This window comes from Silene latifolia, chromosome 11 (assembly GCF_048544455.1).
Source record: "Silene latifolia isolate original U9 population chromosome 11, ASM4854445v1, whole genome shotgun sequence".
Classification (NCBI taxonomy): Eukaryota; Viridiplantae; Streptophyta; class Magnoliopsida; order Caryophyllales; family Caryophyllaceae; genus Silene; species Silene latifolia.
This window is the reverse complement of record NC_133536.1, coordinates 203,214,150-203,286,238: the sequence shown is the minus strand read 5'-3', so window position 1 is coordinate 203,286,238 and position 72,089 is coordinate 203,214,150. Positions and strand designations below refer to the sequence as shown.

The 72,089-nt window shown below is 37.7% G+C and overlaps 6 protein-coding genes across 6 annotated transcripts; 2 read left to right on the top strand and 4 right to left on the bottom strand.

Moving 5' to 3' along the window:
• The first annotated feature begins 1,226 nt into the window (after positions 1–1,226).
• Positions 1,227–1,841, top strand: LOC141612357 (protein EARLY FLOWERING 4-like). Its single transcript, XM_074431113.1, has one exon. It carries the CDS (start codon positions 1,279–1,281, stop codon positions 1,657–1,659), a length of 381 nt encoding a protein of 126 aa, XP_074287214.1. The 5' UTR covers positions 1,227–1,278; the 3' UTR covers positions 1,660–1,841.
• Positions 1,842–1,907: 66 nt separating this feature from the next.
• Positions 1,908–10,777, bottom strand: LOC141612356 (peptidyl-prolyl cis-trans isomerase CYP19-4-like). Its single transcript, XM_074431112.1, has 8 exons — positions 10,629–10,777; positions 10,346–10,405; positions 10,053–10,137; positions 5,867–5,914; positions 5,696–5,719; positions 3,644–3,826; positions 2,593–2,668; positions 1,908–2,349 (listed from the first exon to the last, which is right to left on the bottom strand). The coding sequence occupies exons 1-8, from the start codon at positions 10,761–10,763 to the stop codon at positions 2,211–2,213; spliced, it is 750 nt and encodes a 249-aa protein (XP_074287213.1). The 5' UTR covers positions 10,764–10,777; the 3' UTR covers positions 1,908–2,210.
• A 1,161-nt stretch (positions 10,778–11,938) lies between these two features.
• LOC141612355 (phosphoinositide phospholipase C 6-like) lies at positions 11,939–15,248 on the top strand. Its single transcript, XM_074431111.1, has 7 exons — positions 11,939–12,433; positions 13,174–13,370; positions 13,435–13,570; positions 13,651–14,066; positions 14,205–14,322; positions 14,413–14,652; positions 14,738–15,248. The coding sequence occupies exons 1-7, from the start codon at positions 12,086–12,088 to the stop codon at positions 15,029–15,031; spliced, it is 1,749 nt and encodes a 582-aa protein (XP_074287212.1). The 5' UTR covers positions 11,939–12,085; the 3' UTR covers positions 15,032–15,248.
• Positions 15,249–34,788: 19,540 nt separating this feature from the next.
• LOC141614699 (uncharacterized) lies at positions 34,789–35,694 on the bottom strand. Its single transcript, XM_074433443.1, has 2 exons — positions 35,181–35,694; positions 34,789–35,135 (listed from the first exon to the last, which is right to left on the bottom strand). Exons 1-2 carry the CDS (start codon positions 35,692–35,694, stop codon positions 34,789–34,791), a joined length of 861 nt encoding a protein of 286 aa, XP_074289544.1.
• Positions 35,695–42,568: 6,874 nt separating this feature from the next.
• Positions 42,569–45,486, bottom strand: LOC141612353 (putative serine/threonine-protein kinase-like protein CCR3). The gene has a single exon (XM_074431109.1). It carries the CDS (start codon positions 45,173–45,175, stop codon positions 42,725–42,727), a length of 2,451 nt encoding a protein of 816 aa, XP_074287210.1. The 5' UTR covers positions 45,176–45,486; the 3' UTR covers positions 42,569–42,724.
• Positions 45,487–53,311: 7,825 nt separating this feature from the next.
• Positions 53,312–59,902, bottom strand: LOC141612354 (uncharacterized). Its single transcript, XM_074431110.1, has 6 exons — positions 59,188–59,902; positions 56,770–56,898; positions 56,573–56,693; positions 55,939–56,020; positions 55,055–55,208; positions 53,312–53,740 (listed from the first exon to the last, which is right to left on the bottom strand). The coding sequence occupies exons 1-6, from the start codon at positions 59,527–59,529 to the stop codon at positions 53,606–53,608; spliced, it is 963 nt and encodes a 320-aa protein (XP_074287211.1). The 5' UTR covers positions 59,530–59,902; the 3' UTR covers positions 53,312–53,605.
• Between the last annotated feature and the right edge of the window lie 12,187 nt (positions 59,903–72,089).

The following is a 72,089-nucleotide window of genomic DNA, read 5'->3' as shown; positions in this document are numbered from 1 at the left end:
ACGTAGTGGCCAAGTGGCCAAGTGGCTAGCGAGGTGGAAAGATCGATCTACCCCTCGCCGAGGGACCTATGGCGGTAGGCGGACAATGTTGACTCACCGCCAGGGGTCTTGGATATGAGTACGCGGATATGTGTCCTTTGGCGAGGTTGTCATCATGCCGAGACCGGATGATGCCGATGGGATGCATCGGCTAGGCTGTCTAAGTCGTTGACTTGCTGTGGATATCTTTGACCTTGCTCAGTGTGTTGACTTGGTCAGCGGTGCAGAATATGCCCCATCAAAATCTATTAAATTTAAATGACTTGGATATTTTCTGAAGAATATTTATCAATTAAATTCCTAAATCTTATTTTTTATATAAGTTGTTTATGGTTTAATGGCATATTTTTCCTATACTGAATTACAGGATTTTTAAAGAGAATTTTTTGAAATAAATTGTTAAATTTAGTTTTCGGATTTTTTTGAAGATTTTAAAACAAGTTTTTTAAAAAACATAAGTAATTTTTTTTCTTGAAATCAAAAAAAAAAAAAAACATAAGTAATTTTTAGATGTTAAATATATGTAATCACTTTCTTGAAATCATTTAAAAGAATTAGATTATATTAATTCAAATTAGATTAGCTTAGATTATACGGAGTATTAATATATTGATTTTATTATAAAAAAAACCGTGCAAAATAAACTCAAAATCGTTTTCTTCGGAGTAATTTTTCAGATTTGAATTGGGTGGAGGAGATGAGGGGAGAGAGGGTAATTAAATGGTGTATAGAACATGGTGGGTCCTACATTTGCCAAATTTCTAAAAAATTTCAACCAATGGAAAGCCTTGAAAGAACCTAGCTTTTATACTAGGTAGATTTGTAATACTCGTATGAAATAAGATATTTTAGATAATTCAGATAAATTGAGCCAATTCAACTTGTCGAGTCCAAGTAACTGACCATGTCAGCAAGTCAGTGATCAATCTAACCATGTAACCACTCGTGAGAGAAAGCCATCAGCACGTGACACACAAAGCACTGTCCATTCATACCAGGCAAAACGACGCCGTATCCAATCAACTTACGTGGCGGAATCACTTTTCTCTTTCTTTGCACTTTTTCCTGCCAAAATATCTCCCTCCGTTAGATATTTATCTCAAATATCTCCCACTCTCACTCTCAGCGCGTGACAACCTCCATTTCCCACGCGCTTCGCCTCTATATAAACCTCCCTTATCTTCATCTCCTTCAAACCACAAATTCCGCAAAAGAAAAAATTGTCGATTACAACCTTATATGTCGTCATCAGCAGTGGAATCAAGCATGGACGACGGAGGTCGCCGGCGAAACTCCGGCGCCGGTAACCGGCGTCGGAACGGCGGCGCCGGTGATGGAGACGTCGGAGATCCGGCAGCGTGGAACGCGTTTGCGGATAGTTTTAGTCAGGTGCAGACGGTGTTGGACCGGAACAGGGAGCTGATTCAGCAGGCGAATGAAAATCATCAGTCCGGTATGGCGGATAATATGGTGAAGAATGTTGCGATTATTAATGAATTGAATGGAAATATTTCAAAGGTTGCTTCGATTTATTCAGATCTGTCCGGTAATTTCTCTGGCGGGGGAAATTACCGGCGACAGGGGGTTGGGAAAGACGGTGGCTCCAGGAGGAACAGTTGATCTGATTTTTAACCGTGTATTAAGTAGTAGTTATTGTTGTAATTGTTGTCGGTAATTCTGTGTCAGTGTGTCTGTAATAATAAGGAGAGGTGTTTAGAGACAACATAAGCTAAGCAAAGTGTTGTAATTGAGCTCAGTTATTATTTACTCCATATGCTGTATGCAATGTGAAGTTAAGTTCAGTAACTTTGTATCGAGTTCGAGTTTGAATCTTTTATTAATGTGTCTGTAATAATAAGATGGAGAAGTTTTCGATTCAAAATACGAAGTAATATAAATTTAGAGTTTCATAGAATTTTCATCTATCTGGAACTGTAATTTCCTACTTACAGCCGGACAATCATCAAGATATAGTCACAGTATGGTTTTAGATTTAAGTCCGACTTTCTTTTTAGTTAAAGAGAGCCCTAAGGGGAGTATCGATCACAACGGGTGGTAAACCCAGGGCACTCGCTCATTGCCTATACGAATAGTAAGATCAATATACTGAAGCATACTAGTACGCCGGCTATCCAAGTGAGATACAGCTTGGTGAGGTATAGCTTGCAGTGTCACGCAGTGATTTCCCCAGAGTCTAATATGACAACTTTGCTTATTGGTGATCCATTTTGAGTACCTCGTGCTTCAATCTTGCTTACGACGTCCATTCCAGATATCACTTCGCCAAATACAACATGTCGCCCATCCAACCTTCAACAAAAACACACATGAATATTGAAGCGACCATGAATAATGCATCCTAGAACATCAAATAAGTTATAGGTCTCATTAATTTATCTCATAGATGATCTCAGAGTAAAACCGGATGATAAATAGACAAGTATGAAGGTTTGGCCGTTTGGTCACTATAATTCTGATTGTATACGGGGTAAAAATTCAATGGAAAAGGGGAAAGAGTAACACAAAACTAAACCACCAAATTTAGCATGTTACCAGTTGGTTATAACAGTTGTAATGAAGAACTGTGATCCATTCGTATCAGGTCCAGCATTTGCCATTGAGAGAAGTCCTGATCAAATATAAGAAAATAAATTTTGTTGAGAAAGTTATCCACATATTTAAGCTTAAGAATCTTATCATATCAAGATGATCACCTAATATCAAGTAAGTTTGTGGCTTGGGTGGTTTGGGAGAGTACAAAATAACCATCACCAAAACTAAGCTGTAAGCTAGGGTAGGTAGGAGTGAAACCATGATGTCGAACGACAACCTATGGGCTCTGGTCCTCAATTCTCTGTCTCTGACTCTTATATTCTATTTGTTTCTGTTGCGCTGAAGCCTAAAGGTAGTCAGTCCATTGCTTTGTACTTCCGCTTCACTGAGATGATTGCAGATTTAGCCTCACAAGGCATTGACTATGGTAGGAGTTTCTTCCAGCTCCTAGCATTGCCACCACATGCCACATCATATTATGCGCGTCACCCCTTGGTGTCTTTATGTAGGTGGGCATCACCTCTATATGATATCTTTTTGTACACGAGCATCACCCCTTAAGTAATTAATATACCCTACGTCTCTACTATATCTTACTTTTCAAAAATAAAAATAAAAAATCATGCCACATGATTAACGAACAACGGAAAAAACCTCTTATTATTGCTTTTAAACTGGCACCCACAAATCTCTCAATTTCCATCACCAAAAACTAGAAGCAACTCCTCCTTGGAGAGCCTATTCCTAAATAAGGAGCAGCAGGAATCATTGTGGTTGCTCTCTATATACTTGACAACTTAAGGCTACATTAGAAGCAAAAAGTAGTAAAGGTTCCAATGATTTGTGCAGATGCGTAAGTTGGTTTCTTTTCTGAAATTACTAAGCCAGTTAAAAAAGGCCAAGCAACTTTAACAATTCTTCAACAACCACACAACTACACAAGTACTCCTTTACATGAGCTCGTCCTATTTGACCTTTTTAGCGAGGAGCAAAAATTCAAATGAGCTATACATTGAAATAGAGGTGATAAAAATTAAGAAGAATGACATACCTGGACGAGTGTGTTTCAACTTAAAGTTCTCGTCTGCAAACTTCTCGCCAAAGATTGATTCTCCGCCGCGGCCATCGCCAATAGTGAAATCACCTCCTTGAATCATAAAGCTTGGGATAATCCTATGGAATTTGCTTCCTTTATAATGTAGAGGTTTCCCACTATTTCCAACTCCTTTCTCCCCTGAAGTTTAAATAATGCACTCAGTTTTAAGACTATTTGATGACCATCATTCTATAACTACCAGCTACCAACCCAACTACCAGTACATGCCAAATTTCCAATAAGACACTATACATAGATGTAACAAATGCGAGGACTAATAGTTGTACATATGGGGCAGATGCTACCAAAATTCTTTTGATATAGTTTGGCATTTTCATCAGGAACTCAAAGATTCCAAAAAAAAAGATTTGTGTCCCCTTACATTTTGGATGCAGTAACCAGTTACTATGATTTTGAGTGTAGACATTTGAGGCGAAAACAAAATATCTACACAACATTTACCAAGTGATGTATCAGAGATTCAAGGTACATAACCTGGCAGCGAGAAGCTGGAAAACACAAAAAACTGACATGAATGATATGGTCAGCCCTCAGAAACTGAAACAGGAAAAAAAAAAAAAAAGACTGGGTTGGTTATTCAACAGCAGATAGGCTGGGAACCAAGTCCCAGTGAAGAAGCGCTTTTAGGGAGCAGAAGCAGGCCGATGAAGCAATAGCTGCTTTTTCATGAAAGAAGATTAAGCGTTTCGGATTCATTCAAACCAAAATGAACTACGGTTCACTCAGGTCAGCTCCCAGGTTGGGTTCTTTTATTTATTAAAAAGATCGTAAATCTTATTTGGTCGTAAAAAAAGAAGAGAATAGAAGTGGGCAAGGGCATCTTTTATGAATAACGAACGAAAAAACGGACGTTAGATTGGATTGTTTCGGTGCCACTGGCCCCCTTGTTCCATTCTCCTTGACGTTATTTTCCTCGCCTTGTGAAACTTGACTTACTTGAGACACTTACCTACCTGCCTTCCGCAACCTCTCCTTAATGTTATACCGTTTCAGGACAAGTTTGAGTTTACACCTTTTCTTTAATCCAAAAGCATCCTGCGCGAGAACAACTGCCTTTTACTGCCTGCCTGACGAGGATGTCTCCCCCGCCTGACTCATAAGAGCGTCGCTGGCGAAGCTGCGAGCCTAGGAATGACTTTTACTTTGATTGTCTTACCGATAAAAATGGATGTGTCTAATGGGAGAAGAATGGCTGACACGTTGACCACCTTCAAGACTAGGGGTGCGCTTAAGATTGCACTCCGAGGGATTGCTCCTCTTTTGAATCGCCGATCCGGGAATACCTACTAGTTGCTAGAAGCGGGCGCGGTATAGAGCTAAGAAAGAGAGGTCCCACAGGCTCTTCTCTGGGTACACCAACACGGTCAATGACTCCCAAGAGCTAAAGGAAAGCTAGCTACTCTGATCTTCCGAAACTGGGCAGTTAAATTTTTTTTTTTCCTTCCCAAGGTAATAGCTGCGGACGGGCTTGAACAACCTGCTGCGCACGTTACAGGCCCATCGTATTGCAGTAGACTGTCTCGGAAAGGCAATTCTTCTTGCAACTGGAAGTTCTCCCCGTTCCCCAACAGCAGAGAGCTTGGAAAGCTCGGACCCGGGCAAAATCCATCGTGGGTTCTCGCGTAATTTTCTTGAAAAGAAGAGCATCACCCCCTATCAGAGAGGGCTGCCAGGTTTAGATGCCTTCTTTCCCTCTTTGTTTGTGTTGTGTCTGTGTCGATGCCTATAGTGAAAAAGGGATTGTTTCCAGCTATGAGTTCCCGTATGACATAAGCGCTCTAGGGTGGGGTGGCCCATATTAATTATTCACTCATGTACTACACTAAAATGCATAACATCAGTATCAAGGGTTCAGATCATTCTCAACAAGAAAATAGACAAGAAAATCAGATTTTATAGGAAAGAAGCAGGCAAATGCCACAACAAATACAATCTATGGATAGATGCAAAGTAGTGAAGAGATGGGAGCAAAATTTAAATAGGTACCTGTGCACAGTGCTCGGAAGTTTTCTGCAAAATGAGAAGAGAGTATAAATGATAAAACCAACAAAATAAGCACCGGTAATTTGATAGGATGATTATGTAGTTTCAACTTTTAAATAAACAGCAAGTATCACCCTGAAAATTTCGTGGATTACAAGGTAGAGAAAAGACTACCTGCAGTCTTCGGAACTGTTTTTCCAAAGAGCCCCATGACAATTCGACCTGAAAATCAGCAAACATGATCAATATTATACGTAGTATAGTCTTTTCAAACTCATTGATTGTACTTTTCCTAACACTCCCTCTGTATTTTCATGTTTCTCCAATTTTTCAAAATCATCCTCAGATATTTTGAAAAGTACAAACACGGTGAAAACTGAAGCGAAGGTTACTAACGTATAAGCACCTCGTGCAGGTAGGACTTTAGAATAATATTTAAGAGATCCATTAGGAAAAATGTACTCGTAATATATAGATTATATAAGTACTTTATTCAATCTCAATCAAACGCATACTTTCCAGCCATTCACTTCTCCAAGTCCCAACTATACATTATAGCCCACCCAGAAGCTGATTCATTTACTTAGGTTACACCAATTATTCAAAACACACGAGGCCCTTAATCAAGAACAATTACACAAGAGCAAAGCTTCTAGTGCTCAAGCTATGTCTAGGCAAGCTCCAGTAAGCCCTCCATTTCACTTCCTATGGGCTTACTAGATTTCTATCATCAAGTTGCTTATCAGTTATCACTAAGACCATTTATTATTCGACAAAAAAATGAATCACAAAGTAGAGTAGAACAGATTGATTTCCAAGACACGCTCTCTCAAAAGGTTATCTAGAGTTGGCGTTAAGAGTATAATGTAAGAAGACACACAATGATCATCTCGAACTAGATTGTATAAGAGAGTTGGTCAAATTTACCATAATTTGATCATTCAATTCTAACAGGGCCAATCAAAATGAAACAAAGGTGGCAGCAACCACTGCAAATACCTTCCAAATTGAGTAAGAGTATAAATCGACTACACAGAAGCAGCCTAAGATTAAAGGCTGACCATACAACCTATAATTGGAAAAGCATCAATATTGCCAGCTACATTGTCACAAACAGGATGTAATTTACAATCAAACGAGGCATATGATTTAGCCAACCACATAACTCAAAGCTGAAAAGGAAATCCTTAATAACGACTCTTTTAGATTCTTTAATCGTTTCAGTGACATATAGGAGGCTGTACTGAGTTGAAGCGGTGACCACGACAAACCTTCCAGGCAAATACCACGTGCAACCTTACCTTATGCTACGTAGTTTCTAAGTAGATCTATCATGTTAAATAACATAGCTTAGGGCGCAACTTAATCTATGATAATTATTAATGGAGTCGTGCAAGAAAAAGAAAGGAACGCCTAGTGGTGGTGGTAGAGAGAGAAGGACTAAGGCAGAGTAATAGTTTTCCATAAGTGTAATATTTACCCACCTTACTATTAGTGTATAACGCATTTCCCAAATAGGAACTACGGGAAACTAGATCCCCTGCAACCACATTTTTCCTCCCCCCACCATCATCACCAGTACTTCACGCCTCATTCCCTTTGTTTTGGCCTCTATTACCCCTTACTAACTACCCCAATCTATGCAAGTCTAAGACAGATCTTGCACGATAAGGAAATCAGTATTTTCATTCAAAATCGGTGATCCTTACAAACTAATCATCAATTCACAGTACCAGCTGATCTGAGCTACACTTATCAAATATTGGAAAAAATATAAGCTAACCAAAAGCTACACCATACATAAAAAGCATCAACATGAACAAACAAAATTCATGATACAACAAAGCATTCGAACCAGTCAACCAACACAATCTTTTTATATTCAAACCCCACACAAAATTCAACACTTTTCGTCATCTAAATCGTATAATCACATTCATGTCAGTCTTGCCAAAATATTCCCAAATGTGAATCACGCTAGAAATCACACATGCCAGCAGGACTTCCATCAATCTCAATGTCTAAGTAAACACGATGCGTCACTTGCTTTAATTCATCATCCTCATCCGACTTGGGATGAAATCGTACAAATGTACTAAGCCAAAGCATTAATAGGAGGTGGTGTTAGGGAGTGACCACGAATGACAGTGTTCTATCCAAATCAGAGCACTGGGTTCATAAATTTTTTCAATTATGGAAAGCGCGTAAAAAAGATCTCCAGAGAGGGTGGCATCTGCAGCTCTTCTTTGGGTAAAAAATTATATAAACACATCATTTGCTGGCTTTGTAAATGTCGATTTGGTAGATAAGAAACTCTCCTTTAGATCCTTGGTAAGTGATGTTTTACTTCCTCTACCTATATCCTTAAGCAATAATAACGTTGATTAATGATTAATTATTATCTATCTTATACTCAGCAAGCATATGTATAGTCAATTAATGTCATCTGAACCTTATAACATACGTGTAATTGTTATAATAATAGGTTGCAACTTTTGTGCAGATTTATCACTCAGTTAAAGAAAGTTTCGGGGAAGGAGGAAAAACATGCATATTATCAAGGGTTTATCCAACTCTAGCAGTCAATGACAAAGCACACCTGCATGTATTCAACAATCGCACACAGGCCATGACCGAAGGTTAGTAACATATAAGCACCGCAGGCAGGACTTTAGAAGTGTATCTAAGAGATCAATTACGACAAATGTAATATATAGTTTATATGAGTACTTTGTTCTATCTCCACTATGCACGTACTTTCCAACCACTCACTTTTCCTAACTATACGTCACACCCCATACCCAGTACTCCAGTAGCTAATTCATCTACTTAGGTTACACGAATTATTGAAAAGACATGAGAGCCTTAACCAAGAACAATTACCCAAGCAAAGCTTCTCATGCTCTAGCGAGGTCTAGGCAAGCTCTAATAAGCCCTCCATTTCCCTTTTACACGCCTACTAGATTTCTATTATCAAAGTTGCTTTATCATTAAGCTCATTAATTATTCGACACAATTACAAAGTAGAGTAGAACTAGACTGGTTCCCATGACGCACTCTCTCAAAAAGTTATCCAGAGTTGGCGTTAGAGTATAATGTAAGAAGACACACTTTCATGATCTTCTCGAACTAGAGCTTGCGCTTTTGTAAGAGAAAGTTGGTCAAAATTACCATCATTTGACCACGAAAGTTTGAAGGGGCCAATCAAAATGAAACAAAGGTAGCAACTACCACTGAAAAATGCTTCCAAATTGAGTAAGAGTATAGATCGACTATACAGAAGCAGCCTCACATTAAAGACTGTCCATACAACCTAGAATTGGAAAAGCATCAATAGTGCCAGCTATGTTGTGACAAATAAGATGAAATTTACAGTCAACTGAGGCATTTGATTTAGTCTACCACATAACTTAAAGCAGAAAAGGAAATCCTTAATAACGACTCTTTCAGATTCTTTAGCTATTTCAGTGGTATAAAGGAGGCTGTACTGAGTTGAACCGTTGAAGTCGATGACCAGTACAAACCTTCCATGCAAATACCACCTGCAACCTACGTATGCTATGTAGCTTCTCAGTAAATATATCACGTAAGATAACATATCTAAGGGCTCAACTTATTCTAAGGTAATTACTAGTGGAGTAATGAAGAAAAGAAAGGAGCAGGGAGGTAGTGGTGGTGGACTGGTGGTAAAGAGAGAAGGACGAAGGGAGAGTAATAGTTAACCCATAAGGGAATAATAATTGCCCACCTGAGTATTAGTGACTTAGTGTATACCGCATTGCCCAAAATGGGACTAGGGGAGAAACATTTCCCCCACAACTCCATTTCTCCTCTCTAGTCTCTCCACCATCGTCACCACTACTTCACGTCTCATTCCCTTTGTTTTGACCTTTATTACTCCTTAGTATAATTACCCTGACCTCCTAAGAGAAATCTCGCTTGGTAAGGATATAATAATTTTCATTTCAAAATTGGTGATCACAATTAGCTAGCTATTCATCAATTCGTCATGAATTCACCAGTATCAACTAACCCTAGCAGCCTAGCTACATTTGTCAAATATGGGAAACTTATAAACTAACCAAAAGCTACACCATACATACGAGTATACAACACATCAAACATGAACAAACAAAGTATCCGAACCAACACATTCCTTTGATATATGAACGACGATCAAAATTTCACACTTTCTGTCATATAAAGGTACAATCGCATTCATGTGATCAATTCATAAGACACCCCACTCTATTATGCTGCAGGATCTTGCCAAAACAAGATGATTGTTATATCCACATAGAATTTCATCCACAATGCTCACAATTCTCAAAGACGAATAACGCTATAAAATGACACATACCAGCAGGACTTCCATCAATCTCTATATCAAAGTAAACACGATGCGTCACTTGTTTCAATTCATCATCCACATCCGACGCCTTTCCCTATTAATTAAAACATCACCTCCAATCAAACACAATGCCAATACAATGCCACAATTAACATTCCTGAAATTAAACTAAAAAAACTTGTACTCCCTTCATCGCAATAATTTGTTTCCTTTTCTATTCTTTGTGAGCGACATTTTAATCAAAAGTAAACAAATGATCGGGATGGAGGAAGTACTACACTACTAACAAATAACAATCTCACCTCACTACTCCCTAATTTCCCTTTGCTTATAACTTTTTCCTCTGGATCATTCAAATTGTTCTGCAATAAATTGTCAACAAAAATTACTAGATCATCCACTAAATTACCTAACTAATTTCAAACACCTTTCAAATAACAACATTAATTTCATAAAAAAAACGTCAAAAATCAGCTAATTGTACTATAACGTGAAGTTTAATTTGTGAAATGATTATAATAATTACTTCATTAGCAACGATTATACAGGTGAATTAATTTATTTAAATATAAATAAAAACATTACCAGAACGACAAATAATGTAGCGAAGAGAGCAAGAAGCCATAGCAGACCAACTGCCGCGATCTTCTTCCGCATTTTTTTTTCTTTTTCTTTATTTCCTAGATTGAGAAGCTTTTTGTTGTTTGGTCCAGTTAACATGGGCCTTGATTTGGGACGAGTTAAGGACACCCGAGATCCGAAAGTGACCCGAAAAGTACGACTCGAGCTTGAATTGACAGACCTGAACTGACTCGACTGGTTCCGATATGACCCAACTTGAAGTGACTCGAAATGACATAATTGACGCGGAATGACTGGTTTTAAGCACAATCTTGACCCGGAGTGACCTAAATGACCTGACTCAGAGTGACCCGACTCAAGAATGACCGAATAATTATTGACCTGATCGGTAGTGACCCGATCCAAACGCGATCCGAATGATCCGTTTGATAAGCCTACTTAGAAGACTCAATACACGAACCCATACAAATAACTTGTTTGATCTAAATGGTTCATGATTGTGCTGTTTTGACATAGAATTCTATCCAACTTATTTAAGAATTAATAAGGTACATCGTTTATCATTTTTTGGTTACTGGTCATGTAGACTAGATAAGTGAGCTAATGAATTAAATGAGTTAAGTAGGTTGAAAAGGAATGTTTAAATATAAATGGGTTGAATAAGTTGAGTTAAGTAGGTTGAAAAAGAATGTTTAAAATATGAATGGGTTGAACAGGTTGAGTTAAGTAGGTTGAAAAAGAATGTTTAAATATAAATGGGTTGAACATGTTGAGTTAAGTAGGTTGAAAAAGAATGTTGAAATATAAATGGATTGAACAGATTAGATTGAATTATTATAACACAAATACAAAACGTACGTAACCTGAGATCTTTGTCATGTCTAAGTATAAAAAAACTCCTTTACACAAAGTACCAACGATGAAAATAAATAATACCAATTGATCAAACCAAGTTTTTTTGAGAGACCGTCTCACATTAAGATAATGTTATATAGAAAGTAGAAATTGAAACTAACAAAATTAATAGTTGAAAAAGTTAAAATAAAAAGACAAACTACCTATTATATGAGAGATTATCATGAGACTGTCTCATACCAGAATTGAAAAGTAAAAAAATTACTCCACAGGTATTACAATACAATGTATAAAGAGTGGAAGACCGACCCTAGGCAAAATTTGTACACGGTTTGGTTTAGTTGTTCGTGTCGTGACAAAAGTCTCAAAACGGCGGGAAAATTTGTTAGAATCTCAGAAATCATCAACACCCATAACAAACAAAACATAAAATATAAAAGAAAAATAAAAAAAAACTTCCCATAACTTCCACCAACGGAAAATCTATGATCGTTTCACACAAAATCAAAAATAATCAAATAATTTCTTTCAAAAAAAAAAAAATCAAAATATATGATCTTTCTAAATGAATAAAACAGGATTTTCCGTATCGATCACAACATTATATGATAAATAAAATGGAACAAAAGGGAAATCATCACAATTACAAAATGTTCATGTGTTTTAATAGAAAATTTCAAATCAATGAATCAAGACCACCATTTGATGTAGTTGAGGCATTCTCAATTTACGCGAAACGAGGAACACACATGGACGCCGCGCAATTCCACCGTTTCCTGGTGGAACATCAGGCGGAGGACGAGACCGTATTTTCTGAAGCTGATGCTGCACACCTTCTTGATGAAATTCTTCATAGTCGTAAGCATTTGATCAAGTTTAGAACGCATGCTTTGACGCTTGAGGATTTCTTCTTTTATCTTTTTGATGATTTTAATGGTCCTATCAAAACCAAGGTGGGTAATATCTTTATTATCCCAGTCATTTGTTTACGTTTTTCATTTTAGGTCGTTTTATTCATTTGTTTACGTTTCTATATTAGTAAGTTATTTTTAATAGGTAATTTAAACGTATAATTCCATTATGGTCCACTTGTCATCCAATAACAGCCACAAATGGTCCCCTTCTCCTCTCATTCGTCTTTGTGCCAAAATTAAAGGTTTTTGTTTGAACAATGTGGTTAGATGGTTGTTTATTGTCAAGTGTGGGGTTGCGTACATTTGTCCCCTACTCTTTTATAGACGAGATAGCCTTTGAGGTATCAGGGTAATGTTGTCGTCGTAATGTTGGATTACAAAGGCCTAGCTCGACATGATATACACTACTATGGGAGGCTATTGGTGATCTTAATTGAATTTTGTTCTGGTGTAATATTTAGGGAGAATTTCTGCTACGAACTACTCTCTCTGTTTCGGTCATTTGTTGTCCTTTTTCCATATTGGGTGTCTCAGTAAATTGCTGTCTTTTTTATTTTAATAACAAACTTGATGAACAATTTGATCCTTCACACTCAATTTGTTCCACTTGTCTTTTACTAATTAACTCCTTCCTCTTTTCTTGGTCTTTGTGCCAAAACCAAAGGAAACAATTGACCGGGATGGAGGGAGTAGTCGATATTAAAGCAATGTAGGATGTGAACAAACTGTTCGATCTCTGTCTTCATTTTGACATATAGTACTTATATATGTGTTTTCAGGTGAACCATGATATGACAGCTCCATTGCAACATTACTACATATATACAGGCCATAATTCGTACTTGACGGGAAATCAACTCAGCAGTGACTGCAGTGATGTACCTATAATTAAGGCCTTGCAGCGCGGTGTCAGGGTTATTGAACTCGATATTTGGCCTAATTCTGCCAAAGATGATGTTAATGTTCTCCATGGAAGGTATAGCCTTGTGCAACATTTTCTTATCTTTAACTGTTGAATTCTGAGATTGGTTTTTTCTTAGGACCTTGACTACTCCTGTGCCACTTTTCAAATGTCTGAAATCTATAGAGGAGTACGCGTTTTCTGCATCTCCATACCCTGTGATTATAACTCTTGAAGATCACCTGACTCCTGACCTCCAAGCCAAAGTTGCCAAGGTAATGCCCAGCCATGAATACGTACGACGGCTAGCACCTTGAGTAATTTCTATTATTAATAAATTAAGTTTTGTTCCTAGATGGTGACGGAAGTATTTGGGAAGATGTTATACGTCCCTGAGAGCAAGCATTTGGAACAATTCCCTTCACCCGAGGAGTTAAAGTACAGAATTGTACTCTCAACAAAGCCACCAAAAGAATATCTCGAGGAAAAGCAAAGCAAAGAGAAGGGAAACACCTCACCAAGCCCATCTACTGACGAAACATTGCAGAATAATGACGCTGAAGATTTTAGTGATACTGATCATGATAGCGAAGAGAATAATGATGGTAAATCGGGTCAAGAATACAAACGTTTGATTGCCATTCGTGCAGGAAAGCCAAAAAGTGGGGTTAGGGAAGCGCTTAAGTCTGGCTTGGACAACCTTAAACGTCTTAGTTTAAGCGAGGAGGAGCTTGGAAGAGCTGCTGCCAATTATGGACTTGATGTTGTCAGGTGTCATTCTACAACTCTTCTCTGATAACAGGCTGTAGATCCGACTTTAAATTTTTGACCATAACCGCGTCAAATTTCTTAGGAAATGGTCTTTTCTTTGATAACAGACTGTAGTTCTTCCTGTATTTTCCTCTACAGATTTACGCAGAGAAACTTTTTGAGGATTTATCCAAAGGGAACGCGCATTGGATCTTCAAATTACAAGCCATTAGTTGCATGGATGCATGGAGCTCAAATGGTTGCTTTCAATATGCAGGTTAGCCTAGCTCCAATCATGATCTTTCAAATTACGATTTTTTTTTTTTTACGTTTGTATGTACTTATTACTTGAATTGTTGGATGTCAGGGATATGATAAATCCTTGTGGTTAATGCATGGGATGTTCAGATCTAATGGCAGCTGTGGATATGTCAAAAAACCTGATTTTCTTATCACTAAAGGTCCAAACGACGAGGTTTTCGACCCAAGTGTGCCAGTAGATGTCAAGAAAACCTTGAAAGTTAGGGTCTACATGGGAGACGGATGGCGTTTGGATTTCAAGAAGACTCACTTTGATACATTTTCTCCACCTGACTTCTATGTTAAGGTTAGTCCCTCCTGCCAAATCAACTGACTCGAAAATCGACCCAAAATAAAGCTGATTTCTGTCTGTTTTATATGTGGGCATGCAGCTCCATATGCTTGGTGTTCCAGCTGATTTTGCTAAGCATAAAACAAAGGTGATTGAAGACGATTGGGCACCCGTTTGGGATCAGGAGTTCGAATTCAAGCTAACTGTACCAGAGCTAGCTCTGCTACAAATTGAAGTGAGGGAATACGACATGTCAGAGAAGGATGATTTCGGAGGGCAGGCGTGTCTGCCTGTTTCTGAGCTTAAGTCAGGGATTAGGTCGGTCCATCTCTTTGATCGAAAAGGAGAGAAACTCCCTTCTGTTAGACTCCTCATGAAGTTTCAGTTTCGGTAGATACTTCTTTAAACCTATGATCATGAATACTACCTCTTCTTGATGATCTTTATTAGCTAAGATAGCTAGCATTTATGCTATTGTAGTTTCATTGATAGATGTAATTATGTAAATCACAAATGCTGTGAACTTATCTGACTGACATCATCTAAAAAAATGCCGCCAAATTCTGTAATCATCAACTTTTGCCATAATTGATACAAAACAGAATTTTGCCATAGACTAAAAACAGTAAAGGCCGATGTAAATGAGAGGGAAAAAAAACGATAAAAGAGAACCGTAACAATTTTAATAGATAGTCATCAAACAAACCAACATAAATAATACTCGACTCATAACCATTAGTCTTCAATTAAAAAACATCATCATCATCACGCTACTGCTTATTGAAGTGTCTGAGCAAAATAAAACTAGAAAATGGATTATCAACTAAACAAGTTCGGTAGTAGAAATGACCTCGACCTCAGAATTAAGTTCAACCAAATGACCATTCCATGCATATTCCAAATCGATGTTGTTAAATTCAGTATTACCAACCTGCAACCAACAATAATTAAATTGAACTATTATCACCATAATCATTTTATAAAAAAGGGTTATTCTATGTAGTAACCCTGTGTTTTTCTGAATTCTAGCTGGTAACCCTTCGTTTTTCAACTACCCACATGGTAACCCTGAACTTATGAAAAAAGCTTCTCCATGACCCTCAACTTTTATTCCGTTAAAAAGCTCCGTTAGTTTGAATGTTTATCGAGACTTGGGCTCTTAAATGACCAAGTAACTATGATTTTCTCAGAATTTTTTTTCAAAATAGGGTTATGGAGCAAACTATTTCTCGTTTTGGTGTCCGTTTGAAACTATTTCTCGCCAATGGGTCCACGTCATCACTTTTTTTGTTTTTTTTTCAGATTTGTACCAAATCGTTAACTGGGAAAGCGATTTACCTATTTTCATACGAAATCGCCAAGTGTTGCTGCGATTTGGCTATAATAATTTTGAAGTCCACAGGCTAAAGCTGCAGGCAAATCGCTTACCAGAATGGCGATTTGGTTTGCTTATATATAAAAAAAAACGCGTCATTCTTTTAGCTTTAATTACCCGATAAATTACCCACACAAAAATCCCCAAATTGTAAACCCTAGAAATTCGACTACTCTAATGTATTTCAATGGCAAACTTTGCGCTTTTTGTGGTGATAATTGAATAATAACGATTGAATGTGGAGCATTGCTGGTTGTTTCGGTTTACATGAATTTCTTCTTATTTTTTTGTTGAGGTAGCAAACAAAACGATTTTTCTGAAACTCAGGTAAAATCGCTATATTAAATGGCGATTTGCTTATTTGGGTAATTCCAAAAACAAACAGAAGCGTCTGTTTCTTCCAATTGATGAGATGAAATCGCTTTCTGGCAAAGCGATTTGGCTAAATTCTGAAAAAAAAAGGTGATTTTACAGTAGCTCAAATCGCTTTCCGGGTTAGCGATTTTCTTCAAATCTGAAAAAATAAAGAAAAGTGATGACGTGGACCCATTGGCGAGAAATAGTTTGAAACGGGCACCAAAGCGAGAATTACTTTGCTCAATAACCCTATTTCGAAAAAAAAATTCATTTTCTCAACTCAATTAAAATAAATAAACCACGAATTTTGCTAACAAATAATTATATTATAGGTGTGTTAAGAGTATAATTCATAACATTTTTATTATCATTCTTATTATTATCATCATTTTTATTGCTTAACAAAGAATATTAAAGTAGTAAATATATTGAAACACATCTTACTTTTGTTTTTGTTATAAATTATATTAGATTATAATGGATATTATATTATTATTATTATTTTTATAAAAAAAAAACAAAGGTAAGATGTGGATCGGTATTTTTACTACTTTAATATTCTTTGTTAAACAATAAAAATGATGATAATAATAATAATGATAATAAAAAGATTATGAATTATACTCTTAAGTCTTACCACACCTAGAATATAATTATTTGTTAGGAAAATTTGGAGTATATTTATTTAATTGAGTTGAGAAGATCATAGTTAGTTGACCATTTAAGCATTTGAACTCTAAAAAACAAGCCCAAGTCCCAATAAACATGCAAACTAACGGAGTTTTTTAACGGAATAAAAGTTGGGGGTCACAGAGAACTTTTTTTGATAAATTCAGGGTTACCATGTGGGTGGTTGAAAAATGAAGGGTTACCAGCTAGAATTCAAAAAAACACAGGGTTACCGCGTAGAATAACCCAAAAAAAAAAAGGAAAAAAAAAGAGAGGAAACTTACAGATTTGATCTGCCAAATAGGACCGACTAACTCGAAATCAAATGGTATTAACCCATCAATTTCAAGTCCAGTCACAGCAACAACAGAGATACCATTCTGATTCGAGGGAGACAAATTGATAACAGATGAGAAAGGGATCAGTGAAATGGTTTCCTGGCGGTTACATGAAGTGCACTGAAATTCAACAAAAAATATAAAAAAGAGTAAAAATTAAACGGAACAACAAATCTCATATATAAAAATGTTTACTACGTAAGATTTAAAATAAGGATTAACTAAAACACCAAATAAACGACGCAAACAAAAAAATGCATTCGATGGTAAACAAATGAATGAAATCAAGTGTAAAGAGTTAAACCTTAGCCAGAACATTAGCTCGACGGCCTCTGGATTTTGGGATGATCACGGTCTCACTCAAAATCTTAGCCACATAACATGAACATATCTTGATTCGTCTCAACTTAAGAGTGTACATACCGTCTCAACTTTCCAAGTACCGTCAATGCGAAAATCATCCACTATTAAACCCTGGACTAGGAACTTCATAACATGGACTTTCTTCTTCGCCTCTGCACCAAACATCGTGAAACGGCAAAAGTCACGACCCAAGGGCATCATTGTGAGGGTACCGGTACGTCCGCATTTGTCGCACTACAACATAATATCAACGAAAACATCATTTACATACCAATTTTCCAATAAAAAACAAGAAAAAGTCATCTATTAATCAGTACGTATATTGTCATTATATATCGTCAAAGTATTAATATGTTATTTATATGACCACAATTTACTAAATTTTTGCCACAGATTATTAGTATTTTGCCATGAATATTGTTCCATTATTAGTGTTTTGCCACGATTATTGTTATTATTGTAGTTGTTGTATTCGAAATTTTTCGTCTTGTAAATTATACTCCTTTCCTCCCGGTCATTTGTATATTAAAATAAAAATTAATGTTGATTTTGTTCCTAAGATTTATTCTAACAATAAAAATCTCTAATAGTATTTGTTTTGATGTTTAATGATTGTTTAATTTACTTTTAGAATGGAAAGCCAAATTTTAATGATTCTGTTTAATGCTACAAATTCTTTCAACATTTTCTCTTCTTCTTTAAAACATAAAATAAAAATAAATACATGATGATTTGACTTGCTAAATTTTTTTTAAGGGCCCAATTTACAATTTCGCCTAGGGCCCCAGAAAGCTTAGGAACGGGCCTGATACAAGCTGACCCTTACTGCTACTCAGATGCAAAACATCGACTGCTTTAAGCCAACATCTGACCTGGACGATCCCAAAGCGGATTTCTGTTACACTTTCAAGGTAAATAATAATTCTAACGATGAATTTTCTTTATCGACATTCTTTTGGTTGGTTTGATGATATTTGACGGATTATTTTATGAATTTTTGTTTTACTATGAAGCTGAAGTGCGGGTATTATGGTCTAGTCATGGAGGATAAGAGTATGAGTATAGACGAGACTATGCCAATACCTGGATCTCGTGGCCGTCGCCATGCTCACATCACCGAGGAGGTAATTTCACTTCCTAATGTTTGGCTGTGTTTTCTTTACGTATGGCGTTTCGATGGTGATGATTTTTGTTTTATTTTTGTCACGTTGCTCTCGATTTACTTGGAGAATACGATACTGGATGGAATTGTTGTTGCTCTTAATTGTGTATTATTACATGATTAATGATTTCACTGTATAAACGTGGTTTTGGAGTTTAATTTATTATAGATTTGATGTGATGATTTGCTGATACTTTTGCGTAACGAGTTTGTTTCTCTATTATTAGATCTGAATCAAATAATAATGTTAGACTTACCTAAAGTAAATCAAATAAATTATTTACCTTTTAAATTTTGTATGAGAGAGTAATTTTTAAATTATTCTTTGTTTGTATAAGGTTGGTATTGATTTTCTCCGTCTCATTCATTTATTTACCTTTTTAAATTTTTGATGAGGAAGTAATTTGTAAATCATACTTTGATTGTATAAGGTTGGTATTGATTTCTGTAGTTTAAGATTGTATTGATTTTTATGTATAAGTAATCCTTCCACCAATCCTTTGTTCATTGTTTTCTTTCCTATGTGCATTAGAAAGGTAAACAAATGATTAATGAGACGTATTGAGAGAGTAGTAACTTTGTAAATTATTACTGTATTTGTTTATACACTATGTGTAGTAAGTTAGTAACTCTTATATAAGACGAGTTTATTTAGAGTGAGTGGCCCAAGAAAATGTTAAATAAAAACAAAACAAATTTACTCCCTTTTTGTCTACCATGAATCCGATTATTCGAACCGATCCGAAATTCGATCCGCAAATCAGTTTTGAATCAAATATCCGATCCGGAAAATTTGGATACGGATCGAATAGTAGTTAAAAAAATTTCGGATATTCGATATCCGTTCTGTTAATCTGTGTTTCGATTTTTTTTAATCTATATAGCTCTAAACATAAGCCCAAAATATCATTATTGGGCCTTTAACGATGTGCCAATGTTGGTGATGGTGTATATATATAAGAACTGGTCATTGACCTAAATAATCTAAGGCAATTAGCCGCAATGTTCATTTATTCATATCAAAATGTCAGATCTCATCATCTTCTTTCACCATTTTCAGTTCATTTCCTTTGTTCATCTTCTTACTCTTTTAGTTCTCCCATAGTCTATCATAATAATAATAATAATAATAATAATAATAATAATAATAATAATAATAATAATAATAATAATAATAATAATTGATGGGGCATATTCTGCACTCGCTGACCAAGTCAACATATTGAGCAAGGTCAAAGATATCCACAGCAAGTCAACGTATTAGACAGCCTAACCGATGCACCCTGCCTACTGTCTCTTGGGTCCCCGGGCGGGCAGCCACCGGGCACACATCCGCGAACTCATATCCAAGACCCCTCGGCGGTGAGTCAACAGGGCCCGCCGGCCTGCCGTAGGTCCCTCGGCCGAGGGTAGATCAGTCTTTCCACCTGCTAGCCACTTGGCCACTTGGCCACTACGTGACAAAAGGTGAAAGTCTATAAATACTCCTCAACTCTCATTGAGGAGAGGATCCACATTTTAACCTAAGAATCACTATTCATCTGGTAATATCTTCCTTATCTCTCTATAATATATACTTCGCCAAGTAACAACAACTTATCTCTCTAAGTTTACTGACTTGAGCGTCGGAGTGAGTTCGCTCGGTCCAAAGCCGAGCCCTCAGTTTGTTCACTGTTTCAGGAGACCGAAAGGAGGATTCAATCAAAGACGTCATTCTACAAGCACGGGTGGTAACAAATAATCGCCCTGGAATTACACCGGAACAATTGGCGCCGTCTGTGGGGAAAGATACTAGAAGCTAGTCACATTCATTCCCAAACAAAAAAAAAACACAAAACAAAAACCCACCCAAAAAGCTAAGAAGATGTCGAAACAACAAGAGGTATTCGTGACTGACGAAACCGAATTCTACCAAGATGATACCGTCCACAATTCTGGAGTTACGCAGCCCTCCACCGGCCGGTTAATTCAACCGGAGTACGGGATGCCAATAATACCAGATACGCCGCTGCCCGCCAACCAGGTCACCATCATGGGACATGTGGTTGACGCAGCGAAACTGAAGCTACTCCTGGACCTAATTGGTAGTACGCCGGCTCACACTGTCACACCGACAAGAGCGGCGGAACCCGTCCAGGAGACCAGGGCCCAGAATGTGACTCCAAGAGACTTGAACGGAGCACTGGAAGAAGCTGGCCCTATCAAGACGTCGGGGGAGCCCAGAGTGCTAGTGGTAGACCTGAGTCCTTCCCGCACTCGCGGGAGGACGGCGTCGCCGCAGCACCGACGAGGCATACCCCAGAGGAGTGAAAGGAGTCCGACTCACCAGAGTCGGAGAAGGAGTCCGACTCACCAGAGTCGGAGAAGAAGCCCGACTCACCAGAGTCGGAGAAGAAGCCCTTCCCGCCACGGGGAGAGGAGCCGGACTAGGAATGCGAGGAGCCGATCGCCGCGTGTCGTTCGACACGTGGTCAGACAGCCCCTCAGTGCCTACGTCCTTGAAACCGCCGTGCCAACCAAGCTAAAGTTGCCGGCGTTCACATACAAAGGGGATAGCGACCCCACCGACCATGCCGAGGCCTTTGAGTCGTACATGTCGATGTGGGAACAACCCGATGAAGTCTGGTGCCGAGTCTTCCCAACGACCTTGCATGGGATGGCTCAGAGTTGGTACAAGGGGCTGCCCGACGGCTCGGTATACTGTTACGCCGACCTAAGGGACGCCTTTTTAGCCCAATACTCTTGCAATAAGAGGAGGGCCGTGGAGACATCGGATCTCCTGACTATCAGACAGGAGGGGAGCGAGTCTCTGCGAAGCTATGTGAGGGGTTACGGCGCGATGCTATTGTGAAAAGCAAGTCTGACAGCGAGCACTTAGCCGATTTACACGAGACATTTTGTTCACTAAGGAAATACAAGATGAAGCTCAACCCCATGAAATGCAACTTCGGTGTCCGGGCAGGTAAGTTTCTCGGCGTACTTGTCAGCGCCAGGGGAATTGATGCCAATCCAGACAAAGTCCGAGCAATCCTAGACCTGCCAGAGCCAAGGAATCGAAAAGAAGTTATGATGCTGACCGGGAGGATGGCGGCTCTAGCCCGTTTCATCTCTCGGTCAGCCGACAAGAGCACCCCATTCTTCAAAGTGTTGAAGGGGAATAAGGACTTCAGCTGGGGGCAGGGAACAGAGCACAGCTTTCAAGCAACTGAAAGCTCATCTTCAAACTCTCCCAACCCTGTCCAGGCCGATGCTGGGGGAGACGCTGTACCTGTACATAGCAGTTACCTCGGCCACGGTCAGTGTCGTAATCGTCAGAGAAGAGGACAAGCAGCAGCACCCAATCTACTTTGTCAGCCATACATTATTGACCGCCGAGAGAAATTACCCGCTGATTGAAAAGGCAGCCTTTGCTGTCGTCGTCGCCGCAAGGAAACTTAAACCCTACTTCGACGCACATCCCGTGACGGTCTTAACCGATCAACCATTGGAGAAAGCATTGGAAAAATTTGAGCAATCCGACAGGCTCATCAAATGGGCAGTAGAGCTATCCGGCTTCGGCATTCAATACAAGCCGAGGCCCTCGATAAAGAGGCAGGCACTTGCAGACTTCCTTGCCGAGTGCACTTACCAAGAAGAATCACACCCCGGGGTATGGGAAGTGTACACCGACGGGTCCTCCACGGCGAACAGTTCAGGAGCCGGCATCCTTATCATCAGCCCAAACGGGGACGAGTTTGAGTATGCCCTGAAATTTACCTTCTCGGCCTCAAACAACGAATCTGAATACGAGGCGGTGATAACCGGATTCGAGCTAGCTAGAGCCGCCGGGGCAGAGCACATCATTTTAAAGACAGATTCACTTTTAGTGGCTAATCAAATCAGAGGAGAGTACGAGACTCGAGATGACGGGATGGTAAGATACCTGGAAAGGGTAAAAGCTGACACTTCTAAGTTGAAATCTTTTCGATACAATGCATTCCAGTGTCCGAGAACAACCGAGCCGACGCTCTCTCAAACCTTGCCGATTCGACCATCAAGAATGTCACCGAACCGTCTTTGGTGGACATCAGGAATGCCAAGAGCATTGCGAGGGCCGTCGGCATGGTGGGTAACATAGAGACCGAGATGACGTGGATGACTCCGATAATGAAATACAAATTGACAAATGAGTTACCGGAGGACCGCAGTCTCTCGCAGAAAATAAAAAGGATCGCAAAGAAGGTACTTGGTATTTGAAGGGGAATTGTACAGAGGTCCGTGATAAGACCACTCTCGAAATGTGTCGCCCGGTAGGCCGACGCGGAGCTATCTTGTGAGAAATTCACGAAGGCATCTGCGGCCATCACATGGGGGCAAGAACACTAGCCCACAAAGCACTCCGAGCCGGCTATCGGCCCACCATGCTTGCGGATTCAGAGCCAAAACCAAAAAGTGCAACAATCGCCAAATGCATGCTCCGTGATACATGCACCTTCCCGAGACTGCAGTAGGTACTCAATCCCCTTCCTTTTGCACAGTGGGGATGGATCTACTAGGGCCATTTCCAACGGCTTCCTTAGGAGGAAGAAAGTACTTGATCGTCGCTGCCGTTGACTACTTCACCAAATGGGTTGAAGTCGTAGCGGTACCGCCAAGACCACGGCGGCCGTAAGAAGAGATAATCTGGGAAAATGTCATAACTCGTTTTGGGTTACCCCAAGTTATGGTATTTGACCACGGCCGAGAGTTTTGGAGTGACACGATAATGAACTGGTTGGAAGAACTTGGTATCAAATTCGCATACTCCTCCGTCTGCCACCCACAGAGCAACGGACAGGCAGAGGTAGCTAATAAAACAATCCTCAATGGTTTGAAGAAGACAGTTGAAGACCTAAAGGGAAGATGGGCCGATGAACTACCCGGCGTCTTGTGGTCCCTCCGGACCACGGAGAAAGAAGCAACGGGGTACAGCCCATTCCACTTAGTCTACGGATCCGAAGCAGTCCTGCCAATTGAGGCAACGGTGCCGACATTCAGAACGGTCACTTTTAACCCGGTTGAAAATGAGGAAGGTCTAAGAGCCTCCCTAGACCTGGTCGAGGAAAGCCGAGATACGGCACGCCTCAACTTGGCAGTATACCAAAACCGAATGAGAAGAGCATACAACCGAAGAGTCCACAAAAGGGACCTAAAAGTAGGAGACCTAGTTCTAAGAAAGTCAACCGCCACCAACAAAGGGAACATTCATGGTAAACTGACGGCTAACTGGGAAGGTCCCTACAAAGTCGTTGAAGAAATGAGGCCGGGTACATACCGGCTGACAGACATGGAGGGTGTGCCTTTGATGAGCCATTGGAACACTGACAACCTCAGGAAATACTTTGTATAGCGGCGGAGGTGCCTAAGACTACTGTGGGCACCCCGACGCATGTTTATGTCTAATGAAGAATCATCCAAGTTTTCCATCAAAGTGTTCATTTTTCCCTCATAGTCACTACCAGGAAGTAGACGCCACGGCAGTCACTACCAGAGCAGTTGCCAGATACGAACGCTGTCGCGCCGTAACCCCTAGTCGCCTCGGTCCACCAAAGGCCTGGCAGAGGACACAACGGTCGATACGCTAACCAGCGCTATCGCGCCGTAACCCCTAGTCGCCTCGGTCCACCGAAGGCCTGGCAGGGGACACAACGGTCGATACGCTAACAGACGATATCGCGCTGTAACCCCTAGTCGCCTCGGTCCACCGAAGGCCAGGCAGGGGACACAACGGTCGATACGCTAACAGACGCTATCGCGCCGTAACCCCTAGTCGCCTCGGTCCACCGAAGGTCTGGCAGGGGACACAACGGTCGATACGCTAACAGATGCTATCGCGCCGTAACCCCTAGTCGCCTCGGTCCACCGAAGGCCTGGCAGGGGACACAACGGTCGATACGCTAACATATGCTGTCGCGCCGTAACCTCTAGTCGCCTCGGCCAACCGAAGGCCTGGCAGAGGACACAACGGTCGATACGCCAACATGTTCACAACGGCGGTTGGGAAGCGCAATTCCGACGCCTCGGCTAGACCGAGAGTGAAAGAGGAAGCGACCAACATGCTAACATGTTCAAGAAAAAGACGTTAAACGCAGTTGAGATACGCATTCTAGCTGCCTCGGCCAAGCCAAAGGTAAAAATGAAAAAAGCGCTCAACTAATAACGCAAGAAGACAAGAGAAGACCTCGGCCAAGCCAGAGGCAAAATGGGCAAACTCTTATTAAAAATGATAACAGGCTACAAATGAGAAGAATACAGACGACGGCCGTCCCCATAGGGATGAACCAAAACACAACCTACCAAAGTTTTACAAAAACAAGGAAAAGGAAAGCAAAAGGTTACAGACATGACATTTGAAGCGCCAAAAGATGGCAGGGAGTAAGGCTCAATAGTTGGCCCCCGAACAGCTAAAGCTATCCGAGATGCCGGGTGAGTCTGGTGACGACCGCCCGTCTCCCTACGCTTGTTGCTGCCACCCATCGGCAGCAGCAACATCATCTTCGGTGACCGGCCCAGAGGAAAGCTCGTCATTTCCACGTGCCTTTAGCCTCTCAGCCTCCTCTTTGGCCTCCTTCACCTTTGCATCATAGGCCGCCTTGGCCTCGGCTATCTGAGCCGCCTTCGCCGCCTCCGCCTTTTCCGCAGCCGTTTTTTCCGCAGCGTCAGCCATCTCATCCAGAAGCTGCTCAAATTGTTGCCACGGGAAGGAGCCTTCAGGAATGAGCTTCTTGATTGCCTCCCTGGTCGCTTCCTCAGCCTGGTCCCGGAATTGGGCGCACATGGTAGGAATGATCTCAGTCTGAAGCATCTCAATATCTTTCTCCTTTTGGGCAAGGATATCCCTTGTGTCCCTATGTGCCTCCGACTGAGACAAATACAGTTCCTTCCATTCCTCCCTCTTGGCAACAACGGCGTCGTAACCACCCTTATACCTGTCCCGCTCCTCCAGCAACTTGGCAGCGTTGGCATCAGCAGCCTCAACTTTGGCCCTCTCGGCCAATAGCTGCTTCTCAGCCTTCTCCACACGCTTTCGTGCAGCAAGGAGGTCAAGCTTAGCCTTCCCAGCTTCCCCCTTTGCGGCGGAAAGGTCAAGCTTAAGCCGTTCGATCAATGGCCCAGCTTGGGTCATAGCCTTCTCTTGCTCCATAATGTGGGAGCCGGCTAGCTAAGTCCATTTCGCCAGCCTCTTGTATATTCTCGTCCCCTCTGCCACAAGCTCGGCGGGGGAAACCTTCTGGAGTAAGGAGTCAACGGTGACATTTCTATCACCCGCCTTCTCAGGCTGCTTCTCTAATTGCCGATCAGTGAGAACGGCGGCTGCCGACGGCGGATCTACAAAAAATTCACACAGCGCATCCATGTCAACATTCATTGACACATCAGAGAGTCTGTCATCGGGAATGCATAATGAACCAGCTAAGTCTGAACCACAGGTTAGGTCCGTACCAGTCTGGACCTTCTTAGATAAAGGACCGGGTGAATCATTCTTTCCCCCGGCAACGGTGGAAGCCGGCAGTGGTTCTTTTCTCTTCTTTGGAGGAGGAGGGCCCTTCGCAACAGTCACCACCTCCGCAGTAATATCGACGACCTCCACATGCTCCTTCTGGACCGTTGGGGTTGAAGAGGGAGTTGGGGTTGACGCCGTCGCCGACCTGGACGCTGCCTTTGGTTTTCTCTTCGGCACGCCTCCGAGAACCCGTGCTTGAGCCACCGCCGGATCCAGTGCCTTCAGCTGCTTGTCCATGAGTTCGTTGGGAGCCAGTCTACGATCACGCGCGTCAGCCTGAGGATGCTGCTGAACGACCTTCCCGTCCTTGTCAAGCCCTAACCTCTTCAAGGTCCTCTCAGACAGATCTTGGCCAAACCGGTCTGCAAGAAACCAGACAAGGGTTACATGAAAGAAGTAAAACAAAGCTCTAAAAACAGGAGCATAACAGGCAAAAATGGGCCTCACACCGACCCTACTCACCCTGGTTGAGGGCCGGTATGAGGCCGACGCGCAAAGCGACTCATCCCGAAGAATAATCCGAGTCGGGGCACCCATCCCTTCTCAAGCATCAAACAGTGATCGCCCGCTTCTCATCCGCATTAAGACGGACCTTGAAGCGTCCATCTTAAGCTTACTCCGGTTACCCATTTGTCACGCTCCGCCTCACTCTCGCACCGCAAATTAACTTGGTGTCTTTGGAAGGACCGGGCAGCGGATAGTCATCCAAGACTTCGACGTACACCCACCGCCCCTTCCAGTCCTTGCGGGAAGAAAGCTTATCAACGGAGATGTAGCCGGCTCCATCGCACGCTATACCACCCCACTTTACCTGGGGTCGATGGCGAAGATGATGAAGCCGGCGGAATAAGTTAACCGTGGGGACCTCCCCCTTAAAGAGACAGAGCCACACGAAGCCAACTATCGTCCTAATGGCCAACGGATGCGGTTGAGCCCACGGCGACGTTCATAGCTTTGATGATAGCCGTGACGTATCCATTCAAAGGAAACCGGAGCCCATACTCCAAGTGCCTGATATATACGCCGATATGACCCGGGGGAGGGCAGCAGACCGCCTGACCCTCCTCAGGGATAACAATTTTGTACCCCTCACCGAAGGAGAAATGACCCTCGAAAAGATTTCCACCGGAACAACTGGCGAATTTATGGGTCCAGGCACGATCAAGACCAGTCATGCAGGCCTCGCCGTGATCCATGACGTACTGCCTCCCCTCATTAGGGCGAGCCCTTTCAGCATCATCGTCGTCATCATCAACATCGTCATCATCCTCCCAATCCTCCAAAAATTTTGGATCGACTTCGGGAGAAGGAGACCTGGGGCCCCCAGACCTTATCGGGACGGCGTCTAGTATCACCTCCTCATCAAGACGCGACGGGGAACCTCCCGGCGCACGGTTACTAGTTCCGGCATCAGCAGGAGACATGTTTGCAACAAAACTTAACAAAATAAGAGATTGAGAAAAATTTGATTGGTTACCTTGAAGAAAAGCACTAGCCGAAGTAACGACTCCGAAGATTAGAAGAGAAAGAAACCCTTGAAAGTTTAGAGAGAAGAAAAATTTTAGAGAAAATAAAATTGGTGGCCAATTTCAGGGACTAACTGCCCTATTTATAGGGAAAAGCCCATGAAGAAGGACCAATCAGGGCGCAGCCCATGAAACGTCAGCCAATCAGCGAACAGACACGTGTCAGACATGCAACCACGGAATGTCAATCGTTGCAACAGTTGAACGTCAATCAATGCAACAGTGACCAAGCGTCTTCAACACGCCCCTTCATATCTCTCTGCCTATTCATCTTCCTCGACAAATTCCTAAGTATCTGTTCTCCGCCGGCCACATGATCAACCAAGATAGGTAGCACCGGCCGGGGGCAATCAAAAACAACCGGCACTCTCAACCCAGGTCTCGGCCAGCGTCACTTTCTTTTCCACATCGGATGCCCTTTACACATCCATGTGGAGGGGGGGTATGGTACGGCCTAAGCAGAACCACGCCGAGGTAGAAGAAACCGGGGCAGAAAAATTTTGTCTTGCGCAGAATATACGCTCAACACACATCGGAGCCCATACCACGGCATAGACTACGCTGGGGGCAAATTGATGGGGCATATTCTGCACCCGCTGACCAAGTCAACATATTGAGCAAGGTCAAAGATATCCACAGCAAGTCAACGTATTAGACAGCCTAACCGATGCACCCTGTCGGCCTGTCTCTTGGGTCCCGGCCGGGGCAGCCAGCCAGCCGGGGCACACATCCGCGAACTCATATCCAAGACCCCTCGGCGGTGAGTCAACAGGGCCCGCCGGCCTGCCGTAGGTCCCTCGGCCGAGGGTAGATCAGTCTTTCCACCTGCTAGCCACTTGGCCACTACGTGACAAAAGGTGAAAGTCTATAAATACTCCTCAACTCTCATTGAGGAGAGGATCCACATTTTAACCTAAGAATCACTATTCATCTGGTAATATCTTCCTTATCTCTCTATAATATATACTTCGCCAAGTAACAACAACTTATCTCTCTAAGTTTACTGACTTGAGCGTCGGAGTGAGTTCGCTCGGTCCAAAGCCGAGCCCTCAGTTTGTTCACTGTTTCAGGAGACCGAAAGGAGGATTCAATCAAAGACGTCATTCTACAAGCACGGGTGGTAACAAATAACTGCTTTGGAATTACACCCGGAACAATTGGCGCCGTCTGTGGGGAAAGATACTAGAAGCTAGTCACATTCATTCCCAAACAAAAAAAAAACACAAAACAAAAACCCACCCAAAAAGCTAAGAAGATGTCGAAACAACAAGAGGTATTCGTGACTGACGAAACCGAATTCTACCAAGATGATACCGTCCACAATTCTGGAGTTGCGCAGCCCTCCACCGGCCGGGTAATTCAACCGGAGTACGGGATGCCAATAATACCAGATACGCCGCTGCCCGCCAACCAGGTCACCATCATGGGACATGTGGTTGACGCAGCGAAACTGAAGCTACTCCTGGACCTAATTGGTAGTACGCCGGCTCACACTGTCACACCGACAAGAGCGGCGGAACCCGTCCAGGAGACCAGGGCCCAAAATGTGACTCCAAGAGACTTGAACGGAGCACTGGAAGAAGCTGGCCCTATCAAGACGCCGGGGGAGCCCAGAGTGCTAGTGGTAGACCTGAGTCCTTCCCGCACTCGCGGGAGGACGGCGTCGCCGCAGCACCGACGAGGCATACCCCAGAGGAGTGAAAGGAGTCCGACTCACCAGAGTCGGAGAAGGAGTCCGACTCACCGAGTCGGAGAAGAAGCCCGACTCACCGAGTCGGAGAAGAAGCCCTTCCCCCGGGAGAGGGCCGGACTAGGAATGCGAGGAGCCGATCGCCGCGTGTCGTTCGACACGTGGTCGACAACCCCCTCGGTAATAATAATAATAATAATAATAATAATAATAATAATAATAATAATAATAATAATAATAATAATAATAATAATAATAATAATAATAATAATAATAATAATAATAATAATAATAATAATAATAATAATAATAATAATAATAATAATAATAATAATAATAATAATAATAATAATAATAATAATAATAATAATAATAATAATAATAATAATAATAATAATAATAATAATAATAATAATAATAATAATAATAATAATAATAATAATAATAATAATAATAATAATAATAATAATAATAATAATAATAATAATAATAATAATAATAATAATAATAATAATAATAATAATAATAATAATAATAATAATAATAATAATAATAATAATAATAATAATAATAATAATAATAATAATAATAATAATAATAATAATAATAATAATAATAATAATAATAATAATAATAATAATAATAATAATAATAATAATAATAATAATAATAATAATAATAATAATAATAATAATAATAATAATAATAATAATAATAATAATAATAATAATAATAATAATAATATGATACCTCCATTATTAGGGTAAGGTCCCCTCCTTTTTCATTTCCCTAAAGCTCTTGCCATATAATAATAATAATAATAATAATAATAATAATAATAATAATAATAATATCATACCTCCATTATTACAGTGAGGTCCTCTCCTTTTTTCATTTCCCCAAAGCTCTTGCCATATACAGAGCAATTCTACATTTTGGCCACCATGAAGTTATTCGACGACATTCAGTCAACTCAGATCTGGGCGCTGGAGCGATGATACCAAGAGGAAGCATAGTGATTGGCTTAGATTCAGTTTGTTTGCTATGCATGTAACTTATGTTTCCTGTAATTGTATTAGTGTTAGCAGTTCTGGGCGCCTTGTGTTGCGTTTATAAAAAAGCAACAGGAAGTAGAAGACATTGATGAATTATGCGGAAGAATGCGGTTGAGTTCATTGAATTATCATTGATAATGAATTAGAGTTTTTGTGTGTAAAATACAAAGAGTACAAAGGAGCACATATACTCAGATGATCTTGTATAAGGACCGATGGACAAAAGGAAAAGCTCTCTGTTGGACAAAAGAGAGTACTAAGCTATAGCTGACTCTACACCCATAGACTAATAAACAATATACAAGTTATGTACTTGAATTAAAGACTTATCAATATAGACTAAGGTGGATCTTGTGTAGGGTCTTTTTATTTTCTACACTCCCCCTCAAGATGTGAGTGTAAGCCTGATGAAACTCCCATCTTGGACAATAAGTGATGATGCTAAGAAACAGTGCAGGACTTAGTGAGAACATCAGCAACCTGATCTTTGGTATTGACATAGGAAGTGGTGAGAAGGCCTTGTTGGATCTTTTCCCGGATGAAGTGACAATCCACTTCAATGTGTTTAGTGCGTTCATGGTACACTGGGTTTGCAGCAATGGCCAGAGCAGCCTGGTTATCACACTTAAGGTGAGCATGTCCTAAGTGTTGAAGACCAAGATCCTGCAGTAACTGAAAGAGCCAAGTGACTTCACAAGTAGTCATAGCCATGGCTCTGTACTCAGCTTCAGCAGAAGAGCGGGACACGACAGTCTGTTTCTTGGATTTCCAGGAAATAGGGGAGTTACCAAGGAGAATACAGAACCCTGTAGTAGACTTTCGATTGAATGCACATGAGGCCCAGTCAGAGTCACAGTAGGCAGTAAGTTTGGCAGCAGAAATACTTGCAAATAGGACACCCTGGCCTGGTGCAGACTTGAGATACCTTAACACCCTCCTGGCAGCTTGCATATGATCAAAGGTAGGGTGTTGTAAGAATTGACTCAGCAGTTGGACAGAGAAAGCAATATCAGGCCTGGTAATGGTCAAATAGATAAGTTTACCAACCAGTCGCCTGTAGGTGTCAGGATGGGGAAGAGGTGTGCCTTTTCCTGGTTCAAGCTTAATAACTGGATTGATGGGAAGCTGTATGGATCTTGATTTGTCCACTCCAAAAGACTTCAAGAGATCCAAGGTGTATTTCCTTTGTGAGATAAAGATCCCAGCACTATTTCTCTCAACTTCTATCCCTAGGAAATAGTTAAGTTCACCTAGATCTTTCATGTTGAAAGTAGAGTTGAGATGGTCTTTAAGAGCTTGAATCTCTGAGGAATCATCCCCTGCTATAACCATGTCATCAACATAGATGAGCACAACATTGGTGCTCCCATTAATTTGTTTGACAAATAGGAAGTGATCAGCATGGGACTGTTTAAACCCATGAGTGAGCAGAGCTTGGGACAATTTAGAGAATCACTACCTGGGTGCCTGTTTGAGTCCATAGAGGAATTTGAGAAGCTTACACACTTTGCCTTCAGTGAGCTGTTGGCTTGACTCCCCCTGACCAGGTATGGTGAGAGTACCATCAGAGTAGCCTAAGGGAGGCTTCATGTACACATCTTCAACCAAGTCCCCATGAAGGAAGGCATTTGCCACATCCATCTGGCAGGTTTCCCAATTTTGCATGGACACTATAGCAAGGAGTGCTCTCACTGTGGACATTTTGGCCACAGGGGCAAAAGTTTCATCATAATCAATGCCAGGCATTTACCTGAATCCCTGACAGACAAGTCGAGCTTTGTGCCTGTCGATGGTGCCATCTGAATTGTGCTTTGTTTTAAAGATCCATTTGCATCCAATGGCCTTTCTGTCCTTTGGAAGATCTGTAAGAATCCATGTGTTATTATCATGGAGAGCCTTTAACTCCAAATTCATAGCTTCCACCCATTTGGGGTCCTGTATAGCCTCTTGGAAGGTTGTGGGATCAGGACAGGTTAGATGTGTGGATACAGGCCCAGCAAATGGTTTGTCCAAGTGAAGTTGGACTATATTGGCAATGGTGGTAGGAGCCATCACAGGATTGTTGACTATGTAGTCCTTTGTCCACCCTGGAGTCCTTCTGCTTCTACTTGGCCTGCAAAGAGACTCAGCATCCTCAGGAGCAGGTATACAAGATGGATCAGGTGTAGGTGTATTTGAGGAAGGAGTGGCATCTAGAGAAGCAGAGGACCCACTGGAAGGAGGAACAGACACTGTTGGTTCTGGTTCAATGAGAGTAGAAGTGTCTTGCTGTGAAGGTAAGATAGGTGAGAGATGTTCATCTGATTGTAGGGTTGGAAGGAACTGAGCGAAGTTCTTGATCTTGCAAGGAAAGACATTCTCAAAGAACCTGACATCTCGAGAGACAAAAGTGGTCTTCTTGACAATGTCATAGACCCTGTATCCTTTCTGAGAGAGGGGATATCCTAAGAAAATGCAGGGTATTCCCCTAATCCCCTGGGTTGGAACTTATCTTTATCTCTAGTGGGATTGTGCACCATAACCAGGCATCCAAAAACTTTCATTCTGTCATAAGCAGGAATTTTATGAAAGAGCATTTCATAAGGTGATCTGTGCTTCAGGATAGCATATGGTAGTCTGTTGATGATGTAGGCTGCAGTAAGGACACAGTCACCCCAGAATGACAAAGGTAGGCCTGAGCTGAATCTTATAGCCCTGCTTATTTCAAGAAGATGTCTGTGTTTTCTTTCAGCAACACCATTCTGTTGAGGGGTGTCAACACAGCTGGTTTGTTGCCAGATGTCTTGGGATAGTATAAATCTTTTGATGTCCCCTTCAGTAAGTTCCAGAGCATTATCAGACCTAAATGTCTTGACAGGCTTACCAAATTGTTTCTTGGCAAATTTATAAAATTGAACCAACAAGGAGGCCACTTCAGACTTGTGTTTCATAAGGTAAACCCATGTAGCCCTTGAATAGTCATCAACAATGGTCATAAAATGTCTGTGTTTATGTCTGGTTTCTTTTCTGTAGGGTCCCCACACATCAATGTGAACAAGAGCAAACAGTTCAGTGGATTTGTCTTGTCTTGTGGGAAAAGGTAACCTGGTCTGTTTTGCCATTGAGCAAGTGATGCAAACTTGTCTGGATTTATGTTTAGTTAATTTAGAAATGTTAGAAATGTGTTGCAGTTTGCCATCAGAAGCATGTCCTAACCTTAAATGCCATAAGTCAGGATTTTTATCATTAATATGAACCAAACCAGTACAAGAGTCAGTAGGTGCATTACAAGTGTTGAAAATTATGCCACCTGGTGATTGTCCATGGCTAGAATTTAAAAAAGGAAGTGCTACATTACATGAGACAGGATCATCCATCCTGATGTGACCATTGGCTAACTTAGGGTGAGATTTGCTAACATTATTTAATAGATAGTAAACACCCTTGTTTGCTCTTCCAAGCCCCCTTAATCCTCTTGGTATGTGAGTCCTATATGACACACAAATTTTCATGAAAAACCACAGAACAATGTTCATCCCTTGTGAGTTTTTGGACAGATAAGAGATTGTGTCTAAATGCTGGTACAAAGCACACATTGTTCAGAGTAATACCATTTTCAAACATATATGTTCCTATGTGTGAAACCTGTGTTGTTTCACCATTTGGTAGGTTTATTTTAGGTTTGATTTTTAGTTCTCTTTTATTTTCCTGAGAATTCAAATCAGAAATCATGTGATCTGAGGCTCCTGAGTCAATTATCCATTCAGCAGTAGTGTTTGAGGCATAGTAACAGTTCATAGAAGCCATACCTGCAAAGTTCACTTCCATTTCATCCTCAGTTTCAGGATAGTTACTTGAACCTTTTCCTTTCTGGCTGTTCATGAGCTGCTCAAATTGCTGAGTTGTGAGAGTGATAGAGCCTCATATGTCTCCCTGTTCATCAGTAACTGCATTGTGTGCAGCTTTGCCATACCTAGGGTAAGAGTTTTGTTTGCCTTTGTTCATTCCAGATCTGTATCCTTTTGAGCTAGATCCTTGTTGACCAGCCTTGAGCTTCTATGACTGGGATTTCTCAGGAAACCTTTTAGAGACTGGATGGTCATCAGGGTATCCAATTATTTCCAGCACATTTCCTTAACATGACCTTTTCTGGGGCAGAGAGGGCAAGTAGGTCCATTCTGTGAGCCTCTTGAAGCTGCTTCAATTCCATACTGATGTCCACTCTGTCCAGCAAAGAAAGCAGAGTTGTCACTTTCCACCTTTTCAGAGCTCTTGTAGTTCCTTCTTTGAGCCTCTTCATGTTGAAAGATGGCAGCAACTTCCTCCACAGTAGGAAGAAGATTCATCATTAGCACATGGCTTCTCATGATGGCATATGAAGAGTTCAAGCCATGTAGGAACTGGAAGAGCTTCCTTTCATCCTGCTCCTTTTGTTGAGCAGACAGCCAAGCATTGATCTCAGCTGTAACTTAGGTCACAGGTGGCCAATTAGTCATCATGTCAAGACTTTGCCATAGGATTCTGAGTTCAGTAAAGTACTCATTGATGGACTTGTCTCCCTGGGAGAGATCATCCAATTCCTTGTTAAGTATGAACTTCCTTGCTTCATTGCTGACTGAAAACTGGGTTTGAAGATAGTCCCAGATTTCCTTTGCTGTCTTGACATACATCACAAATCTATTGATCTGTTTCTCAACATTGTGCATGATCCAGGAGATAAGAAGGGAGTTGCAAGTGTCCCAAGCAGCTTCCTTCAGTGGATCATTCACTGGCCTCTTCACTACTCCAGTCAGAAAACCCAGCTTCCTCTTTGTGCAGATGGCAAGTTCCATCTGTCTCTTCCATTCAAGGTAGTTATCAATACCAGATAGTTTGGTATCGACCACCACAGGATGAGTGTTCTCTGCAGGGTGCAGGTAGAGTGGGTCAGTGGGATCCATGACAAAGGGAGCATTGGATTGAGTTACTATTGTATTGTTAGTGTTTGTTTCTGATGTATCATTAGTGTTGGTATTTGTCATTTTTGTTTGAGTGATTTTTGTTGTAAAGTTGCAGAAAACAGAAGAGTGGGAGTTGGCTGAGTGAAAAAGAATGAAGGTTTCAGTTCTTTAAATAGGCAGAAGATTGTACCAAGATGGTTGGATCTCAGTAAATGCTCTTCTTTAGTATGGATATCAGTCTCCTCATTCCTGAGGCTCTGATACCATGTTGCGTTTATAAAAAAGCAACAGGAAGTAGAAGACATTGATGAATTATGCGGAAGAATGCGGTTGAGTTCATTGAATTATCATTGATAATGAATTAGAGTTTTTGTGTGTAAAATACAAAGAGTACAAAGGAGCACATATACTCAGATGATCTTGTACAAGGACTGGTGGACAAAAGGAAAAGCTCTATGTTGGACAAAAGAGAGTACTAAGCTATAGCTGACTGTACACCCATAGACTAATAAACAATATACAAGTTATGTACTTGAATTAAAGACTTATCAATATAGACTAAGGTGGATCTTGTGTAGGGTCTTTTTCAATTGACATATGTGAGTTCCATTGACGACGTAGACACATTGCTTATCATAATTAGCCCCTCGTAATTGAGCTGGGACTGGAACCGAGATCATAAACCAAATCTATCTTTTTCTTGGCTTCACCACCAGATTTCTCATTTCCTTGAGTCATCTTTCTGAATGATATATGAGTAAATGGTTTTCAATTTTCTTAAAAGAGTTATAAAGGGTTTTAATTGGCTAAAGATACCAATTATGAAGGGTTTCTGTTTCGATTCATTATGCATTAAATATGCCGAGTGATGAAAGAGATCGAAAAGAGACACCAGGCGAACTTAACTACGAGTATGTGATTTGTATTATTGTTCATTCTACGTAGTTTTGAACTCAAGTCATGAGAGTACTTACTACCCTTCTCAATACTTCATCCATTCCCTTTATATAGTCCTCATTTGACTCTGATCTGGTGTAATGATATTGATGTAGAGTATGAACGACATTTTATCACAATATCCGTCTAGTTACAATTTCTAAAAAGAGATTATATGAAAATATGTGTTTCGATAAATTAAACTTGCCCAAGTTGATATTAGTGTTCATGAATTTTGCCAGTGTCACCATCAGTAGTTCTGCTCTTTTGTCAGCATGTTTTCGAGTATTTCACGTAGACACTCTACGTTAGTATTTTGAGCATCGTGAGACTTTACTTCTATGGAGCTTCAAATATGCAGGTATTAAGCAAAATGTCTAGCTTGATGGCATAGAATCTGTTATTGACTTTCCAACACTCGACACTCGGATATTATGTGGGTACGACTCTTTCATTGAAGATACGTAAATATTCTCTTTATATTATGCTCATATTATGTTCACATCTATATTATTATGTAATCTTTAGTCCAGTGTATTACTCCCTCTGTCCCGGTCATTTGTTGTCCAATTTCATTTTGGGGTGTCTCAGTCAATTGTTGTCCTTTCTATTTTAGAATTGCATTTGATAAGCAATTTGATCATTCACACTCGACACTCGGATATTATATAGGTCTTCCACATCGGAGAGTTAAAGAAGAGTGATCTAGATTATAATCTAATGGCCTATTTCATCAATTGCCAATTGCTTTGGGATGGAACCTTTTTTGATTTGTAAAGTGGATAATGTCTCCTCCTTGACGGGTGCGGTCCAGACCTATGTGCAATCTAACATATAATGAACCTAATCATGTTAAACTCACAACTTTGAAGTCTAATTGATTGTACCATTCGGTAAAACATAAATCCAAACAGAGTGAAAAATATCGCTTTTGTCGTAAATCATACTAGTATCGCTTATATAATTTGGTATTTATCTCCGTAACTATAAAAATCGCTCCGGTAGAACCTGACTATCAATGGGCCAATTTTGTAATATTATTTAGATCCAAGAAGCACATCTTGGGGTTGGGCCTTTTCTGGTGGTTAACATCAGCTAACTATATTAGTAAGCTGATGATTTTTTTTTAAGGGAGTAAGCTGATGATTTTGGTTATGTACGTTTGTTTTAGAAAGGAATAATAATAATAAGAGTAAATTTGATTTTACTCCTTTTTAAAATCATTATTTTTACGTATTTGCTAAATCCCGCACATAGTTTTACTTAATCCCGCACACTTTGTCACCTTATCCCGAATTTACCCTTTGTTTAAAACAACTTGAGAAAATTCTCTCTCTTCTGTTTCTCTCAACCCCAACCAAATTGCTAATAATTTAACGAATTATGGATCTTAATTCGCACTTATCACAAGTAATTTCGTCGTTCTATCAACAAATTTATTAATACACGCCTTTTAATTGATTGAATGAATGTTTTTTTTATTTTAAAAAGAATGATTTTTACAATTAGGGTTTGGAATTTAGGATTTTGGGATTTTGGATTGTTGAAGGGGTGGTTGTTGGTGGTCGTCTTATTGGCCGGGGTAGGGTGGTCGGAGAAATGGTCGGTGTTCTGAGGAGGGCGCGGTGGGCGGCAGGCCGGTGGTTGTTTCGAGGGGTGTTATTGTGGTTGGTGGTGGGTCGGTTGATGGCGGCTGGTGGTGGGTCGGTTGATGGCGGTTGATGGTGGGTCGGTTTATAGCGGCGGATGGTGGGGCGTTCTGGTTGTGAGCGGCTGGTGGTGGGGCGTGTGGTGGTGGACTGGTGGGGTGGCTGAGCAATTTGTTTTGGGGATTTCTTTGTTTTTGATTATTGTCCTCTCTAATTGGGGATGAAAAGTGAGAGGGGCAAAGTCGGAATAAGACGATAAAGTGTGCGGGACTAAGCAAAATCGTGTGCGGGATTTAGCAACTCCCTATTTTTAAAAGAGTTTTCTTAAAATGTGCTCTAAAGGCACATGTTAATAACATCAATATGGTAAGATAGATAATATAACCCTTTTTAAAATTACTCTTTTTTAATTTTTTTTTTTTAAATTACTCCCTTAAATTGCATTTTTTTGCTAAAATTACTCCTGTATTTTTGCTAAAATTACTCTCTTAAGTTGCATTTTTTTCCTAAAAATTGCTTCAAAACTCACAATTTAAGTGACTTATTTCATCTATTTTTGAACTCCCCCTACATTTGTCTACATAATTGTACCTTTCAAACTTCAAAGTATGGATTGGTTAAACCACAAACAGAATAAGTTCAAAAACAGACGAAATAAGACTTAAATTGATGTTTGTAGCAATTTTAGCAAGAAAATGTAACTTAAAGAAGTAATTTTAGCAAAAAAAATTTAAAAGGGAGTAATTTTAAAAAAATTATTTCAAAAGTGAGTAAAATCTAATTTACTCTAAGAGGTTGTTTGGTTGAAAATGGGTAGATTGAGTTCCCAGGAAATAAAATTCATATGATTTTACAATTTATGTGAATTGCAAAAAACTTGTTTGGTTGAGATATGGGAACTTAATTCATGTGAGAAGTTCCACTCACCAAGGGGGGGCTAGGTAAGTGACTTCCTACATTATGTAGGAATTGCAGTTCCATAGGAACTTCAACTTCTCATAAATTGGGTAACCAAACAACACCTCATTTTTGCACTTCCTAGGAACTTCCAGTTTACATGAATTTGGAAGACAACCAAACAACCCTAATAATAATCACAAAATCTCATTGAAGACGGGCACTATCCGTCACAAGCTGAAGACGGATAGTGCCCCTCTCACAAGATGCAAGTGGCAATATGTATGGGTGCTCCATTTTTCCTCCCACTTGCCAACCCACTTGCTTTATTGTGAGAGATTTTCAGCTTGTGACGGATATTGTCCGTCACAAGCAAGACGCTTTGAATAATAATTGGGTTAGGTGGTGGAGTCTTTGAAATAAATGTAAGAGGACTTGTGTTCAACTAAGGATTGGGATTTGCAAGTCGTCAACCATTCACATCAACAAACTAAAAGGTAAAATTACAATCTTAATTTGAGTTGGCAGTCAAAGACTTTTGGCATCAACCCATCAAGGCTCCACCTAGAGTTGGCATAAAGGGCCGCGGACTGGTGGACGGTACGGCTAGGCACAATCCACGGCTCGGCCCGGCCCGGTGAGAAAATCGAGGAAGCACGGGCACGGTACGACTGGGCTTGAGACGAGCTCCGGCGCGATTTTCTTCATAAATCCGTGCTCAGGCACGGCACGGCCCAAGCACGGCACGCACCAGGCACGGCCCGGCCTGAAAATAGCCGTTGATCATATTTAATAAAATATATATTTAAACCATTAATCATCCTTTATTAAACAAAAAGTACATTAATATTAATAAAATATATATTTAAACCATTAACTATCATTTATTAAACAAAAAGTACCAAAAATATATCAGTTATATAATTTTTTTTTTAAAAATAAAAAAATATTAAAGCACATGTGCCGGCCCACTGACAAGGCACGAAAAGCCCATGGGCCAGGCACGGCCTGAGCACGAAAATGACCGTGCCTTGAGCGGGCCACGACGTAGGTTTAGATCAGTGGGCCTGGCACAGCACGGCCCGAGGAGCCTAATATCCGTGCTTGGGCCGGGCCAATTTTGGAGGAAGGCACGACGGGCCGGCCCAGCACGGCTCATTGCCTACTCTAGCTCCACCTAGACTGCCATTTTGTCTGAAACAATAAGTCGAGAACTTTGATACCGTTTTACAGTTAAATGTGATCATTTTTAGAAAACAAGTTACCATACGCGGAAATACTAGTTGGACCATTGTGATTACATTTGACCATAAAATAGTCACAAAATCCCGTATTTTGGTAAGATAGTAATATTTCGTCTCAAACAAGAATTTGTGTTCTTTGTTATCGAAATCGTCCATTGTTTATTTCCTTTAAACTAGATTTGGCAAATACTCCCTTAAATTAGATCGGATGGACTAGGTCGGGTAATTTGGGTGTGTTGTATCTTTAAGGTTAGTTATTTAAGGTCTCGGGTGTTTATCAAGTTATGTTTAGGTAGATCAATTTTGATTTGGTGAATATAGATATAAGATGGGTTGTTTTAATGTAAAGAGTAAATTAAAAACTGCTTTCTTTTAAAATTCATTTTTTAAAAATTACTCACTTATATAATTTTTTCCTAAAATTACTCCATTAGAATGCACTTTTATCAAAAACTGCTTCAAAACTACAATTTAGCTGACTTATTCCGTCTGTTTTTAAACTTATTCTCCATTGTTATACGTTTTAAAAGTATAAATTAGTTAAGGCACAAACGAATAAGTTCGTAAACTGACGAAAAAAGTACCTTAAGTTGGATTTTTGAAGCAATTTTTCATAAAAGTGCATCTTAAGGGAGTAATTTTAAAAAAAATTATATAAGGAAGTAATTTTAAAAAACTTGATTTTAAAAGGGATTTAACTTTTAATTTACTCTAATGTAAATGTAAATCACTAGGTGTCATTTTAAATTAGTCATTTTGAATCTAGCAAAACTTAAACTAACAATAATCAAATGTTTTGTGGTTCACATACAATCGGAATCAACGCTGTGAAATCAAATTTTGATCCTTTTATTAATTCACAACGTATGAATGAAAAATGGACCACCAGCAAAATATAGGAACTCAATTCTGCACCAATTAATTAATCTGAAACGTATATATATGCATTATAGTTGGAGGTGCATTTTATACGCGGTAGTGTTAAAAATAAAGGCACCGTCTAATTAATTGAAATTGCTGGATTTACTATTATCATATGGGCACATTTAGCATTCAATTATTATTGTGGGTCGTCCAATATTAAATATATACTGGTTTAAGACGTTGGCAATAAGTCACTTCCCACCATAACACATTTATATTCTAAGCTATCACAAGGAGTCGATTTAAGGAGTTGATCTAACTTAACAAAGATTTTGATTTGAAATGTTGAGGAACGAAGATTCGCGGTTTTTAGGATCTTACCTGTATCAAATCCGGATTAAATCATAATTAAATAATTTTCATGTTCTTGGCTCGTGTTTTAGATAGGTGGACCATCGCACTAATGTAATGCAATGCAATGCAACACTGACTTTTCATACACAGACCGTTTCTACGTAACAAGCAACCACTCATCAACTACGGGCCCATGCATTGACTAACATTAAACTTCCAAATTACGTAAATTAATTACTCTAAAACTATATACTGTATAATTATATAAAAAGTCATTACGATTTGAAGGAAATTTAAGTTTAAAACTAACATATGTACATTAAAATCGGGTAAAACGAGTCCAAATAATTACCAGATTCCCAAAAAATGACCGAAATTATGTTTTAACCCAAATTAGTTAATTTGATAGCGACCTCAAACCCAAAACGACTCCATTCTATTGAGTACGAGTACCGTTCTTGCTATCATGCTTCTGTCATGTGGCCAATAAAAAAAAATTGAATTTGTCACATTTTTGACGATATGCATGTTTGGTACGTAACAAAAGTACTAAACTTTTGACTGATTTTGACGCTTCTAGAAATTAGACCTTTCAAATTCATGCATGTCACCCAAATTTGTACAAAATATAGCATGCATGACTTGAACAGCTTATACCCAAAAGACCGTCAATTTTGACCGCGAATGTCTTAATTAAACTCGGAATAATAAGCCAATTATCAGGTCAAATGACTTCTACTTCGTATATAATAACATCATTTATAGAAGTTTCGTAAAACCAATACCTTAATTTAAGCTAATAAGGAAAACGGTTTTTTGTCGATACTCAGTTGGTTCGGCTGATATTGTTTTCAGGTTGGCACCCGACACTAAAATTGGCCGCACTGCTCTATAAGCTGAACTTGTATAAGCTGAATGAAGTTCAGCTTATAAAGCAGTGCGGCTAGTGCACCGAACCAAAATTGGAACTCGATGTCAACAAAATTGAAAAATTAACACTAATGATTTCATCGAAAATAAATCTTTCTTCATTTGCTACACTATTGATCCAAGTTAAATTAAGAAATCTGTACAAATTCATTCGAAAAAGGGTATAATCATGGGGTTTTCATCAAACACAAATTAAAAAAAAAGAAAAGAAGATACAAAAAATGAACCTCAGAACAATCAATCTGATCCAATGGACATTCCGGCGCTAGAAATGCTACCATGACTTTCGTCACAAAGGCTAATCGCGCGCTCCAAATTACCTACAATGTCGGTCATTGTAGGTCTATCCTTTCCTTCGAGATTTACACAGTGCAATGCAGTATATGCAACTAATTCCACTGCTTCTGACTCGTTTGATCCAGGAAAACCGACTCTCTGATCCAAAATCTTCAACAATTCTCCGGCCAATATTGCAGGCACTGCATAATCCACAACACTTACAGGCGTGCCACCATCGGTATCATCCTTGAAAATTGCTCTCTTCCCGGTTAAAAGCTCAAGCAATACAACCCCTAGACCATAGACATCGCTCTTTGCAGTTAGCACATTCAGGCCATAGTACTCGGGATCAATGTACCCAACAGTCCCCGCTGCCTTAGTTGGCCTAAAATCACGACCTGATTCAGGTCGCATTAATGATAATCCAAAATCAGAAACTCTAGCAGTCCAATCGATATCTAATAGAATGTTTGAGGATTTAATGTCTCGGTGAATTATCGGTGGAACCGCATAATTGTGAAGGTATTCAATGCCTCTGGAAGCATCTAACGCGATCCTAATCCTCATTTTCCACGAGTTAATCAAGCTATTACCTTTTTCGACATTATTTTTGTCGTGCAGATGATCATAAAGTGCGCCGTTTTTCATGTAATCATAAACCAGAAGCCTTTCATCCCTTTCTTCACAATACCCAACAAGCCGAACCAAATGTTTGTGATGAACTCTCGACAAAAATGCCAATTCAGAATCAAATGCACTCTCTTTTTCCTGATATTTCTTCGTCTTTTTACTCGTTTCACCCCTCTTTATAGCCACCTCCCTGCCATCAGGCAATTTACCCCTATAAACCACCCCAAAACTTCCAGAACCAATCTTATTCTCCATCGAAAAATCATCAGTAGCCAAAGCCAATTCTTGGAACGTAAATTCCTCAGCCCTATCGACATGCTTCATAGATGAAGTTCCACTTCTTTGTCTCCTAATTATACGAGACCCTTGTCGCCTTACTGTCATTGATCTAGAAGGAGGACTACTGCTGGAATTATTCCTGCCAGTACTCGACCCCCCTCGAGTAATTGTTGGTTGTACTGAATTATGAACCTTCTTCCTACGAAAACAAACACCAATGTACAAGCAATACACAATACTGCAAATCCCGGCAAATGCACCTATTGACCCAACTATTGCAAATGCCAACAACCCTTTCTTTAACCCCTTCGACGTCCTTGACACAACCGGTGGTGATAAAGGCGTAAATGGTGGCAATTGAGACGAAACACCACAAACATTACAAATGTTACCGGAACCAAAACAAAGCGATTGAGAACCGGGAACAATACCACATTGGCTACACTCAGATTGAACACAAGGACCAGGCAAAATCTTATCACCACCTAATGAGGCATTCCCGGTCCAACCCGGTCCCCAACAAAAAACCGAAAAATTCCGAGTAATCAACCCACAAGTGAAATTATAACCCCCAATTAGGGTTTCAAATTCAACATTTTTAGTCAAATTACTAGAATACTTTCCTCCACCACCCCAACATAAAACTGAACCATTAGAATCCCTAATTGCACAACTATAATCAAACCCTAATGCTAATCTAGAATATTCAATTGACTCATTCAAATCAAATGGAAAATCTAATTGCCCAAATAAATTACTCCCTTTACAAATCAAAATCCCACTTAAATTAAACCCACAAACATGTTTTCCACCTGCTGTTATACTAATCATTTCATAACCATTAAATTGTTCCTCAATTTCATTAGCTGAACTTGAATTACTCCCCCAACACTTAACCCTACCACTAACAACAGTATCAGTGACGGAGTCAGGATTTGAACTCAGCGGCGGCGAAATATTAACATTAACATTAAAATTAGAAGTAATACTATTATTAACAATAATTTGATTATTATTAACATAAATTCCACAAGAAAAGTCAATACCAGATGAAATTGACAAATACCCACCAACCCCAATTGGGATTTCAACAAAATTCTTCATTAATCTCCAACAATAAACTTGATTAGTGAAATTAACAATTCCACAAACATGATTATTACCAACTGAAATTTCCCTTAATGGAAAACTTGAATTAAAATAAATTCTTTTTGGAGAAAAATTGTTAGTATCCCAACAAAGTAAACTCTGCCCACCTGATCTTAACCCACAGAAAAAATTCTGACCACCTGAAATTAAATCATATGAAATATTTGGTTGGACTAATACATTGGTGGTATGATTATAGCATTGTATATGGTGGTTTGTTTCGGACGCAACGATTCCGCAAACTGTTGGATTTCCATAGGATATGGAAAGAGTTGAGCCTGAACCAAGTGCAATTAATTTGTAAAAAAGAGAGCAAAAATATAAGAAAAAGATTAAATTTTGAATCTTCATGTAGTTTTTGGAGAGATGGGTAGTTTAAAGATTGAATCTTTGGAGTGTTTGGTGTTCTTCATTGGTGATTAAAGAGGAAAATTTGAAGAAATTTGAGTTGAAATTGAGTGTTTTTTTTTTAGGAAGTGAACAGTTTTTGGAAGAAAAGAGGAAAATTTTAGCAGAGAGACAAAACAGAGAAGCGTGAAACAGGGGATTTTATGGGTGTTTTTTGGGAGGGAATTTAATAGTCTTTGCTCATGGGAAGAAATTAATTTTGAGTGTTTATCGGGTTTATTGTTTTCTTCGTTTTTTCCACGTTTGAGTTACCGTTCTCGAAAAGACTGGTAAGGGACGGTGTCTTAGTGAGAGACTGAGAGATCACTCTTTTTATTTCGTGTTACTCCCTCCATTCAACTCTACTTTGCAACTTTGGTTTTTACACGGATATTAAGGAGCGGATTAAAAAAAAGTATAAAAAGTACATGGGGAAAGAGAAAGAAGAGGTTAAAAATATTAAAAAAACATAAAGGTGGGTTTTATGGTGGGTTAGTGTGGGGTATGGGTGGCATTTTTTGTAAATAAAGATTTTTAATAAATATAGAATTGTCATTTTTTTAGCCAAATAAGGAAATCTGTAAAGTGGAGTTGAATGGACGGAAATGGAATACATGTAAAGTGGAGTTGAATGAAGGGAGTATAAAGTAGTACTCCCTTCTATTCCGAATAAGTGTCCCATTTGAACAATGACACGAAAATTAAGGAATATAGTTAAAATAATGAAAATTATTATATAGGTGTAATAATATATGAGTTAAATAATGAAAAGTATTGAATATGATGAGTTATGGGTGGTTGGGGTGGTAAATAAAGAAAAGAACTAAGGGTAGGAAAGTAAAAAATCATGTCCAAATATGGCAAATGGGACAGTTATGTGAATAGACGGAAATGACAAATGGGACAGTTATTTAGAATAGAAGAAAGTATGTGTTTTTTGGTGACTTTTTATTATAGATTTGGATCGAAATAATTTTCTAATTTGATACCGTATATTTTTCATAATAAGCGTACTCATATGTCATAAATTGTGTGTGTGACAATTTTTGTTAGTCAATTAATTTACATAGTATTTACTCATTTTATTACTTTAGTGTATCTTTTTTATTACAAAATTTTAAAGTTGTGTCAAAATAAATTTATTTAGAAACTGTTTCTATTGGAACCTAGCTTCGGTTCTTTTGAACTTGATCCGTTCATTTTATATCAGTTCAGTTCAATTCACTCATATAAGTTAAGTTCATTTACGGGTCAGGTTCTATAAGTTTAGTTTCGATCGAGTCCTTTTAATTCATTTTTGGTTCTTCAGGTCAGCTTAATTCAGCTTAATCAAATTTTATAAGTTCAATTCAGTTCATAAAGTTCAAGATTAAAAGTCCAAGGTCTTACACTAGTGTCTTATGACTTATTTAGTTATAAATTATTTTTGTTGATATTATTAAGAGATCTTCATAATTTACTAAATTCTAATATATTAACAAGGAAAAAATTATGAAACAGATGGCGAGTAGATTGTATCATAATGTTTTCATTAAAGTGTGCATTCAAAGTTTTGTAGTATATATTTTTGGATTTATGGGAAAAAAAATGTTTTAAAAATATGGAGACTATATTTATAAATAAGTTAACATATCCTACAAAGAATGGAAATAAATAGCGTTTGCAACAATTTTCATATAAAACCGTATTACATAGACGTTATTATAAAACCAAATGATTATTTACCTAAAAACCTCCACTAAAATAACTTACCCGCACTGCACTGATCACCATTTTCCATAATACGAATATTAATGTCTTTTATTATACGGTTTTTTTTCCATGGTACCCTTGTGGTTTGTCACTTTCTCCATGGTACCCCTCTTTTTAAGGTGTCTATGGTACCCATGAGATTCAATAATTGTGCCTGGTGTGCCACTATCGTTACAACTTCCGTTATTATGCTACATTTGAGTGGCAAAACTTCATCTATCCCAATAACTTGTACTCCTTATCACAAATACAAACCAAAAAACCTAAACAAAGCTTCCTGAGTACTCTCCATTAACATTCCTCTTTAATACACCTTCATAATTTTGATCCTAAACAAATTAATCTCTTACATATATCGTCACCGGAATATCTTATTTATTGTTGCTTATTCATCAGCATCAAAGGTATCTTAATTGTTATAGAAGGTATGATTTTTTTTGAAAAAGATTATCAATTTTTTCATCAAACCAAAATTAACATGTACTCCCTCATATTCACTATATTCTTCCCCTTTCCTTTTTGCACAAGGAATAAGAAATCGATTTTGGACCACACAAAACACACTAGTAATTTAATTTGGACCACACAAATCAACCCAAAAAAGGAAATAGGGAAGAAAACCCGAATAATCCGAAAAAGGAAATAGGGAAGAAAATGGTGAATAGGAGGGAGTATATTGTAAATCTCAGGGGTATTTGATGCCAACTTTAATTTATGTTTTAATTAAGTTGTTAAAAAAACTAATTTTCCCGCCAAATTTAATTTGGCCTTAATCAAACTTCGTCACTCCTAATTTAACGTGCATAACGTGCATAACCCAACAAGGGTATCATAGGCACAAATAGGGGTGCTAACGAGCCGAGCCGAGCCCGAGCTTGGCCTTGCTCGGCTTGTGCTCAAGAACTAAAACTCGATCTCGAGCCGATCTCGAGCTTACCCGAGCTTGTAGAAAATGTGTTCGATATCAAGCTTGCGAGCTTTAACGCGAGCTCGAGCCAAACTCGAGCTCAAATCGAGCCTATATATAATGGTTAATTTTTTGATTTTTTTTCTTCCGATATTTTCAATAAGAAGGCTCGAAAGTTAAATGTAAAATATTTGACAAATCAGTTTGACATTTGATATACATGATACAAAGATATAATCATGATAAAATATTTTTATAAAATATGAGCAATATCTTATATAATCACACAAGTTCGAGCCGCTCACGAGCTTTTCGAGCCGAGCCATCGTTTGTTCGGCTTGACTCGTTAAGCTCTCGAGCCGAGTCCGAGCTCGAGCCGATCTCGCACGAGCCGAACTTTGACCGAGCTTTTGCCGAGCCGATCTCGAGTTGCTTGCGAGCTGTCTCGTCTCATTAACACCCCTAGGCACAAATATTGAACCTCAGGGATACCATAAACACATTCTTAAAAAGAGAGGTACCATGGACAAAATAACAAATCACAGGGGTACCACGAGAAAAATACGTTTATTATATGATTTTACAGTGTGATATTGTAAAACCGTTTTATAGAAGACTTGCTCACCGGAATTAAAAGGGAAAATAGAGTGCAATTTTGTGCTCTTTTTTGACTTTTTCCCTTTATCTTTAATTGGAATAGTTAGGAGGAGTAGTTGATAATTAGTAGAAAGGGTACCAAACTGAGTTATGAAAGTGGCGTAAACCAATTTTAAAGGGTTGTTGGGACATATTAATCGCATATAATTAAGGAAGCAAAAGTACGGAGTTTTGAAAAAAGTGTCTGAAAACCATGGTCAAATATATTTAGAGTAGAGCATCTACTTTGGGAGTCTAAACCATTATACATTAGCACGGTCCATGTGCTCTACATTTTTTTGACAAAAGAATAAAAACAACAATCGTATATTCGAATTTAACTATTTTAGCATCTTCTAGTTTAAGTGTATGGTGGTGAATTTGAAAAACATACGTTCTACAAGCTATTGTAAGTAATTTATTTGACTTGTTTAGTAAAATTATATGTAAAGATAGTTGAAACTTAAAAAGTTAGCAAAAATTGAAAAGTTAATTGATAATGTGAAATTAACAACGTAAAAATATTGTTAACCATGTAACTGAAGTTAATATCATCTTTCCAGTTTTATCCCCATCACTCATTTCATATATTAGTGACAAGGGTTGACTTCGATGGTAAAAATTAAAGAGTCCATCTTTTGACCATAAAGTCAAAGGTACGATGCACATTGAGTTAAAATATAACTCTCTTGGTAGACAATCTATAAACGAAATTTTAAGCCGTTAAGGAGGTCGATAGTCTGTCTTGGCCTTGAATTAAGTAAGGCCTACCCATTAACCTAAAAGAAACACTAATAATTACTTCCTCCATTTCATTCAATTCCATACATTTGCCTTATTGAACAATATTCACAAGTATGGAGAATTTTCGATACAACTTCTAATATATAGCATAAAATATAGTCATGTGAGATCTTATTTTAATTGTCTTACCGAGTACATTGTGAATAACAAATTTTTATAATTTTTTACTAATTTGTAACTAAAGATATGAACAAAAAAACGGGCATTGATATACGTGTATAAAACAAATGTATGGAATTGAATGAAATGAAAGAAGTATATGAGAAAATTGTTGATTACAGCCTTAACTTTTATAAACCACTTTTCGTAAATACAGCCTTGTATAATTTTTTTTTGTAAATTACATCCAAAATATCACTTCTGATGATAAATTACATCCAAAAGATTTACTTCGATGGAAAATTGATGCAAATTTGAATTATAGTCACTTAAGTTCATCTTTTTGGATGAAAATACCCTTACCTTCATCTTTAATTGAATTCTATTATTTTTATATTCATCCCTTATGTTCATCATATTTCACAACTCCACAATCTCTAATAATTCTCCATTTCTTCAAACAATCTAACCTAATCAAATTTGTCCCTTTTCGTCCAAAAAAATGAACTTAAGTGACAATAATTCAAATTTGCATCAATTTTCCATCGGAGTAAATCTTTTGGATGTAATTTATCATCAAAAGTGGTATTTTGAATGTAATTTACAAAAAAAAAAAAAAAAAAAAAAAAAATTATGTAAGGCTGTAATTTACGAAAAGTGGTTTATAAAAGATAAGGCTGTAATCAACAATTTTCTCTAATTATAATCCATTAAATTATAAAAAAATAGTATCAAACTTCAATTAATTAAATGTCCCAATTTCAACAAACAATAATTATAATCCATCAAAGTTAATATCAACATCTAATTTTAAGAATGTCCATAACTTATTATTCACTAAAGTTTAATCTCAATCACTAGATGAACATCTCGCGGATATATTATATACCTATCATTGATACGTTGTTAATTCGTCATAGGTCGTCTTAATTGGGTGGCTAATTGCTCGTTAAATATAATTGCTACACAAAATTAAAGAGCGTACTGAGCGTGACGTTTACTCACCTTTCTAACAAACATAAATTACACGATTACACTTTTGATCATACCACACTACTTATAATTTAGTGCAACTATAGTATAGTACGTAGTCTCAACTAATTTATCATGTAGCATTAAATAGGAATTAAAATGCAATTCATTTTTTTCAATGTGAAAAACACAAATTCATTATTTTCACCGTAGTCATAAATCATACTCCCTCCTATTCCCGATAATCCTCCCTATTCATGGGTGGCACGAAAATTAAGGGTGTTGGAATTAAATAAGTTAAAGTATTGTGGTGGGGTGAGATAATTGGAAAGAGGGAAGGTATTGTGGGGATGAGGTGATTAAAATAAGTATTGTTGTGGGGTAAGGTGATTAAAATAAGATAAAGTAGGTGTATTGTGGGGTATTGTTGTGGGGTGAGTTGATTAAAATAAGTATAAAACTTTACTAAATAAGGAAAGAGGGAAGATATTGTGAATAGATGAAAAAGGAAATAAGGAAGGTTATGTAGAATAGGAGGGAGTAATAGATTTAAAAGTACTCATAATTAAAGGTCGAACGTGAATTCAACAACTTAATCATCCTACAGTGGCGGGCAGAACCAATTTTAATGCTAGAAGTGGAAATTTTCAGTGAGCCCAACTATTAATGAAATAAGATATATAATCAGAAAATATATTAGAACAATAATTTGAATTTCAAAAATATATAATGCTCGAGAGGTAAGCGATTCTTCTACTAAATTTTTAGTTCGACCACTGAACTCTTAGCGTTAATTCAGTGAAAAAAAATCCTCGCAATAGTGAGTCGTGACTTACAAGTGGAACGGTGGAACCAAGGGGGTAGCTAGGACTATAGGCCCCCAAGACGATAAAAAAAGTTGGTTTAAATTTATGAAAAGTTTTAGCTCATCTGAATTGCTTTATTATTTTTCCGCATCGTTTGTAATTTTCTTTTGCTTCCTAATTATAACACTTGGCTCCGCATCTTTGTTCTTTATCTCATGATAATCGACTATGTCGTTAATAAAACAAATGGCAAAAACAATGAAAGATAACATGGAATCTAGATAGCTAGACAATGAGGACCTACATTGATGTTGAGGTTAAAAGAAATAGATTTGATGTTTGTATTACGGCGTAAGCAATGCAATAATATATGGTCGTGTATGATTATTATTGAAGTGTATGCATGAGTGCATGAGACCGGTATAGGAAAGACACCTCCTAACTAAATTTGACACAAAAAATAAAACAAAACAAATATTAATCTTCAAATTATAAAGCAATGAACAACTAATTAAAAGCCCTTCATTGTCAAAACCATGTGAGAATTTGCTTTCTTGTCTAGTGATAGTTCTTTTTGTAATTCATCTTCCTCATTTCGCTATTATATGGATAATGCTCGATCTTGTGGGGTGAATATGTGAAATGTGAATCTTCATTGACCATGTCCGATTTTGAGGTATATTGATGTCAATTTCGGTTTTTAAAAAAATATTTACTCTCGCCGTTTTAGTTGTTTATTTTATGAGAAATATTTTAGTAGAGTGTAAGTAAATAATTGTGGCAGAGAGAGTATTTGCTACAAAGAGTAATTATATTTTCGAAGAATCACTTAGAAAATCGTGTGAATAATTTTTTTAGTTATATTCTTTCGTCTTCTACTTTTGGAGTCTTAATCGTTTTGTCGAATCAGTACCTCCAATCTATGAACATTTTTAGTTAACTTTCGCGAATTGAAACGATTTCACATCTATTTTCAGAAAGACCAGGTTAATGTTATGGGTAATGGAAGTATAACAAACAACATAGTACCAAGTTGGCTAAAATGGCTATACAACAAAAGGTGGATACAATACAGCCAAATGTAACAAGGAAATGGAGTATGCAAAATGAATAAAAGGACAGCAAAGAAGGTCCTATATTTGTGGCGCATGGTTCCCTTAAAGCAGGGGGCAGCATCCAGCAGAAGTGCAGAACCAAACCATAAAAACTCCTGCCAAATACTTCATGGACCCTTTTTATTTGGCACATCATTATGAGTTCATCCCTAAACACGTAAAGTTCCTAAATACAAAATTCCCACAAAATAAAGTTGTACGGAGTACTAACAAGCAATTAAAAAAAAACTCCAAATAAAATAAGATAAAATAAATAAAAGAGAATTAAGACTAAAAAGAAATGGAGAGTTCAGTTCTCTCACCGCTCAAAATATCATCCAACAATCCCGATGTTATATCGAAAAATATAAGAAAAGACAATGGAAAGAGAAATGTAGGAAATATAAACGATCCAAGCTCAAAATTTATTTTCCTTAAAGAAATGGAAGGTCCAATTCCCTGAACGCTCAAAAGTTCATCCAACAACAATCTAATTGTCCATCTGTCCCCATGTTTTATCGAAAAGTATAAGAAAAAGACAATGGAAAGAGAAATGTAAGAAATATAGATAACAATTAGTCTCCGTCTAAAGTGAGAATTTGTGTATAGACAATCTGAGCTCAAAATTTATGTATCCTTGGGATCTTGAACTCATTGAACTAATACGGACAGACCCACTCCCACTAACAAAATGTTTGTAATTCAAAATCATTATTCTAGTAACTCAAACATGAGCACATTTTAAGCGCAAATAAATCGAAACAAATCAGAATAAAAACGAATTATTCAACCCGACATTTGTGTTTATTTCGATTCATATACCTACCAAGTTGATTCGCGTTCTCGCCCCTACCAAAAACTACAGAGTATATAACAAAAGGTAAGTAGGTAACGACTTACAAAATCCAAATATGGGTAGCCGGCCAAGACTATATCGGCTAGTCTCATAGCAATATGAAAAAAAGAATACTCAAATCACCAACATCAGATCTGAAAACCAGAAAACATTGTCGGTCAACCGCATTCGCTATAAAGAGAAATTAAAATGCGCATATTTTAATACAGCAAAATCAACAAAGTAGTTACAAGATTCAACGTTACAAGATTTGAGGCCATACCGAGCTACACAACTAATTTCCAATCAGGTTACATAAGCAAATACATAATCAAACTACGGCACTCAACTTCTGAGCAGAGGCTGAAGATATTTCGAGAAATGATAAAATTGCGCCATCTCAGAGTTTTACTATACAAGTTCAATGAATTCATGCTCCCAAAAATACATAAATTACCCAATAAAGAATATAGCGCTTAACGATGGCCACTAATATGCCCAACTATGAGACGGAATTCCGTGCTTTTGGAACCATTCGGGCATGTGGAACTTTTCGTATAAGGCGGGTCTCACGTCCTCTTGAAGAGAGAGGTGCTTGAGGAGAGGCAGCAGGACTTGAAGAAGCTGAATGAAGAGGCATATCAACAGTGTTAAAAGTAGGACAAGTTTCCAGCATACTATTTTGACAGCATTGGTAGATTAGTTTAAGAGGCGTTTGGTTCTTTCCGTTCTGTTGACTTTCGTTTATATATTATGAAAAGAGGTAATCACTAATCACCAAGCACATTGTACAGCACACAGAGCATGTTGACTACTCGACTAGAATATAAGTAGGCTCGAGGCCGTTGCCACATTTGCTAATTTGCTCCCATTATAAGTTTATTACTTCCAACGTTTTGTTGTCCTATGAGTAGTATAATGGTCCATTTACTATTATACAAAAACACTAACGGTACTCCGTAGTCCCTCGATGGCTCGATCCATGAATAAGCTTGGTTTTATTTTCGGAAAAATTGGTAAAAACTACCTATTATATACACATTTTTAGAAACTACTCCGTACTACCTAATACAAGAGTTTTTAAAATTTACTACCTATTACGTCACTTTTGTTACAAATTAAAAGTATTCAATTTTTTAAAGTAATTTCCGAACAAATTTAGTTACTTTAGGTAGTAATTTGTAACAATGTGTGTATAATAGGTAGTTTTACTAATTTTTCCTTTCACGAAAACAACGGAGCACGCTAAGATGGTAATAGAAATGCGAGTTGATGATGGACATGGGGTCACATAACATAATTACCACAAATTACACATATGTGAAGCCCCACATTGGTGGAGTAGAGAGTTGCTCACTTTATAAGACCTTAGGGTCTTCTCCTATTGCCACTTGGTTTTTAGGAAAGATGGAATTCCATTGGGCTTGTGAAGTGGACACCTCTCTCCTTTCGGGTATGGGCCCACCCATTTCAAATTCTAACATGGTATCAACTCGGATTCCCTTAAATTAACCGAGTCTACTGGAGGAAGGCCCTCTCTTTAGAGGATTCCGACTCTCTGTTCCCCCTTCAGTGTAACCCCGTGGGTTTCACATGTGAGGAGGGGAGTGTCGGAATGTAAGAAACCCACATGTGGGGGTAAAGAACTGCTCACTTGATAAGGCCTAGGGGTTCTCTCCTCCTATTGCCAATTGGTTTTTACGAAAGATGGAGTTCCCTTGGGTTTGTGAAGTGGGCACCCTCGCTCCATTCAGGTATAACCAGGCCCATTTTGAATTCTAACACAGGTAAACAGCTTATTGATGGTCACCCCAAAATATAAATCAAAGATGTAATTCCTGGACAAAAGGACTATTTTCTAAGTCTTCAGAAACGTAAGTACCTTCTTTCAAAAAATAAAAATAAACAGAGAGAGAGAACCATAACTTCCGATCGTACCTGATCATCATGTGGCTGTCCAGCGGAAAATGGTACACAGGGAACCCCATTCAATGGCTGCAACAGGAAACTAAATGGATTGTTATCGACTATCACGACTCGAGAAAGATCCTGCGAGATGCAAGACAGATCCTTGACATGATCTCGATACTCCCTGTTACAATAATGCATAATCAGAGACTTGATATAGAATGGATAAGCTACAATAGGCATGTAAATTTCTATGACAGAATGTCAAGATAAAGCCACATGAGCCGGACCGTGAGACTGGAAACAAATCACATCAGCTGCCTCAAAACAAATTCCGAAACAAGAAAGGAATATCAGTGAAGAAAAAAGACAGGCTTGATGCCATCTTATCTAGGTTGGCTGGCAGTTCAGAAGATTTGAGAAGAGCAGTAGACACACCTGCCTCAGCATTACATTGAGGTCTAGGCAGGGGCAAAGACGGGAAGTACTTATAGAGGTGAACAGTGGTAACTGCCTTTTGATACAGCCAGGGTGGGTGATCTCAAATTCATAAATATTCTAAAGAATCGAACATTCAAAAGAAAACTTTTGAACACAATACAAGTCACATCACATGTAATGATGAACTTCGAACATGCGCAAAAAAAAAAAAAACAGGAAGCTAGAGAAAATCTATATTTTGACCACTGGTCCACACAACTTTAAATTGAATTGTTGTGAGCTAGTACAACCAACTTTACTCCTTCGGATGGATGAATTTGGAGATGAGGGAGAGGTGAACAAAATCCCTAGTCTGACCAGCTTGTCGCACTGAAGGGAACTTCTAGAGGGAAATTTGAGTATACGTAGACAAAACAAACTTTAAGAAGCATCATACAGGAGAAAAATGAGGCAAAAGGTTACAAAATACTTACGTGCTAGTTGTCGAAGGCCTGTACAATCGACGACTGAACCAGCTCTCCGCGTCAATTCTATCAACAAGAGGTCTAGCATATCCTGTGCAAATGAACAAACATGACAAGTGAGTCACTCAGTTGCATACACAATTATACATTTATACATATTGAAATAAACTATAAAACACATGGCCGCAATTTAGACAATTTATAAATGTGTTTTTGGTGTGTTGAAACCTTGTGTATAAAGTAATGTACATATTCATGCATCTTCATCGGAAAGCAACTATTTCTCTTCTCGCACTGGCCTATCACAGCCTATACTACCAAAATATAACCAACCATAAGGAGTGGCCATGAGTAAACACAAAAAAGATTGGCAGAGAAAGTGGGAACTTGTCAATGATGATGCACCACTATAGAAACATTTAGACAGGAAATCCCCTGTGAAAATTACACAAATTCTCAAGATGACGTATGACATGCAGTTTCGACGACTTTTTGTCACTCATTCATGTTGTCATTATGTCTAACAAACTCAGGTGCACAATAATGCAATTAAGAACAATCAACATTCAAGAATCTAGTTTCACAATTGAACAAACTAGAGAAAGAAACTAAAATACGTAAATGTGAAGATAAAAATTTAAACCTTCTAGGCCAGCAGTGAAAAGAATGAGTTCTGCAAATTCATTGAGTTGCTTCAAGAATTCATGCAACCCCGGACGTTCAAACACCGTTACATAACTGATTTTCGGCTTCCCTTCGCATTCCTTCATTTCAGGTAAAAAGGCTCTCTTGAGCAATCATTACATAGCTGATGAAATGGAAGAGAGCTTAATTCAATACCTTGTCTGATGAAACACATTCCAGGTCAAACCACTTTAAACCAGCTTCTGTAGCCTGTGAACAGAGTGTAGGGGGTAGACTAGAAGTCTCATAGGCACACACTAGTGTTTCATCCAAATCAAGAACCACCTGCAGGGTTTACGTGTAAGAGCAAGGTTTTTTAAGGAACTCGGCAAGGAGAAAGGATCTACATGGACAAGTGAAGACACACATTATAAAAATGCAAGAGTGCATATCTAGTGCACCTCAGGGAAATAAACAAATCCCCAGAGTAAAATGTCAGGCTTTGAGCCTTTGACCACCCCTCAGCAAATGCTGTAAGACAGCATGCTTATAGAAGACTTGAGAGATGGATGTAATAGAGATGTCTCTAAATGAAGGCATAGATAGTAAATGACTCGCTGCAAATACTCAATCTCGCAAATACCTCAAAAGGAAAATATGGAGGCGCTCACGGATAGGGGAAAATACGTCTTGCTAAATATCTGAAGCTAGTATTAATATTGCCACAGCAGACGTTCATGTACACACAATCTACTTTCGTGCGCATTTAGAATACCATACTTCTAAGTTCTAACACTACTAATAACAGAGACTCGTGTTGAGAAATCCAACGACCAAATGACACCAGTTTGGAGAGTACTATCCCAATTTAGCTCCTAATATGCTTTACTTATAGCCTTTGAGTACCCAGCCCTGAGACTCTTGCTTCAACCATCAGAGACCCATCATGGCATCATGTGTTGCCCATTGATAGTAAAAGGTCAAGAACTGATTATAATAATGCTAAATCTACAAGTAATATGTGCCAAAAGAAAGAGAACTCCAGGACCGAAGGCATGAGTAAAATCAACACTGGTATGGGGACATTATCTACTTTAATTTCTCCATTCAAAGAGATGCATCTACTAAAAACACTTCAGATAAACTGAAACATTTGAACATTAAATTCGCAGAGCTCCAAACTACCAACTTCGAATCTGAGTATCATGATGTCTTAAAAAAAAGCGCAATAGAGAGTCACTACAGGGGTCCCTCGGCTTCTTCCCGGCACAGAAATTTTCAGCATACTAGCCAAACCACACTACCACAATTTACAGCAAGTGAAGAGTTGAATCTTTTCAGTTTTTCACCTTCGATGCAGTTCACAAAATAAAAAAGCTTGGCAAATTACAGTGATCGACATGTTATACACTGCAAGATGAATAACACCTAGATGTCTCATATGTTTTCCTACCACCTGCAGACTATATATGATTTTGTGAAAGCATCAAAGTTCTAATTAGCAGAAAGTGACTAGCTCACAAATTTATATTTCCATATGAAGTAATGAGCTAAGAAGCATCAGAACAACATCACCAACAGGCCTAACTAGCCTAGCAAGGAAAAACAAACAAGTTTCGCAACTAATCATCACTCTCTCTCCCTTCCTCCCTGTCCGGAAGAACCTTTATCAACGGTATTTCTGAATTCTGAATCTTCTGATAATCAATTCTAAGCAAAATAACAACCATTCTCCCTTCACACTTATCTTCAATTAATACAAAGTTCCTTCCTTGATCATTAAAGCTCATATGTAAATAAGAAACACTTACGTAGAAAGTATTCGAGTTAATGACACATTCACTTAGCAACTCCTCTTCCTTACTTGGAATAAATGGCCTTCCTTATCCAAAAAAGGCCAACTATTTCACCTTTCATGTACTTCTCCACCTTCCAACAGCATATAACACGAATCTACCTCATAATCCGAACGACACCATTAATACTCAAAACCTTTCTTAACTACACAACCTCATTGTATGAGTATCTCACGCAATCGTCTTTGAATTTCCCTTAAATATACCAAATAAGTATTCACAATATTCCATTCCCCAACATTTCCTAATTTGACAAAACAATCCACACTAACACATCCTAACACACTCAAGTCAACACTTTCTCATTTCCATCAATCAAACTAAAATAAACCACTCCTCCCTCTAACTCAACTCGATTTCCTACGCTTGTTCAAATTTCCCTCACACAAAATAAAAATAAAATTAAACGTAAAGAATCAGTTGAGTTAGAGCGAGTATAAAAAGAATCAATCACGCAAGGAACAATTACAGTAACATTCTTTCCCCAAAATTTCCTATTTTGACAAAACAATCCACACCTACACATCCTATAAGCCGTATACGCGTATAACCAAACTCAATCCAACTCTCCGAACTATCACGACACGTATTTTAACCAAAGGTATACAAATGATTAGAACGGAATTCCTAAGCAAAAAAATAAAAAGAAAGGCTATAACCACACTCAATTCAACTATATCCAAAGTTCCAAACTATCGTGACAACCAAAGGTAAACAAATGATTAGAAACGAATGCCTAAGCAAAAAAATAAAAAGTAATCAAACGAAGAACAATTACAGTGAGTTTGGCGGACCGGCCACCGGAACCATCGGTACCACCAGCAGTAGCAGCAGAGACAGCAACGACGTCGTTTGCGACTCCTTCAGTAGCGTTGACGCAAGAGTGAAGAGGAATCTCAACAACAGGAAGAGGTTTAAAACCAGAAGTAGAAGGTGGATGAGAGAGAAAAGAGGTTTGACTAGTAAAACCTACAAAACTAAACACTTGCGCCATTGATGGAGTTCCTTTTACGATCTGTACAAAGATCTGTACTAAAAACGCCACCCAATTCAACACCGTTTTCCATAATTGTCCTCCCGATTTCGTCGCCGTCGGCGAATACACCTCCGTTTGCGACATCAACTTCGATTTCACTGGAAATTAATCAAATTAGGGTTTATGCAATTAAATTAGAGTTCTACGTAAATTATACTACTAGCGTATCAAATTATATGATCGTTTAGTAGAAATCAATCATCGATTGATGATGATAATTTGGGGAAAATATGTAGTTAGGGTTAGAAATTTCTAATTCTCTCTCTATCCTGTTATTGTTCAACTATGGTGGTATAGATTGAATGTTGAATTTTGTTTATTTGATTTTTAGTTTTTTTTTTTTAGTTTTTTTGAGTGAAAATGTTGACGAAATAGTGAAGAGGAAGAAGAAGTCTAGAGAGTAGAGAGAGAATACGAATCGGAAAAAAGGAGAAGTGGAGAAGGGGGGCGCGTGGGTGGTTCAACTATCCCACTGGCCACCTTAGAAGACCAAAAAAGACGGACACCTTATTAATTTTATTACGCGACAGACCTAATATTGTGACGTGTGTAGCGTAAAGATCCTCAAATTTAGGACATTTTACACGTTATTTAAATTTAATAAAATACATATTTTATAATTATAAACGTTCGATTTTATTTTTATAAAAGTATTTGATATTATATTTAAATAAGTGAAGCTAAAACTTGCCCTAGATTATAACTCGTTTTCATTTACCATCTAAACGAATCTTTTAATCAATCTCTTTCGACAGCTCATTTCACGCTTAAAGAACATCATTCACCCCAAATGATGTCCAAATGTCATGGAAACGCGTCGGACACGGCCGAAATACCATGGACACGCGTCGGACACGTGCCTGAATAAATGTAGAAAGTTAGACACGGCTTTGTAGGTGTCCGACACGTTTCGACGTGTGTCCGAGGAGTGTCGGTGTCGGACACGGGACGGCTGATTAGGAGAAGTGTCCGTGCTACCTAGCTGGCCACTACTTGTTCATGAGTTGAGGAGTTTAGACTTTAGACTTTAGACCCCGTTCTTTTCGGCTCTAATATGATGCGCACTTTAATTTAATTCAGCTCACCGTAGCTTATTTTCGTTTAATTTAGTTCAGCTTTATCTCGCTAACTTAAACTCAATTTAGCAATATTAAATCTGCTGTGAGTACATTTTAACTTAGGGCATGTTTGGCCAAGCTTTTTAAGTGCTTTTCTAACTGAAAAAGGAGAAGCGAAGCCAAACAGTATAATTTATACAAATGTGAAACCACTTTTAAAAAGTCAAAAACTCATTCTAGGCCTCAAAAAGTAGAAGTAACAATTTTCTACTTCTCATTCTACTTTTCAAGGAAGCACCAAAAAATCCAAATGTTTTGCGCCATTTTTTTTTTATTTTTTTTGCCTCCAGAAAATCTTTACCCCTTTATATGTTGTGTTATTGGTGTTTCCATTTACTCTCTTCTGCACAATCCTTTGTCTCTCTCACATATACACCATTAAAGTACCATGTAATCAATCATCAACTCTAACTATTTATCGGCGTAATTTTGATTCGGCAAAGGTGTATATAACTATTTTGAAGAGTAATCATATGTTTTAAGTACAATTCTCGAGTGATTACAGTAAATTTTTAAAAAATAGTTTTTATTCAAATAATGATTCTACAAACAAAACGAGTATTAAAAAAAAAAAAAAAAAAAAAAAAAAAAACTAGATGGAAAGTTAGGCCAAACATATAAATTTGATAAGAAGTAGCTATTACAAAAGTATGGCCAAACAAATAATTTTTTTCCAAAAAGTTGCTTGTGAAAAAACTCCTTCTAAAAAGGAGAAGCTCTTTCACACAAGAAAGGCCAAACAGCACCTTAAAAAGGTTTAAAGCAATAACTTGTAAATTTTGAAATACTTTTGTTTATGAAATTACAAAAAGACAAGTGAATATAGCCATGATTATGCATCATGGTTGGTAAAGGGGGAGTACTACCTTTGTCCCGGTTATTTGTTGTTCTTTTTTTTATCGGAAAATTCACGTGGTATCCTCGAACTTTGTCATTTTGCACGTGGTACCCAACTTTTTAAGTTTGTGTACATAATACCCTCCACGTTTAATTTTCATGCACAACATACATTTCTTGTCGCTATAAAAAAACTCAATTGCACATAACTCCTAAACCGGAATTCAAAATAGGCCAAAATTTTCTCTTAATAATTATCTCGTCATAATCTACGATTTAAGAAAAAAAAAGTGTTGACTGACATTTTATAGGGGTTTTTTTAACGAAAATTTCTAATTAATCATATCTTCGATCTTAAATTTCCTAATGACCATTTTCGTTTTATTAATTTATAGATCTTGAAAAGGTAATCAATCTGGAAAAAGAATTGGTCAATTCCGATTTCTGGTCTATGATTTATACTCATTTGAAAATTTTAAGAGCGATAAAAAAGCACATCGTGCATGAAAATCAAATCTCAAGGATATCATGTGCACAAACTTAAAAAGTTGAATACCACGTGCAAAATGACAAAGTTCGAAGGTACCACGTGAATTTTCCGTTTTTTTTATTTTTGGGTGTAATCAATTGTTGTCTTTTTTATTTTAAGAATTAACTTAACGATCAATTTGATCATTCACACTCAATTTATTCCACCTGTCATTTAATTATTGATCTCATCCTCTTTCATTGATTTTTGTGCCAAAACCAAAGGGTAAAATTTGACCGGATCTGAGAGAATAATTATTAATCTTAAAAGTTTGAAAGTTGAGTTAATTTGTAATGTTTTGAAGATTGGTGGGATATAGTTAGAAGTAGATATTGGTGATGCAATCTCGCTAATAATAAACCGTCTCTTAGGAGACCTGTTCTTTTGATATTATGTATTTAAGTAATTTTTGTGTTGTGATTTCTCTCATCGTAAGCACTTGAAGTAAAAACAAGTAGTAAGCTTTTTCTCTTTGATTCTAAATTATTAATAATAATAATAATAATAATAATAATAATAATAATTGGCAGACATTTATCTCGCGACGGTTGTTGCTGCTTTAGAGTCTGTTTTCTCTTTGACACCACGCCAGCTTGCTTTATGGCAGTCTCAGCAGGGTTCTCACTTCTCTGATTGGTTACGTGTGGTTCCTATCTCGGGATTGGGTTAGACTATGAACGGGGGGACTTACCGTAGTGTGCTTAGCTATCGTCTGGATGTTCCGTTATTCACGGTATCTAGGCCCTCTCCTGCTTGCTCTCAGAATTTTGCTGAGGATGTTTTTGGGGATCACGTTGTTTCTTGTACTGGTACTGTGGGCGTTAAACATCGGCATAACCTCGTCCGGGACACTATTTTCGACATCTGTTATAGATCTGGTATTACTGCGGTCTGCGGGAAAAGAGGTTAATATCGGTTTGGTTGATGGGCATGGTGGCTCTTTTCGTCCTGCGGATTTGTTGCTTTATTCTTGGGACAGATGGCGTGATGTGTGCGTTGACTTGACAGGGTTGTAATATCCCGAATAAAAATATATCATTAAATTTTATAGTCTTGTTATTACTCGTTTATTTAGTTAATATAGGATGGACGTTTGTATGAAAGACGGACCGAAACTTTGCATTAGCCTTGAAGGCCACGTACCTAGTGGAATTTGACAATAAGTTGGCACGTATCAATTTTAGGATGACTCTTGGTTAAAAAAAAAAACAACTAAGCTAAGGGAAGTCACACGCCCTCTTTGTTAGCCATGGATAGTATTTTCGGTTGTCATTTTTTTTTAGTCTGAACTTCACATACACACAGAAGCAAGAGAACGAGAGGGGTCACCTGTTCGTAATTTCCAGTTCTTTAGCTATGTCTATTATTCCGTATACAATATAAGGTATGATTTCGGAACCCTTTGTCGATATAAGTAATTGTTTACATTTGAAATAAGAGATTAGAAATAATTGGTTATCTCAGTTAATTTTAGTGTTACTTTCATCTTATGATTGTTATACTGCTCACATGTTATATTGGTTAGTAGTTACTGTCGTTATAATGCATCATTGGCCAATTGTAGTATTCGGGATACGATTATTGGTTTGAGGTGACATTATGTCGTAACCTGTGTACACGGAAGGGGGCGGCTCCGGGAGTACTCCAAATATATATATAAAGAAAGGGGCGTTGGCCCATGAGAACTAAGGGGGCATTGGCCCGACTGAAATTATTCTGTTCCTGTGTACATGGAGGTGGGTCTTAGACCTGGGTGAGTGTGGATCTCCATAATGTTTCTCAAATTCAGTAATGGTAGACCGGCATTAATGTCATATGAATATATATCCTGTTGGTATGGCAGTCATTTAATGTTTTTGGGATACCGGGTTGGTTCCTAGCATGGAATGCTGTATTTTGGTAAGTTATTTTATTGGATGATATATGGTAATAAGGAGAATTTTATGAATATATGATATGACCTAAGACCGGTGGAGGGAACTGGAGTCATACTCAGCCTGTGGTTGGCTGATTCCGTTACTTTCACTCTTTTTCAGGTACAGGTATCGGGGAAGGCGAAGTCTGAGGAATTGACATTATAAAGGATAATAAGTATAAGTTGTAAATAGTTTTAAGCTTTAATAGTTTATTTATTTTAATTGTTTAGCCTTGTATTCTCTGAAAGGGGAATACGGCGGTGACGCCCTTGTATTTCCGCTGCTGTCTTTTATTAATAAAAAAACTATTTTGAGCTACCTGCTTATTTTTCGGGGCGTTACAAGGGTCTTCTCCTTTGACTCAGACTGGGATGACGGATTTTGTACCTGGCCGGGTTGTCGCTGATGCTGCTCAGCGTAAGTGTGCTGAGTACGGGGATTTGTGCGCGGCAGCGGGTTATGGTTTCCTTCCTTTCTCTTTCTCTTCACTTGGGGAGCTGGGTTCGGATGTTGTTGTCTTGCTCAAGCGGATCCAGAAATTCTCGGTATCTCAGGATGCGGGGGCTCGGGTGACCGCTTACATTTTTACTAGACTTAGCTTTGCTGTTGCTAAGGGTGTGAAAGTCCAGATTGTCTCTCGGCTCCCCACCAATTTCATGTAAACTTTTATTTTCCTTTTAATGAAAGTTGCGCGTATCTTTTAAAAAAAAATGGGATTTTACGTATGATATATGCTATTTGAGGCAAACTAGATATATACAAGATGACAAAAGTCATCGGAAGTCTATCTTTTATGATTACAAGTTGCATTGAACTACATCTCATGTCAATATAAATACCATTCGGGGCATTCGATAAATGTCAAAACACACAAATTCTCATTGAAGACATGACATATCCGTCACAAGCTTGTGACGAATATCATTTTACCTCACAATGTACCAGGGGCGGAGCCAGGATTGAAAATTTGGGGTAGCAAAAGTTGCGTGAATTCGTGAGCACAGTAACATATAATTTTTTATAAAAAATTCGTTTTTTTTTTGCTCAATAGGAACTACACTTTCAATTTGTAAATATGAAAAAAAATGTTTTCGCGATAATTGACGTGGTTGTTGACGGGAATGACGGTGCCTCAAATCCTAGGTAGTTCAGACCTTTCATTAAGCATTTTTTTTACTCAAGTTCGGGTTCGGCTCGAACCTCGTCGAGCCTAAAAAATTGAAGCTCGAGCTCGTTTTGTCATTATATATTTTCACTTTCCCACCTTTTAAATCTAAATAAATATAAATATTTTTGAAAAACAAATAAAATTATAAAATATTAAAAATTATTATATTATAACATTTTTATATAAATGTCCAAATAAAATATAATTTGAAATAATAATAATAATATTACAATATAAAGATTATACAAAAAAATTATAAACGAGCCCAAACGAGCTTTCGAGGGGGTTAAAAGATAATGTGGGTACCATATACAAGCAATACACAACTCAACATGTGAAAAAAAATTGCTTATTGTAGGAGTCGAACCCGACTCTTCTGAGAGACGTACTTATACTTTACCACTAGACCATATACATTCTAATGGAGTACTATCTTAGAAACGTATTATTTATTTATCCTTTGACACATATCAGCGATATATGGAGTAGCAAAATTTCATCTTCTTAGTCAAATTTTCGGGATTTGGGGTAGCGGCTGCTACCCCATGCTACTAGGTAGCTACGCCACTGCAATGTACCCACTTTTTCTCTCTCTGCAACATTATTCATGTGGTCCCCTTTCTCCCCTAACTCATTTTGTTACCATTTTATCTCACAAAATATCTGCCACAAATGGTAACCCGTCACAAGGGAAACCAATTGGTCAAAACAAGGGGGACAAATACAATTATAATTAGAGGATAGACGGAAAACACAGGAGAAACATACACTACGGACAAAAATATTATCAAAGGAGGAGGAAGTCTTACGTAAACGAATCCAAGATTCACACAAATAAATCAAAGACCAGTTCGTCCTATCCAGAAATTTCATACTCCCTCCATTCAATTCCACTTTGCAGATTTCTCTTTTGCACACTTTTCACAAGCGGACATTCAACTTCAATTTTCTCTCGATACATAAGTTAAAATATATTCATGTGGGATCTTATTTGATTCGTCTTTAAGATTACATTAAAAATATCTAACTTTTATAATTTTTGCAAAAACGTAGCTAAAGATAGTTACCGCGTAAAAGTCGCGTTAACAAACGTGATAAAACAAACATGTAAAGTGGAGTTGAATGGAGGGAGTACCTTCTTATACACCGTCTCAAATATACTATTTTAGTTTCAAATCAAACCTTACAAATAAATTGTCCCAATTTCATATAAGCGCATAAGAGCCAATAATTTACGACAAAGTCGATTATCATTAATAGTCAACATCCACATAGGCCTGAGGGTACCAATATCAAATAAATTTTCTTTACTCTTTTTATTTCATTCTCTTATTTAATTACTTTATTTGTCATATAACCATTTAACTTGTCTTGTAAATAATTTGTATTGTTTTGTATAATTAACCTTTTTTATCGTTAATTTCGTCAAATATATAATATTACAAAAAAATAGTAGAGGCCGTCAGTTTGATGGGCGGTCCGGGTGCCTAACACCTTCCCTAACCGTACCTTTACCTCCGAATCCGCAATCTTTGGTTCAGACCGGAGTGACGGATCAGTCCCCATTCCAGGGATCAAAAGGGGCATTTTTCCGTTAAACTTATTTTTGTATGTTTTTTATAAAATATACTGGCGACTCCATATTGTTAATTTATTTCAAAAAATGAGATTTTTTCAGGGATCTCATACTTTGTCATGCCACAACCATCCCTCTTATCCATATAAGCTCTCTCCTTTTTACTATTTCAAAACTACTTATAATATTTACAATTATATTATCTACTTTATAATATATAAGTTAATTCGTCCAAGATATGTCATATGTTATTTTGTTACTAGTCCTACTATATTTCCAACATTTTGATAATATTGTTGGTGTGAAAGCTTCTTTATTTGCTCTTGTTGCACTTGGTGGTCTCCTGGTATTTGGGTGATGGCATGAATGTGGTATATGTACCAGTTCTAATTTGAAGTAAATCCATAAGGAGCAAATGCAAGAGATAATAATGCTTCAAAATTCCAGATTTTGGGAACGCTACGGTCACAAATCTTGCGTAAAAAAAATTGGTACTCTATGCCTAATTTGGGACTGGTGGCCGTTACAAATTTGCACCGCATTCCCAATTTGGGACCGACTTAAGGAGGTCTCAAACTTGCGACTGTCATAAATTGATCCCAAATAGTGTATTTTGTGACCAGCTTTTGGGACGACTAATAAGGCAGTCTCAAAACCGCATTTATGACCGCTTTTTAATTGTTTGAGACCGCTTATGGTGGAAACATCAAGACAAATTCAAACTTAAATCAATTCGATTACAACATTGGAATAGTAATAAACTCCCACCCGATGAAGACAACTACGGTAATTAGAATTATTACACGAGTTCAGTCATCCAAAGCCAAACCCCTATATCAAAACTCGCATTAGGGCTTCCCAAACACAATATAAACATCCAAAAAGTCACAAAGATTCAATATCCATCATAAGTGGAGAGGAGTAGTGACTACCTAATTAAGAAAAATAGTTCCCTAAAAAAAATTAAGCAAAATAACACACAAAGTAAGATTTATTGCTAATAACATACCATGAATATAAAATGCATACTCTGTATTTCATTTATGAGTTCTTTAAAAAATGGAATACAAACTAACGTAATCAAACGAAGAATAACTCCTATTACTTTAAATTAAAAAATTGATTCACTTCTACCAATAAAACATTCAATTCCTAACGTAATCAAATGAAGATTAACTCCTATTACTTTAAATAGCAAAATAAATTCACTAATGCCAATAAAACTAACATTCATCTCTTATATACTATATATATTTTCGTTGACAAAATTCATTACATCCAACTTTACAATTACCTAAGAGATTTCATTCATATATAGATCATAAAAAAAATGGGGTGGCTTCAAATCACAATACCCTTGATTTACATAATATCTTCCCTGTTCTGTAATGTTATGTGTAAACTTACACAAGAGGATAAAGATCTCATCATAAAATATCATAATTCTGAACGAGGTGATGTGTTAGTAGGTCCAATTACATGGAATAAAACACTCGAGAAAATTGCGACAATTGAAGTCTCTAAATGTGATATTAAATTATATCGATTTAATGGTCCTTATGGAGAGAGCTCATACGCGAACTATCTTGCTGATACTTGGGCTGTTTTAGGAGGATGGGCATCACAAAAGTATAATTATAACTACCCTAAAAATAACTGCACAGGACGTTGTGAAAATTACTTGCAAATGATTTGGAATAACACACGGAGCATTGGTTGTGCCACTAAATTGTGTTATGGTATTTCAGAAATAACATTTTATGTGTGCGAATATTATCCACCTGGAAATATTCGAGGCGAGCGACCATACCATGTTCCACAGTAAGGTTTTACTGGATTTAGGAGGATCTTCCATTTCTTTTCACTTTTTTTTTTAATATATTATTAGTACTCCTACACCTCATCAACAACTTGTATCGTTGGACCATACTAAAATAAAACATCGGCCATTTTTAATAACGCCACTCAACAATAGTGGATTCACTCTATTTATAGAAGGTGTTAGTATTGGGGATTATTAGCCGAAATAAATCTCATTTTGTTCATGTTTATCGAAAAATGAGTTTATATCATTTGTGTGTTCCAATACTCTTATTAATTCTTGGCTTATCTTACCAATTTATCGGTAGTAATTATTGTTATTTTGTCTTTCAATGTTTGAAAACAATCAAAGTTAATATATATTAATGAACATTGTCTTTATATTGTTGGATAAACAACGAATAAATAGTATCCCTCGTGTTGGGGTAAAACCTTAAGTTTCTTCCTCTATTCCGGTCATTTGTTTGTCTTTGATTTGGGCACAAAAACCAAGAAACGATAGGTGGCTTGTGAGCCGAAGTTGTATGCTCCCCAAAATCATATTTATAACAATTAAAACCTTAAACAAATATAGTATAGGGTAATAAGGATCATCCACAGAGAAGGCAATGCAATTAATGTGTATGAAGCAAAGAGTACAAGTAACAGGGGGATTTTATAATGATTGATTAACGAATGACTAATTAAACAAGGAATAAGTAAATAAGATGAACTCAGATGATTAAATGGCCTTGGGTCAACAAACATCCACTATCAACAAATCAATTGGTCTTCGATTGTCTATAATTCAATTACTCTGAAGTACTTTATTGTGGAAATATGGGTTTCTTTTTTCCTCTGAAGTTTGTCAACTAACGCGAAACGCGATATTAGAAGACCCTAATTATTGAACAGTCTAATCCACACGTCTAGATTTAATCCAACAACACCATTAACAATCCAAGGAAGTAATAAAGATAACGATGTTTAACACACGCGGTTAACGATTCGAATTATATCTTTTGTCTCTACTTCGTCCTAATAACGATGAAACACATACAAATTATTAGGGTAAAGTTTGCTATTTTAGTCTAGATTAATTGAACAATCCCCCTTAAACTAAAAGAATAAGAAATCTATAAAGTTTTCCCGCCTAAATGAATTAGGCTATAAATGGGCTTCATAACATCATATCTACAACTGGATCATCTTGATCAATTTCGACTTAAGTTATAAATGGGCTTCATAATATCATATCTACAACTGGACCATACTGATTAATTTCATGCAATAAATAATTTCTATATACCATTTAACAAAGGGATAATATTCTTTTAATTTGCATAGACATATTAACGGATATAAATATTTTTACTTATGATATATTTGTTTTTACACTTTAACTTAATATTCATCTTTGCTCCATACTATATGAAAACTTAAATTTTGGTTACTTTTTTTTAATTGTTTATATAACGCCTTCAGGATATAGTGATATAATTAAAAACAACGTTTTATTAAAACAAAGTTAATAAAATAATTTTAGTAAAACCGACAACCTTATACAGAGTAAAAAGTGTTGAAAAATCTCTTTTCTAGATCTTAATACAAAATTACTAATAGTAAATTTTATAATAAAATTTCAAATGGAGTTAAATACCAATAGTATAATTATTAAATTCTCTAATATTCTTATCTAAAAAACTGCGCATTTGCGCGGGATCTATACTAGTTATCAATTGATCAGATTAGTAAGAGAAAACAATAATCATGAAATAAGAGCTAGAGACCTAAACAATACTTGAGAAATAAAGAAAGAAAGAACAATCTCACAATTTAATTAATTGATAGCTTCAATGGTTCATCCAAGAAGAAAGGATTAATTTCTCATAGAGTTTTTCTCCAATTACAACTTGAATAATATTAGACAAGATAGAATAAAAGAAATAATAATAATAATAATAAATTCTAACCCTTCAACATCTCGAATGTACTCCGTACTTCAGTAAAAACAATTAGGGTTTTAATAGAGTTTTTTCTCCAATTACAACTTGAATAATATTAGACAAGATAGAATAAAAGAAATAATAATAATAATAATAATATGGGGATTTGTGCTAAGTATGGGGATTTGTGCGCGGTAGCGGGTTATGGTTTCCTACCTTTCTCTTTCTCTTCACTTGGGGAGCTGGGTTCGGATGCTGTTGCCTTGCTCAAGCGGATCCAGAAATTCTCGGTATCTCAGGATGCGGGGGCTCGGGTTGCCGCTTACATTTTTACTAGACTTAGCTTTGCTATTGCTAAGGGTGTGGGAGCCCAGATTGTCTCTCGGCTCCCCACCAATTTCATGTAAACCGTTTATTTTATTTTAATGAAAGCTGCGCGCATCTTATAATAATAATAATAATAATAATAATAATAATAATAATAATAATAATAATAATAATAATAATAATAATAATAATAATAATAATAATAATAATAATAATAATAATAATAATAATAATAATAATAAATTCTAACCCTTCAACATCTCGAATGTACTCCGTATCAAATTTATTCGATTACGCAGCCTAATTTGAATGAAGAACAATTATTTAATTCATAAATTAGAATTTATTTATGTTTTTTAATTTTGATTATTCGTAATTAGGGATTATACCTTAGATTTTGGGACAACCAACAACTCACTCTAAAAAATTTAAGATCACTTATTTAAGATACGAGAATCCTTAGCTTACCAATCACATCAAACACATTACGTCCAGTAAATGTGATAATTAAAATCAACAAAATAACTAACGAAAAGCACATGATTAATATGTATGCTATCAAAAAACGAAATCATAATGAAATTTGCAATATTTAAAGCATGTAAATGCAAGATACACTATATTATTACGAGAAATTAATACAAACTAGTTTGAATGCCCGTGCGTTGCAACGGGATGATTAACTTATTTATAATGCAAAAAAAAAAAACGTTATAAGGGTTTAATGTTCACATTTTATGTCTAATGATTTGCTTACATATTATTAAAATATTCTTTCAAAAAAAATAAAAGATTAATATATACGTGGGTTAACTCTTATTTATAATCACCCCACCTTATATTAATCTTTCTATGTGGGACAATTATACTATTTATAAGTAATATTCACCAAACTTAGATTATTTTTCTGATGTGGGACAATTCTACTATTTATACGTACTATATATTCATCAAACCTGCATTGTTTGTCAATGTGGACAAATAACATACTGATAATTACACCATCTTTTTTGTATTTAGTTCGACATCCAACCAGATCCCGAATACCGAATACAGACAATTGCTACTCATTATATCTAATAGTTATATTTAAATTTAATACTATGATCAAGTACTCTTCATTAATAATGTTCCGACATTAACTTAGTTTGAATGCCCGTGAGTTGCAAAAAAAAAAAAGGATTAATATATATACGTGGGTTAACTTATTTATAATCATATAATCACTCCGCCTTATACTAATATTTTGGTGTGGTACAATTCTACTATTTATAAGTAATATATTTACCAAACTTGGATTATTTTTCTGATGTGGGGCAATTTTACTATTTATACATAGTATATATTAATCAAACCTGCGTTGTTTTTCAATGTGGGACAAATATCATACTCAGAATTACACCATTTTTTTTCACTTAATTCGACAT

Excerpts from the sequence above, each read along its gene's own strand:
- LOC141612357 (XM_074431113.1), top strand. The coding sequence starts at position 1,279 with ATGTCGTCATCAGCAGTGGAATCAAGCATGGACGACGGAGGTCGCCGG.
- LOC141612356 (XM_074431112.1), bottom strand. The coding sequence starts at position 10,763 with ATGTTAACTGGACCAAACAACAAAAAGCTTCTCAATCTAGGAAATAAA. Across the intron at positions 5,720-5,866 it reads AACAGTTCCGAAGACTGCAG|AAAACTTCCGAGCACTGTGC; the intron begins GTAGTCTTTTCT and ends CTCATTTTGCAG. Across the intron at positions 3,827-5,695 it reads CTTCCGAGCACTGTGCACAG|GGGAGAAAGGAGTTGGAAAT; the intron begins GTACCTATTTAA and ends TTTAAACTTCAG.
- LOC141612355 (XM_074431111.1), top strand. The coding sequence starts at position 12,086 with ATGATAAATAAAATGGAACAAAAGGGAAATCATCACAATTACAAAATG. Across the intron at positions 14,323-14,412 it reads TGGTTGCTTTCAATATGCAG|GGATATGATAAATCCTTGTG; the intron begins GTTAGCCTAGCT and ends GTTGGATGTCAG. Across the intron at positions 14,653-14,737 it reads CACCTGACTTCTATGTTAAG|CTCCATATGCTTGGTGTTCC; the intron begins GTTAGTCCCTCC and ends GTGGGCATGCAG.
- LOC141614699 (XM_074433443.1), bottom strand. The coding sequence starts at position 35,694 with ATGACAAATACCAACACTAATGATACATCAGAAACAAACACTAACAAT. Across the intron at positions 35,136-35,180 it reads ACTCAGAATCCTATGGCAAA|CTGAGATCAATGCTTGGCTG; the intron begins GTCTTGACATGA and ends CCTAAGTTACAG.
- LOC141612353 (XM_074431109.1), bottom strand. The coding sequence starts at position 45,175 with ATGAAGATTCAAAATTTAATCTTTTTCTTATATTTTTGCTCTCTTTTT.
- LOC141612354 (XM_074431110.1), bottom strand. The coding sequence starts at position 59,529 with ATGTCGCAAACGGAGGTGTATTCGCCGACGGCGACGAAATCGGGAGGA. Across the intron at positions 55,209-55,938 it reads AGGCCTTCGACAACTAGCAC|GGAGTATCGAGATCATGTCA; the intron begins GTAAGTATTTTG and ends TTATTGTAACAG. Across the intron at positions 53,741-55,054 it reads GACAGCCACATGATGATCAG|CTTCTTCAAGTCCTGCTGCC; the intron begins GTACGATCGGAA and ends CTCTTCATTCAG.